This window comes from Populus euphratica, unplaced genomic scaffold, assembly GCF_000495115.2.
Source record: "Populus euphratica unplaced genomic scaffold, PopEup_1.0 scaffold185.1, whole genome shotgun sequence".
In the NCBI taxonomy this organism is placed as follows: Eukaryota; Viridiplantae; Streptophyta; class Magnoliopsida; order Malpighiales; family Salicaceae; genus Populus; species Populus euphratica.
Genome location: NW_011499982.1, coordinates 256,954 through 322,973, shown reverse-complemented (window position 1 = coordinate 322,973; position 66,020 = coordinate 256,954). Strand labels below are relative to the sequence as shown.

Genomic DNA, 66,020 nt, shown 5'->3' with positions numbered 1-66,020 from the left:
ACAAAATAATAATAATAATAATAATAATAATAATGATAATGATAATGATGGAGTGAAAAATCTATAATTTTAGACTGTGAAAACAACAAGTTTAAGCTTCACAACCTACAAATTTTTAAAAAATATATAACTAGATTAATGCTTCATTCATTGGTCCAGCCAATATAATATAATTGAATTTAACGACTCCTTTACATATTCTATCTTTAACATTAACTGAACAGATTAATTATCCAAATCTCCAATGCACCTACGTTTAATGACGCTGTTTTATGTACAACCCAATAATAATATTATTAAAAAAACATAACTTGATACTATTTCGGTATTGGTTGTTTTTGTGTAGTGTGTTTGGTGTGAAAAGGCATAAAATTAATATTTTTAGTGTTTTTTTAATGATTTTAACATGGTAATGTTAAAAAAAACTTGAAAAAATTTATTTTAATTTATTTTCAAATAAAAAATATTTTTAAAAATACTATGCATCACATTACTAAATACATGCTTTGTAATTTATATTCTTTTATTTAAAAAAAACCTTGTGTTTTCTTACTTTCTAATTATTGGATCCATCAAAATGCACAAACATCTTAGTTCATAATTCACGGATAATAAATTTAAATTTAATGGGTCTATTTTTCATAAGCTCAGAAATCTATTTGGGTTTTGACCTTTGAAAAAAACCTAACTTTTATGAGATCTGTTTTAACAAAAAATATAGCCCTCACGAGCTTAGTCCTGAGGGAGAGCGTAATGCTATTGACTTAATATAAGAGATAAATCTAGCTCTCACGGGCTAACTTAAAAAAAAACTCAACTATCGTGAATTCAGTTATATTTTGGATCTTATGTTTTATATACCTTTAGACATATAAAAGTATTCCATGAGTCTCTTATATTTTTATCAATATTAATATTCTGTAATGAATATATCAATATTAATATTATATAATAAATAATATATAAAAAATATTTTAAGGACCCCTATATTTCCTTCACATTAATATTTATATAAGTGATATTCATCACTTATTAATACAATAAAAGCAAAATTATAATTTAACCCCTTATCTCTATAAAATATGATACTTTATAAATTCTTCAGGTTCCAGGTTTGCAATATTTATTTTTTATTGTAAATATATTTTTATAGTATCTTTTTAAAATATTATTGTATTTTTTTATAAAAAAATACTTATTTAAATATTGAAAAATCTCAAAATTCATCAAGAAAATTTAAACATTGAAAAATCTCAAAATTCATCAAGAAAACCTTTTGTAGGTATTAATCATTTATTATCTTAACTTACCATATATCAAATATCAGATCTTAGTCATTCTAGCTAAAAAAATAGATTAAGTTGCTATAACTGAAAAATCAATTTTTTATACAACACAACTTATTCTTGAACTATTTATATTTTTTGAAACATCATTAACGAACAAGAAATTTTAGAACCAAGTTAAGCATGTTGCATCAACCGATAATTTGTAGAGGTAAGCATATCCTAACCAGAAATGCGTTGGATTTTTCAAAATGCACAAGTAATTGGATCCCAATTTGAGGAATGCCTAGTGTCGTGTGGCGAGAGCCGAGGAGGAAAGTAGCATAATCGATGACGCATATAAGCCTGTTCTGCCCTTCTTGCCAAACGTGTCCTGGAAGGATGTGATGGGCCTCCAAGACTTGGCCACGTTAATTCTACAGGAGGCTCATTAGTGATTACCGTACCTATCATCTCTGTTGGTGGGCCCCCGTATTCAAAGTGGTGAGATCCACCATCGCTGAGTGCTCCCTTTACTCTACTTCTCTTTAAATTAAATTAATTGTATTCATTAAAAAATTGTACGAAATAATCGATTGCCCTGGCGCCTCTACATGAATTATCGTCCATCTTCAAAAACGATCCCCACCATTAAAAGGCCCACCTTTTGTTTTTCCGGTTCCGGAGCTTTCAGCTGCCGTCATTTCCGACCAATAACTTTTCTTCTTCTTTTTTTATTAATTACAATTCTATTTCAAAATACATAAACTCCTGAATTTACAATTTGTTTATATCATTTTGTATTTTATATAAAATATTAAAAGAAGAATTTTTTTTTAACTAAATTGATATTTTTTTCCCATATTCATTAAAAAGATATTGTTATTGAGAACTAATTTAATGAAAACGACGTGCTTAATATATATATACACGCACACACCTGCACGCACTTATATGAGACAAGATATATAGTATAAAATATAAAAGAATCTCGTTTACCTTTGCATTGACTTGCGTTTTGTATATAACATATTTGATACAATAGATAATATATACACATATATATCTTGTTTATAGAAATAAATATCCTGCAAGTCAATGCAAAGGTAAACGAGATTCTTTTATATTTTATACTATATATCTTGTCTGTAGAAATAAATATCTTGTCTCATATATATATATATATATATATATAATTAAAAATAATTGGTTTTTTAAATTAATCTAGTTTAGCTCTGGTAAAAATTACTCTCTCTCTCTCATTTTTCCACAAACTTTAACAATGAGAAATTTAACACAATTTGTGCGCACTTGTGTTATATTCCAAACCAATTATATGAATTTGTGCGCACTTTTGTTATATTCCAAACCAATTATATGGAACCATCTAGGTGGTGGTCAAGTGGTGAAGACTTGAGACTAAGAGATTTGCTTCTTCTGTGGTCTTAGGTTCAAATCCTTGGTTGCTCATATGATGGCCACTGGAGGCTTACATGTTCGTTAACTTCAGGGCCCATGAGATTAGTCGTGGTGCACGCAAACTAGCCCAAACACCCGCGTTAATCTAAAAAAAAAAATCACATTATATGTTGTCAAGAACCCACCTCCGAAATAATACGAGTTGAGAAGCAGTTTTCTCGGCTCAGGTTCAAATGCAGGACCACTTTTTTTTTAGGATTCAAGATAGATGCGGATGTTGCACCGCATTACATTATATATATGAGATTATGCACCATCCACGTTGAAATCAACTATGAGATCGCCCGCTTTCCTCGTCGTTTCAAGTCCCCGATCCTCCTCAGCAGTGGAATCTGCCTGCTTCGCATATATATATATATATATATATATATATATAGTCTCATCCTTTCTATACGGTTTTGACAAACATTTTCTATAGTAGATTTCTTGTTAATCTATAATGCATTTAAGTTATAGATATGCTGTACGATTTTCAGGGCTAGGGCCCTTTACGGTTTCGGCAGCCCATTAATAGATAATTAATAATAATCGGGGTTATAATTTGATTAATTAGCGGCTATATATATATGACGTGGAGTCTTTAGCATTATAGTTTGTGGAAATTAACCATGCTGTTAATGATCTAGATGAATGTGAGGATCGATTGCATGCATGGCTATTTGATTTAAGATGGTGCCATCTCCCATTGTTGAACAGAAACTTTGCCGAATGTTTTGCAACTTCCAGTCGAGAGATGAATAAATATTTACAAAAAATAAAAATATAAAATATTAGGCAAACAGAATAGAAAAATAACATTACATTTAATCAAACGAATTTAATTAATATCTAGTGAGAATGAGCGACTTTTTTTCGAACGTGGCAGAGCTGGCTGTAACTTGTATGGCTCCATGTTGGATTCTAGCCATGGTACTATACCGACTGCACAAATTTGAAAATAGGAAGCGCTAGACTTGCGGCGCCTTCCACCGGCCTGCAGCATCACCGCCTAAGGTGTGGATCGAAATTCCTGTGAGCACCCACCTTTCAGAATCAATGTGACAGCTGATCAATCCGAGAGAAAATTAAAAGATAAAACGGACCATATGTATATGTTTCACACGGCACGCACCTGAGTGCAAAGACAATATAGATAATTTGTATAGCTTTGCAATTTGCTGGCAAATTTATGAGCTGTAGTCTCCGAGTTCCATTTCCCACGATTCAAATTTCAAACTGTAGTGATCATATGCAATTTCTGCTAACTTGTGTGAAAAGCATGAACCGATTTTAATTTTGACCAAGACTGTTTCAAAAAGTCGTGTTCCCGAGCTAAGTGAATTTCGCTGCGTCGCGTGAATGACTTGCTAATTAATTAGGTGAATTTTACTATGCTCATCATCCCTCGTCGAGCCATGTGCTGTCCAACCTACAACACTGCTTCACACACAAATTGCCACCGCATTTCCTTGAAAACATGCATGAACCATGCATTTATATCTTCTCTGCGGGTTTTTTTTTGCAATGCATGCAAGCTTGGATATTTAATTTATCAGAAAAAAATGACAAGGAAGAGCAGACAGTTGATGGCAGTATAGTTTTTAGCGGTCTAGTCCAATGCGAGCCATATGCATGACAATCCAACATCGAAATCAAATGATTTAAGAGTACTGGACCATTGCATGACCTTACCTAACATCAACAAAAAGTTCAAGAAAATCCCATGTTCTTCTTTTCATTTGTATGGATTCAAACAAATTGAATCACGCAGTTTGAAACCTGCCCAATTCACATTGTGCATGGCCGGCACCTAACAGATAATGCATGTTACCCTTAGCAGATGGGCTGTCAAAGGAACATCCGAAACTGGCACGGTGTTTTTCTGTAAAGAATTGCATAATCACATTCTTGGTGAAATACTGTTGAGCTCTCACCAACTCGTTAGGCCTAGATTGAGACAAATCCTGTTGGATTTCTTTTACCGAAGAGGGGTCCCATGCGCCAACAAATGTAAACCCTAATATATTAATATACCAGTCAAGAAGATCTCTATCCTCTTATGTTACTATCATCAACAAGCTGTGATCTCAAAGAAAAAAATCTAGTTGGAAACCAATAAAAACCAATGGCCGTGATGATCATATCATATTAAGGAAATGACCATCATAAGCCACTAGCTATTGTAGTTGAAATTTACTTTTTAAGTTTTGACCACTTACGATTTTAAATTAGTTAATGGAAGTCAATGATCAGATGGTATGGTTCATCTAACTTGAGATTGGTCCGTCAGCATTAAAATAGATTGAAAATCGAAACCCAATCCCTATCTCCTGGCCGTTGACAAACTTAAGGACCGCTAAGGGACTCCCTCGAAAAGTACACCTTTTCAATGCTAGGTGTAAATCGGTGAGAGAGAGAGACCGAATTTTCAACAAAAATCCAGAATTTACAAAGGCGTTCACCAAAAAGCCAACCCGAAAAAAAAAAAGGAAAAAAAAAACGCCAACCTGCTACTATTTGCTAGCCACAGAAGCAAATATTACCTGGTAGACGCATACCGAGAGCGCTTTCAGAGAAAATTAATAGAATTTATAAATAAAAAAGGGACTGAAGAGGAGACCAAGAGGGGGAAGAAAGCCCTTATGAAGATAGAAGTAATTACTATTGCAATTAATGCCAGCGCTGTGGCTAACCAAAACAAAAAGGCTGTGGTCAACCTCTCACTTACACATTTCCCTTTAATGACTCCCAACTATAAATACTCTCTGCATTCCTTCCTCTTCTTCACAAGCCTCTTTCCCTTATTTACTGAGCCTCCCTTTCAATCTCTAGCATCTCTCTGTAGCTACAGCACCCAGCTGCCTTTTCTCAGGTAGTTAACACAATAACATAGTACCCTAAAAAACCATATTATACCATTTACATTAAAGAAAACCACTATCATGGTCTTCCAAATGGTGCTTCTCAAGCTTGCAGACTGGATCCTGTACCAGCTCCTGGCTAACTCATGTTACAGGGCTGCTAGGAAGATGAGGAGTTACGGGTTCTTTTTGAAAAACCAATCTCTAAAATCATCACAGCAACAAGCTCCTTCGTTCTCTAATGTGTTCAAGTGTGGTTTGGAAAACAGGGGCTCTGATATTTTGGTGTGTGACATTCATGGGGGCTTATTAAGAACAGAATCTTTGTTTCCTTATTTCATGCTAGTTGCTTTCGAAGGAGGTAGCATACTTAGAGCATTTTTGTTGCTGTTATCATGTCCTATTTTGTGGGTTTTAGACTATGAGCTTAAGTTGAGGGCCATGATATTTATCACCTTTTGTGGGCTTAGGTTGAAGGATATGGAGAATGTTAGTAGAGCTGTTTTACCTAAGTTTTATCTTGAGAATCTTCATCTCAAGGCTTTTGAGGTGTTAGCTTCAACTGGGTCCAGGTTTGCTTTTACGAGTGTCCCTAGAGTCATGGTCGAAGGATTTCTCAAGGAATATTTGCTGTTTGACAATGTGACAGGGACTGAATTGCACACTATTGGGCACTACTTTACCGGTTTGGTGTCTGATTCTGGTTTAGTTTTGAAACACAGAGCCCTAAAGGATTACTTCGGAGACAAGAAGCCTGACATAGGCCTTGGAAGTTCAAGCCTCCATGACCACCTTTTCATATCGCTTTGCAAGGTATTCACAATATTTCCCCTATAAGTCATCTCATAAAGAAATATCTTATGAACATTATAAGAACATGAAATCCTTTTCGGGGATTTTATAATGATTTTTTTTCCTAGAACGTGTTTATATTTTTGGTAGTCCTTGACCTAACTATTTAATATGGGTCCCTACCTTTTAAGAAATCGGATGGTTGCCATACTTCATTTTAGACAATCTTGAGCTTAATTACATAGTTTAAGGCGCTTTCTTTAAGAATTCATATTGTTACTATACTTAAAATGTTTTCCATGCCACTGTAAGAATGGCATTTCAAGACAAATGTCTTGGAATTTCTCCAAAAACATTAGATAGCCACAAGCATCTTAAATAAACATTGCAAGTATATCTATATTTATTGATAACAAAGTAGACACACGCACTTCAATTTCCTGCCTTTGGGTATGTTTCCTTTCTCAGCACATTTTAACGTGTCGATTTCTATTTGTAGGAGAAGACCCAATACTACCATATAGATTTCAGTCACAAATTTATGGTCCTTTATTGATGTTTGTTTATGATTTTGTTGTGTGGATGTGATAGGAAGCTTACGTGGTGAGCAGGGAAGATGGCAAGAGCGGTACAAGTTCGGTAATGCCAAGGGACAAGTACCCTAAACCTCTTGTATTTCATGACGGAAGGCTAGCTTTCTTGCCCACTCCGTTGGCTACTCTTTCAATGTTTATGTGGCTCCCAATAGGAGTATTTCTCGCCTTCTTTAGACTCTTTGTAGGCATTCACCTTCCTTATAAATTAGCATTATGTTTGGGCATTTGGAGTGGTGTGGACCTAAGAGTCAAAGGGTGCAGCCCTTCAAGGTCAGGTCACAGAAAAGGGATACTCTATGTTTGCACCCATCGAACACTATTGGACCCGGTTTTTCTCAGCACATCTTTAGGTCAGCCACTGACTGCTGTCACGTACAGCTTGAGCAGGATGTCAGAATTAATTGCCCCTATTAAAACGGTGAGGTTGACAAGGGAGAGAAAACAAGATGGTAGGACAATGCAAAGATTGCTAAGTGAAGGTGACTTAGTGGTATGCCCTGAAGGAACCACATGTAGAGAGCCATATTTGTTGAGGTTTAGTTCTCTGTTTGCCGAGCTAGCTAATGAGATAGTCCCTGTGGCCATGAACACTCGTGTAAGCATGTTCTATGGAACAACTGCAAGTGGGCTAAAATGCTTGGATCCCATTTTCTTTTTGATGAACCCTAGACCCAGCTACCACATTCAGATTCTTGAGAAGTTGCCTAGAGAGCTCACATGTGCTGGGGGGAGATCAAGTTGTGAAGTTGCAAACTACATACAAAGAAAATTGGCTGATACTTTAGGATTTGAGTGCACTACTCTTACAAGGAAGGACAAGTACATGATGCTCGCAGGAAATGAAGGAATTGTCCAGGATAATAGAGAGAAATCCCAGTAAATTGGCAAATAATCATGTATCTAATTAGACTTTCCAATTTCTTTTTAATTACTAAAACCTTCTTCCAGGGCATGGATATTTTTGTTGTGTTACTGTTAAGTTGATTATTTTTGCTTATGCAGAACAATATATATAAAAAAATGCTGTCTTGAACATGTGAAGATATGATATGAAGTCATTTCTCTACTGATTAATGAACATCCAGCATTATTAGTAGACATCAACATAAATGCAGTTTTAGATGCATGCAAATGCAGTAGTGATATTCCAGCCCATCTACAAATCTGACCCAAATTTTGGCGTTTTGTCGAACTATAGAGGCCTAGCAGAGAATAAAAAAGCAGACAGGGGCGCACACAGTTCAAAAAAAATGTTAAAGGAGTGTGTTCCAGAAACGAGTAGTAATGTTGCACATAATGGCCCTCTGAAAATAAAAATATTGACACTCCACCCCTCATGATCAGCCAACTTCTTCAATCCATGTCTTTTATCTCTGTATATAATTTTTCTTCCAAGGACTGAAACATTTACTGTTCCAAGTGGGGCGTGTTATATTCAGCGATACGCATATGTGTAAGTTAAATTAACCCTAGATGGTCGATCAAGTAGGGTAGTCCATCAAGCTTTTTATTTTAAATTTGCAATTTGTAATGAAAGAAGATATTTACTGTACTCCTATAGTAATTGCAGACTTATGAAGTATGGCAGAGACAGGAGGCAACGGTGGTTTTATCTTCGGAGCACATGCATGCGAGTTAATGATCCTTTCCCATACTATAGTGTAATGCTTGATGGGCTTGTAAGTGAGGTTGTTAAATTTTTGTTTTTTAATATGATGTGAAATAATATAAATTTGGATTGTAAATTCAAATTATAAAATTATAAAATTATGAATTATTAAGTAATTTTTTTAATTAATTATATATTTAAATTATAAAGTAATTTTTTAAATTAATTATATATTAATAATTCTAGCTAAGAAATTAAATTACATTTAAATATGATAAAACGAGTTAACAATATTATAATCAATGAGTGATCTAAATAAAATGAGAAAGATAAATAATTTGAATTAATAAATTAATTACATGAAAAAATAAAAGTTTCAAAACAAGATTTCTCAATACAAGAGAATCGATAAAAGGTAAAAAGCACACATAAACTTAGTGACAACCTAGTTAATTGAATTTGAAAAGGAATATCATATCTAAGAAACTTGGGTCTCGCAAAAGCACACATAAACTTAGTGACAACCTAATTATTCTCATCCTAATAAGTCCTTATAAACTTCTTTTGGGTTGCAAGCTAATGAGTTTAAATTACTAATTAATTAACATAAATTCAATAACGAAATAAATCCCTAAACAATGTTTAATATGTTAGAAAAAATTCAAATTAAAAATAATTAATTAAAATTAATTAAATAAATAAAATAAAATAATAATAAAAATTCTTCATGTTAAAATTCCTCTATGTAGCTCAAATCTTCAATTTTTATATATTCTTGACAGATTTGAGTCTTGATTTTAAATATGTCATTCTCTTCTAATTTCAAACATATCATTCTCTCTTGATTTCAATTATGATGTTATCTCTCATTTGGATGAATTATCGGACCTCCAATATATAGTTGAAAAATTTCAGATATGTAGTTTCTATCCTAATTTTAATCGAAACAAAATTCTATTGGTAGCTCTAGATATGTCTTAAATAGTACACGAATGTCTTGTTTGATATATCTGACAATATTAGTTTACTAACTTTGACCCTTTGAAATATTATGTTTCCAAACTCCATTTGACCTAAAAATTTACTACAATATATTTTCATATTTAATATTTTCATGTAAAATTTTAGCTTTATCTAATATACAGTTTGAAAGATATGTTCAATTTCGCAAAACTAGTAAAATCGTAAAATCAAATTAAGTTTATCGAGTTTACTGATTTTATCAATTTTGCACAAGTTAAGTTAGATTTTATTGGTTTTGAGTTTCTAGTCCGATTTAGCATATTAGATACATGTGTTGACTCATAAAGTCATAAAATTTTAATAATTAATTCATGATTTTAACAACAATGCTTGCAAGCCATTTAGATTCGAATCCTCAACACTTGTAATGGATGATGGGGTACTAAATGCAAGTGATATATCTGCATGCATGAAGAAATAGTGTTGATGTTGTTGGATCCATATTATAATTATTATAAATAAAGTAAATGGTGTTGAAGGTTTTTACTATTTATTTTTTAATTGTTCCTCAAGATATAAATTATTATAAATTGAAGTAGTGTAATAATATAATTGTTTTTGTTAAAGAAACTTGCTAAACATATAATTGAGAGTGAGATTATCTTTTTCATAGGACATGTTTTACACTAAAAGAATAATTGAGGATAGTATGCCCGTTCGGGTTTTTTAGAGTTTGACATTAGGGAATGATATGGTTGCCAGACACCTAATACTGAAATTGGACATGGCTACCAGACACCAAATATTAGGATAAGACATATTTGCTAGACCCTAAATGTGTAGGTCTGGCAAAGCAATCACACCTCAACGCCTTGGTGCCAGACCCAAGTTAATTGAATTTGAAAAGGAATGTCATATCTAAGAAACTTGGGTCTCGCAAAAGCGCCAGACGCAAATTAACAATCATTAGTATTAATAATTAGCAATATTAATTATTGTGATTACTATTATTATTATTATTAAATTTGAAAAAATAATATTACTATTGAATAAAAACTATAAATTTGATTTGAAGGGATTAAAAACTATAAGAACTTAAGTCAGTAAAATTTAATATTATTATTAATATTAAAATTTTTATGATTTATATTGTAAATATTATTGTTAATAATTTTTTTAAAAATATTATTACTATTGAAAAACAACCATAGATTTAATTTGAAGAGTAAAATTATTATTGATGCTGCTGTTATTGGTATTGTTATTCTTTTCATTATTGTGAATATTATTTATATAATTATTAATAATTTTTTTAAAATATTATTACCATTAAAAAAAATAGTAATAAAGCCAAACCTGAGTTTGACATAACCACACCTCAGGAACTAGGGTCTAGCATGACTAGGTCCAAATAACTTCGATCTGGTAAGGAATACAAGTTCAAATAACATGAGTTTGACATGGCTATAAATACTCTTATTATTATTAATACATTTAAAATAAAAATAATATTGACCCAACTCCAACCAAACTTAAGTCAGTAAAATTTAATATTATTATTAATATTAAAATTTTTATGATTTATATTGTAAATATTATTGTTAATAATTTTTTTAAAAATATTATTACTATTGAAAAACAACCATAGATTTAATTTGAAGAGTAAAATTATTATTGATGCTGCTGTTATTGGTATTGTTATTCTTTTCATTATTGTGAATATTATTTATATAATTATTAATAATTTTTTTTTAAAATATTATTACCATTAAAAAAATAGTAATAAGGCCAAACCTGAGTTTGACATAACCACACCTCAGGAACTAGGGTCTAGCATGACTAGGTCCAAATAACTTCGGTTTGGTAAGGAATACAAGTCCAAGTAACATGAGTTTGACATGGCTATAAGATACTCTTATTATTATTAATACATTTTAAAAAAAATAATATTGACCCAACTCCAACCAATATACTACTATACAAGATTAATTTGTGAGTGGATCAATTGTGCTTTAGGGTCACTCCTCCAGCATGCGTTTATCTTTTTTAAAATATGCAATTTATATTTTATAGTTTATTTTGGTAAACATTTCAAATCATGTTTTTTTAATTTTTTTTTTGTGTTTAAAATTATAACCTAGTAGAAATTATCTTTTTGAATATAGATAGAATCGAGTTTAAGTGATTTTGTATAATCTGGTAGGTTTCTTCTGTTTGAAAAAAAAAGAAGAAAAACCCACCAACCCACATGTGACAAGTGAACGCATAAAATTTAAAATGATCTAGGAAACTCCAATCTACAACGGGAACGCATTTTGAGAACAATAATGGCTAATTTCTTAAAACTCTAGTACACCATCTTCCATAAAATCTTAATGTTAAACATGAAAATATCCTATTAGTGATTATTTTTACTACCTATAAAAGTTAGCTCTTTTTTGCTCGCAAAAATTTGCATGGTGAGTAAAACAAGTCTCATAAAATTTATTATTCGTACATATTTTGAATTAGCAACTCAATCCTGATTTAGTCCTTAAATTTGGTTGGCACATAGAATTTAGAAAGGTTTCTTACATGCACTTCCTTTTCCATTTTAGATAGAGTTTCTTTCCCCCTCATGAAAAAAAATAAAAATGGTTGCTTAGTTTTCTTTCGGTGTAGATTTAGATTTGGGTCCATTAGCCCTTTCAAACTTCACTGAAAAGTTAGGAAGCCTATTCATTTTGGGGACACAATGAATCGACCATGGCCCAACCTGCCCCAGTCCACAAATTACACATCTGTGTGTTCTTTTTCCTCATTATTCACCCTTCGTTTTACTAACATACATATCTTTGAAAAATCATTTTTGTATCCTATAAATTATTAACAGACCACATGAGCTTACAAACCAGCAAGAGAACATGATTTGTGGGAATAAATGGAGTGATAAGGCAAGCTCAACCTATCGGAGGAATAAGGATTGTTATTCCCACAAATCTGTCTATGGGGAGATGTTGGGGGATGAAGAAGTTTCAGGAGCAACGAATTCCGTTCAAGATTGTTTTTCAACAAGATAAGGAAACTGCAATGAGAAATGCTGGATTTAAACTTATATCAGATCCTTATAAACTAGCACTTTAGACAGGATATGATGTTTGCCATCATAGCTAAGATCTTTCCAGATACACTTCATTTGATACCATGTTTATCTATTATCTATGACTTTAGACAAGATATGATGTTTATATATTAGATTGTAAGTCATGCGGTTAACTTTATAAGTTATAATAATAATAATAATAATAATAATAATAATAATAATAATAATAAACAGTATTCTACCTAACTTCCTCTGCTTCTATTTTTCTTTCTTAGTTCCTGTCTTTCTTCCATTATTGTACCAGAAAAACAGTCGATCATGTCGAGAAATTTAATTATGAGTCTGATCACCTGTGAACATTATGCTAATGACCTTCAAAATTTCCCTCTAGCTTGACCATTAGTGGCTGCGTGGATGATAATTGATCGGACAGTGTTGAAAAATATTAAAAACAATGGTTAGTGATTTATTTTATTGCCATCAAAATGGAAAAAAAGAAGAAAGAAAGAAAGAGAATAACGAATAACAGAAGATATTGACACACAAGCTTCATGTAATAATTATTTGCATAAAACCAATCAAATAACTAATCCTTATCCTCGCATCGTGCCCCACTGTCTTCAGATTGGAAATCATGCCATGTGGACAGGTCACGCCGGTTCCCCGAAGTTTTGATCACCAGCTTGACAAACCCTGTGACTTGCTCTTGTACAAATCACATAGATTCTGTTCCGATATCCCTAGCACATCCTCCACAGTCCGACCGATCCACTGATGATCATCTCTCAGAGCTTTATTTAACCGTTGGATGAATCCCTTTTCATGTCTCTTCACATTATTTCAAAAATTATGCCACAACCATAGGATCTTTATCTCCTGAGCAAAATTTACCAACTTGATCATCCAGTGACTCCTGGCCACCAAGATTTCTCGCAGGGCCAAAACCAGCCAACCCATTAATGTACTCCACCATGCCATCAAGGAGCCATCGCGGAGTTCTAGACTCGGAGTCCCCATATCCATGCACGAGCCATACCTTCTAAAACAACTGATGTAATTGCATAATCAAGGTTTTTAGGATGGCCCATTAATACTGATGGACTTATGTTGATGACAAACTCATTGTTGGTGTTGGTGTCCACCGTGACCAAGTTTGGTAGGTTGTTGCGCCAGCCTTAGAGCGACATGGTGGATCACTTGCTTCTTGGTGTCGTTGATATTCGGATAAAGAAGGTTTTCAACGAAGAGGCTAGTGTTTAGGATTTTACGGGTGGCTTTGTCCTTGGAAATGTACGAGAGGGTGAAGCGTTTGCCTCCTGCAGAGTCTTTGGCATCGTTGACTAATGTAATACCGAAGCCTTTTGATGCTTCATAGTTTGCCCAGATGGAGATAATTCCAATGGAAGTAATCAAAAGAAGCCGAAGAATGATGCTAGAATTTGAAGACCAAAGCTTGATGTAGTCAGCACCCGTTTCATCAAAGTAGTAGAAGGAGGTGGTGGTGGAGGAGGAGAAGGAGGAGGAGGAGGCAGTGGCAATAACTCTGGGGATCGGGATGGGTTGGAAGTGGGAAGGGTCTTCCATGAAAGTACGCGAACAAAAATTAGAAGCCGTGATACACGATGGAGACGTAATAATTATTAGCACAATGAAAGGCCACCAAATGCTAAGGGCCCACTTTACTGGCCGAAGCTCTAGCATGCGATCTTCATCCTTTTAGCTTAGAAGTTTGAATGTGCTGGTGGGATAACAAAATCATTTAATTTGGATTCCAACGGCGATTAATCTTGAATTTTTTTTTTTATTAACTAGCATGTTGTGAAAAGAAATTGATAAACTAATTACTCTTAAAAATAATTAAAAAAATAACATGATTGAAGTTCCTAGAGGTGTTCCTGGATATAATAGGGTATATGTTAGTTGTAATCAACTCAACTTTTCATATTTTATAAAATATAAACCTAGTTTATTTTTTATTTTTTAACTGGAACACGTTGCATATATTAGATTGAACTAATTTTTATTTTATTGAAATTCATATATATTCATAAGTTGAATATATTAATTTTTTTTTATTTTTCAACATCTTAAAAAGATACTGAATAAGACCTCTAATATATATATGAAAAAGCATAGAAGTACCACAATTTATACATAAAAATAAAAATCACTGCCAAGTATACCACTGAGTTAATGAATCCAATTTTGAAGACGGGTAAATTTCTTCAAGAACTTCCTTCTGTGACGTGAAAATGCAAAGCAAAGATGACGAGAGCCACGAGATCTGGTATCATCTATCCAAGAACTCGACCTTTTTCCCAGGAGAATTAACAGCTAGAACGCATTTTAGCGAACGAACAAAGTTAATTTTTCATTCTCATCATTAACAAAAACATAAAGAAAAAAAAATGCCAAATCTGTAACACTGCAAAACGAAGAGCAAATTCCTCTTGCTTGTTTCTACCAGCACAAAAAACCCCACCATCAAAATGCAATTTCTTTCTCTACACACCTCCCTTCATATGATCACTACTAGCAACTAATTTACAGATCAAATACAATTCGTAACCAAAAAAGTAAGGCATGAGATTATGCCCCATAGCATTCAGCGTTCCTGCACATGAGCTGCTCACTAGTCTCCTAAAAAGCATAGACTAGCTAGCAAGCAGGGCAAGCAACAGATCAGTATAGCACCATCTACAAATGTCAGAGATCGACATTTAGCCAGCAACATGATGATAAATGCAACAAATCGAGTGAGTTTATCCCCTGTAGCCCAGAGTTGATGTTAATTTAGCCAGCGACAAAATGATAAATGTCAGAGACATAAAATGTGGTTTCTCGTTAATTTTGGTAGCTACCGATGGGGCAGGATTTGAAGGCACTGCACCATAAACAGTCGCACCATTTGAGTTTGTGGTGTTCAAGACCGAAGAGCTTGTGCTGCAAAACAATTCCAAATCCAGATGAAACGTAAAGAAAGATCAACCAGCAGAAAGCTTCTTTTTTTTTCCAGGTGAGAAGGAGACAAAAAGTAGAGGGGTTCAGAAACATTACCTAGTGGACGGAAACTGACATGTCCCAGTACCTGAAATTGTATTGAATATAAATAAGAGCTCTAGCAAAGTAAATAATAATAAAGAATAAATCTGAGCACAGCTAATCCACAAATCTGACGACTGACATGCGTCTGTAAAAGGCCGCAAAAAGTAGCTTGAGCGGCAGTAAAAAGTTCCACTTTAGCTATTTTTCAACGATCACAATAAAGCGACCCGAATCGCAATCTTTTCTAGCTAGCCTGCCCCCTCGACGTACTCCAAAATAATTCCCTCGAGATGCAGTGAGCTGGAGGTGAGCTCACATGTCATTTCTATCTTCTCAGACGCGGAGTTAGTTAACTCGGGAAACCCCAGACTCAAACCTCACTCTTTTTAATTGAATCCCACGAGACACTCACTATCAACATAACAATGTCCATCGGCAACTAATAATTTGTAGGTCAGTTGACATGTAATTTCTATTCTTCAATGCATAATTATTAAACCCAGTGATTCAAGAAATTCAGGAATCAAAGTTTGATTTCAGTCAAGTTTCTAGTTAAATCATTCAATACATTAGATCAAATTTTCAGTAATTTAATTAATTAAGCATATCCATTCAAACTCAGTCAAGTGAACATTAGGAATCTTAAAAAAAATAAAAGAATAAAATGATTTTGAAAAATAATTGATTATCCAGGGTTAAGTTAAACTTTTTTTTGGAGTTAGTGTTCATAGTTTTTTTTTTATTTCAAAATTATTTTAAAAAAAATTAAATTTTATTTTATTTTTTTCTTTGCTTGAAATTAATATTTTTTAATATTTTTAGATATTTTAATGTGTTTATATAAAAATAATTTTTAAAAAATAAAAAATATTATTTTAATATATATTTAAATAAAAAATACCTTATATATATACTACAAGCACACTACACCCTCAAGTCACTTCAAATAATAATATTATTTTGTGCAATTATGATCTATACAGAAATTTTAACAAATATGTATGGGAATGCAATTGACATCAATTATGATAAAATTAGTTTAGGGACACATTTAGACCTGATATATAGGTTGGGGAGTTATATGGTGTTGCCCCGGCAATTCAACATAGAGTGCAAGATTATATATATATATATATATATATATATATATATATATATAGTATAATCCACTTTCATTAGAGTTTTTGGCAGAACCAAAATTTCAACATGAGATTTCTTAACTGCATCCTTCTTGTTTGTGCAAAAATTCTACTAAGCTTGGATCTCATATACAGAGCACAATGTTGCTTAAATTAATATAAACTTGAACATGGAAAATTTAAAAGTATCTAGTTAAATCATTCAGTATATATATTAAAGTAGATTTTTAGTAATCTGATTGATACGAGTAAATCCATTCAAGTCAATATCAAGGATCTTAAAAAAAAAATGAATGACACTACTTTGTTTTAATAAAAATAATTAATAATTCAAGGTTAATTATTATTAATAATATCAGTTAAAAAACTATTATTAATAATCGATCAATTTAATGATGACTGATTAGATTTAGGATTAAAAAAATATTTAATTATAAGAAATTCACCTAATAAATTGAGAAATTATCCATGCTTTAAACGCTAACTAATTTAATAAAAGAACTCAATCAAATTTATAAACCGACCGCAGAGTTAAGCATTAAGGGGGGGAAAAGAAAGTAATCAGTAAACGGTTTTGGTGAATTTGGTCCGGTCCGAAACAGGCAAAAGCGTCGCTTTTCTCTGTTTTTTTTTTTTTGTTTTTTTTTCAGAAAAAGGAATAAAGAGGCCGAATCCCCCGAGACCTTTTAGACCGATACTTACAGATGAGTGGCAAAGTTAGAGGGACAAGAGTGCGACCCGAAATTTAGCATAGATCGTTCATGAAAAAAAGGAAGAAAGAGAAGGACGAGCGGAATTCAGGTGTTAAAGGGGAAAAGGTTTCAAGAAATGAACTGATTGGTCTCTTTTATTTTAAAAACTAATTATTTAGTTCCTTTTTTCGTCTATTTTCAATTTCTTTTATTTTTTTTTGTTTTAAGAAGTTGAAAAAATAGATAGATATCATGGAGAGAGATTAATAAGAAAAATATATTTCTTGAAACAAAGTAATATTAAATTAAGCATGACTAACAATAGTCAAGGGACTGGTTATCAGTTTTGGAAACTAGAGGGACTATTTAGTTCGTTCTTCAAAATTAAGAGGGACTAATTTATAACTTGATCATCAAGACGTGACATGAACAATAAATAGAGATGGCACGATAGAGGACACAACTTACTTGGATTAGTGCTAGTAGTAGCAGCAGTTCCTCCAAAATTACAGCTACTGGGCACTGGATTCTTCTGATAATAGCTGTTGAATGCATAGGAGGCATGGTCATGAACAGTGTTTGGATTATAACAACTTCCACTAGGTAGAATTGCTGAGCAATCAGCACCGCCATAGCCACAAGCATAATCCAAAGCAACTTGTAACGCTGTTGGTGATGCACTTGGGCTAGCAATACACCAGCTAGCTCCTGCAGACACAGGTGGTGTTGTTGACGTTGGGGTTACCACTGGCGTAATGGTAGCGGGCGATGTGGAATCGGGGTCTGAATTTGGGTTTATCATGGGAGTCGATGTGGTGGGAATTATTGTGGGAACAGTGGTTATTGGGGTGGTGATGTCCTTCTGGCTGCCGGAAATAAAATTCACAAGGACTACAACCTGTGTTGTTCCATGGCCTGCTCGTTTACTATTCTCATTTGCTAACCTTTTTGCAACACTTGAACCTGGATTTAAAATCATCAAGAGTACAGTTAAGCTTCCATTATGTGTGATTGGAAAGCAGGAGTCCTCAGCAAATCCTGTTCACATTATTTCAAACTTGACATCAAGGCATCGATTAGTGTGTGCATGGTTCCAAAATTCACCGACTAGGCTGAACTCTAAAGTCGTGAGTGGATAGGTAATTTACAGTGCAACATGAGTGTCCAACTAGAGTAGGCCAACATGTTTAATAATTGACAAGAAAAAAAAAAGAGAGAAGGACGAGTTTGAAATTGAACAAGAACCATGATTGAGACAAAAAAAAGTAGCTAAAGTTTGACTCCAGAGAACCAACAACAGAACAAGAACTTGAAGGAGGAGATGAGAAATCAAAGCTAAGGCTCATTCATAGAAAAAGAAAAAACCCATCTTGTTTTTGAAATGTAATCCAGGATATCCATGCGTGAGTTAACAGGAAATTAAGAAAATCAGCAATGTATTAAGAAAAGAAAAAACCAGTAATGTGAAATCGTTGCTTCCTTGGCCTGATGGAAAAGAAGTTGTGAAACAAGATTGGTTCTGCAATAGAGAAATTCCTAGCATAAGAGAGTAAACCATCACCTGATGAAGAAAGGAAGAGACCGAGTAGGCAAAACATTAGGGAGTAGATGACTCTGCCACCCATGGGCTTAAACCCCCGACCCTCTTCTTCTTCTTCTTCTTCTTCTCTTCTTTGATGTATTTATCTAATCAGCTTACCCTTTATTCAAAGGAAAGAAAGGGAAAAGAAGTAAACAAATGTTAAATTACAGAAGCATCAATGACCTTGTTGAAAAGAGAGGATTTTGCATTCTTTGTGCTGTGCAAAGAATATATATTTTGTGGAATAAGTACCCTCTTGAGGGAGGGAGGGAGGGGGTAATGTATGTGTTTGTAGAGGAAGACTTGAGAAAGGAGACGGGTGTAGAGGAGGGTTCATAAGCAAGAGATGGAACAAAAAAAGAGGGAAAAGGTGAGAAGAAGGTTGAAAAAGAAGTAAAGTGAGAGAATTGTTTTGGGATTTAGGCTTGGTGTGTGGGCTGGTAAGTGATGGTTGTAATGATGACGATGACGTCTACATTTTGCCTTTTGTTTTATTTTTATTGGTCTGTTCTTCTTCTTTTAGTGTTTCATAAATAATGAGAGCAAGGCCAACCTTCAATTATGTCCAGTAAGCTTTCTTAGCTAAGCTAGACAGGCGCTGCATGTCTTTGTGCTCAACTAGGTGCCCCCTCAGATGCTGTATAAAGAGAGAGGTAGAGAAAGATAGAGCACAGCGCGAGGTGGACTGCCCCACTGATGACCTTCCGAGGGATGAGCTTGGATCAACCGAAGGGGCATGAGTGATACTCAAGTATTCTCTCCCCTGATCTCTGCTTTTTGGTGGGTTAAAGACTTAAAAAAAGGTATTTGCTACAGTTTCTTGTTGGGTTGTTCTTGATCAAGACTGCCAACTACATAGAAAGAATGTGCTTTTCATTTCTTATTCTTCATAGCGACACGAACCTTTCAAATTTCTCACTTCAACATGTATGGAAATAGATAATGATTCCCTGTTTGTAAAGAGTGGTGCATAAGGTATACTGAAGCTAAGCAGAAAGGTCAAAGCAAGGTTCTTATTCTGCAGAGGAAAAGCATCAAGAAAAATAAAAAATCAAGCAGGACAAACCGCTGACAACTGAGTTTTATTACTAATTAATCTTGTGAAGAGCTCTAAAAGCATCCTTTTTTTCCCTAATTCTTTTGGCCTAGAGTGATCAGATCTTGCCACAGGAGCTATGTGGATCATGTGGTTGAAGTCACCGCTTCAAGGTCTGCTTTTCAAAAAACCAGTGGAGTCGCTTCTCTGTCAAGTAGTAGGGCAATGGTCTCTGCCTTTGTCCACTGGGGTTGTGGCTTTCCCCATTGCCCTGACTTAAAAGCTTCTTTCTTTCTTTCTTTCGTGCAAGCCCATTGATTCAATTGAAAGTGGCTAAAAGTCCAAAAAAACTTTTGGGAAAATACACCCCAGGAGCAAAGCTTAGAAAAAAAAAAAAAACAAAAAGAGGAGAGAAATTACAGGAAATAAGTCAAGGATGAACATGACGAGGTCCTTGTTTAAATCAGAAAGTGAGGAACAAGAAGAAGAACACTAGCTGATGGATAAGGGAAAATGCGTTGCTAATAAAAACTTAGAGGGATTTCCTTGTTCTGCCTTACCTGAGTTTAGTTTTGCGCATTCCAAATAGGGTTTGTGTCAAATTTAAATTTTTTTATTTAAAATTAATTTTTCTATATTTTTAAATTGTTTTGATATATTAATATTAAAAATAATTTTTTAAAAATAAAATAATAATATTTTAATACATTCCTAAATAAAACCTACTTTTAAAAATAATTCTCAAACACCCTTAAATCTTGTAACTATCATCAAAAGTTAAGATCTAGATCATCTACTAGCGTTTAGCATTTGATTGGCATTATTATCAAATGCCCATACTAAATCTTATATCTAAATTTGACTTTAAGAAAACTAAAAACGGGTCTTCAAGAACAAAAGGTGAGCAGTCCAGAAGTCTATCCTGAGGTTGCTCTTTTGACCAATTGGATGTCTATGCACTATATGATATTCCTAGACTCCTCTTTTTTTCCTTGTGTTTCCTAGTGCAAATAAAGTCGCTTCTTGATTGTTGCTCTCCTGCTATGTTATTTTAAGCGGCCATGTGTTCAATTTAAGCATAAAATTTTAAAAGAGCAATCATTATTGTTTGATCATAATTGCAATAGCTTTCTCGAAACTATCTTTTAAATGTGGACAAGTCGTGAACCTCGCATCCACTTACCTCTCCTAGTCACTTTAGACGTTCTCACCTATTGTTGCCTCATTTAGGAGAAGATTTTTAAAGCTATGATTGCCGTTTTAGATAATGTTTTTTTGGTGGTGGGTTGGGTGAATTCTAGTATGGTAGGATTAATTTTTTATTTAAAAATATATTAAAATAATATTTTTAAAAAATTATTTTAATATCATCAAATTAAAACAATTTAAAACAAAAAAAATTCAGTTTCTTACAAAAAAAAAATAAATTCTAACTATAAAAACAAACAAACAGTGCCTACAAAGAAAAAAATCGATATACTTGAACCTTCATTGCGATAAGGACCAGCAAGGGATGCCGCGGTACTTTCCCGCTAGACTCGTAGCTTTGGATGATGAGGGTTTCTTTTTCCATCGTTCGAAAAGATTAGGAAGTGACGTGGACAATTTTATTTTATTTTATTTTATCGATAACCTTTGTTACAGATGCTACCCAATCAAAACCAAGTATATCTCACGAAAGGTGAAAAAACTTCACCGTCTAAGATAATCGAGAAAAAGAATAAGTAAGTTTCTAATGGTAAATTATTTTTAAATAGATGTTTTAGTAAAGTTGGATTCTAATATTTTCTTTTTCGAACCCATCGAGTAATTTCATCGAACTGTAAGACATCAGTGACTAAGAAATAATTTCTGAAAGTTCAGAGACTAAAATCAAACTAGACATGATCGAGGATCATAAATTAATTTTTCTAATGGTAATTTCTGAAAGTTTAGAGACTAAAATCAAAATAGACATGATCGAGGATCATAAATTAATTTACTCGTCACCCAGGAAAAAAGAAGCCAGCGTGTAGGCCCAGTCCGTACTTCCCAATAGCCCAGTCCAAGAGATAAGTGGGTAAGGAAAACCCAGGATATCAGTGGGTCTCAGTCCCAGACTCACATCGAGTCAAGCCCACGGCTTTTAATTTAGAATTTAGATGTGATGTTTTTATTTACAAATATATTAACATAATTTATTTTTTAATAATTATTTATTTTTAAAAATTTAATTTTGATATTTGAAATAATTTTAAAATATATAAAAAATTCAAAATTTTCTTTGAATGCAACAAATGTTGCTCACCAGTAGTTTTGTGCTTCTACCTTACTTTCCTCATTTGTTTACCGATGATCACTGTTTTCTGCCAAATACAGGTAGTGGAATTAAAAAAAAAGAGGAAAAAGGTTTCTGTGTATCACATGAAGTTGCATATGCATAACTGTAATTACTTAACATGCTTATATATTGAAATTGAAAATAGTAATATAATCTATTGAAATTAAAGGTCCATTTCTATTGTTATGCTATGCATTCAGAATCACTTAGCTGAAGAGAAGGAAATAAAGCGATTACTTGTGCAGAGTACCGTGATGAGGGTAGGGGTACCAGGAGGAGGAAGTTTGAGAGAATCAAACATGAGCCGTAGTAGTAGATAGAGCATCAATAGCAGCAGCACCTCTTGCACTGCTACTACCTCTCTTCCTCTTCCTTTTGCCTCCTCCTCCTGCTACAACTTGGAGATCTGATTTAGCGTTAAGTGATTGGATGGAAGTGACGCGGCACTCCTGCCAGTTGAGCGTCTTCATGTCCGCCACGATGTCCTTCATGTTCATCAATGTGCATGACGATATTTCGTTTTTCTCTTTCACTGTGGAGCGTGACAGATTCTCCAGATCTATTTTATCCACCGCATCTATCAACACCTTCTGCTCGTGGATTTATGACAGAAAGCATAGCTTAATTTAAGCACAGAAATTAAAAATCAGATATCAATTAGTGTGTTGGATTTGAACCTGAGAGACTTTAACGATTTTCTTGAAGCCGTGCATGCGAATAATCTGCAAAAATAGAACGAACATTAACATACAAGAAATTCAAAACCAAGATCAATCAATGCAGAAAATGAGAGAGAGATTACCTGATTGAGGAAATTGGGGGAGAGACCGAATTGCTTGTGAGATAGGAAAAAATGGAGATAATCTTCGAGAGAAATCTTGCTCATTTTTCTTCTTTCTTTGCTGCTGCACTCTCTCTATCTATCGATTTTAATTTCTCAGATTTTAGTAAGCCTTCTAATCTAATTTTAGAAATTTATACTGTTTGGCAAATGGCAGGCTAGATTCCAGATGGTTCAAGGAGATTGTCCCTGGGGGTGCTGGCTCGGGAGCCAGCACGTAATGCCTGTTGGTTTAATAAAACATTTTAACTAAAATTTTAAATAAATTGTTTTAATTTAAAATTTAATATTATCATATTTTTAATTTTATTAAATACAATAGGAATTAAAAAAAAAGAGGAAAAAGGTTTCTGTGTATCACATGAAGTTGCATATGCATAACTGTAATTACTTAACATGCTTATATATTGAAATTGAAAATAGTAATATAATCTATTGAAATTAAAGGTCCATTTCTATTGTTATGCTATGCATTCAGAATCACTTAGCTGAAGAGAAGGAAATAAAGCGATTACTTGTGCAGAGTACCGTGATGAGGGTAGGGGTACCAGGAGGAGGAAGTTTGAGAGAATCAAACATGAGCCGTAGTAGTAGATAGAGCATCAATAGCAGCAGCACCTCTTGCACTGCTACTACCTCTCTTCCTCTTCCTTTTGCCTCCTCCTCCTGCTACAACTTGGAGATCTGATTTAGCGTTAAGTGATTGGATGGAAGTGACGCGGCACTCCTGCCAGTTGAGCGTCTTCATGTCCGCCACGATGTCCTTCATGTTCATCAATGTGCATGACGATATTTCGTTTTTCTCTTTCACTGTGGAGCGTGACAGATTCTCCAGATCTATTTTATCCACCGCATCTATCAACACCTTCTGCTCGTGGATTTATGACAGAAAGCATAGCTTAATTTAAGCACAGAAATTAAAAATCAGATATCAATTAGTGTGTTGGATTTGAACCTGAGAGACTTTAACGATTTTCTTGAAGCCGTGCATGCGAATAATCTGCAAAAATAGAACGAACATTAACATACAAGAAATTCAAAACCAAGATCAATCAATGCAGAAAATGAGAGAGAGATTACCTGATTGAGGAAATTGGGGGAGAGACCGAATTGCTTGTGAGATAGGAAAAAATGGAGATAATCTTCGAGAGAAATCTTGCTCATTTTTCTTCTTTCTTTGCTGCTGCACTCTCTCTATCTATCGATTTTAATTTCTCAGATTTTAGTAAGCCTTCTAATCTAATTTTAGAAATTTATACTGTTTGGCAAATGGCAGGCTAGATTCCAGATGGTTCAAGGAGATTGTCCCTGGGGGTGCTGGCTCGGGAGCCAGCACGTAATGCCTGTTGGTTTAATAAAACATTTTAACTAAAATTTTAAATAAATTGTTTTAATTTAAAATTTAATATTATCATATTTTTAATTTTATTAAATACAATAAAGATAATAAAATCTAAATTATGATCACTTGATCATCAAATATTTGATATTATATTAAATCATCATCTTAAGCTATAAACTTAAATTATTAAATAAAAGTTTAAGATATATTATTTTCTATCAAAAAGGAAAATGAAGGGAAAAAATTGTCACTTAAAAGATAAAATAAAAAAAAATTAACAAAAGGAACTAAGATTTATATCAAAAAGGAAAATGAAGGGAAAAAAATTGTCAGATAAACAAAGAGAAAATAAATAAAATTATTTTTATAGCAAAACTTAAAAGATAAAATAAAAAAAATTAACAAAAGGAACTAAGATTAAAAAAAATTAAAAGAATAAAGATAAAACCAAAATAAAAAATAAATTACAAGGCAATCCAATTTTTTCATAGGATGGTAAATTGAAATGAAAAATAATTTAAACAAAAGGAAGAAAATTTTTAAAAATAAGAGTCAAATTGAAAACAATAATACACCATAAACTTAGTTTAAACAATGAAATTAAAAACCAATAATACTTTTACAAACAAAAACAAGGAAAAAACTATAAATAAATAAAATAAGGATTGAATTGAAAAAAAAATAAAACATGATAAATTAAAATTGAAGGACTAAGTCAAAAATAAATAAAATTTATATAAAAGATTCAAAAAATAATATCTAGATATCAAAAGAATAAGGACTAAAATTAAAATATAAAAAATAAAAAGGATTAAGATATATTATTAATGAGATGAGAGAGAAAAGAAAAAAAAATCGCGATGGTAAATTGTCATACCTTAAACAACACGTAAAAAACAAATATAATAATGCTTCTAACAACATGATAGAATCATGAGTTTGGCTACCCGGAGACCCCCTACACGCCACTAAAATGATGTGAGGTTTTAAATACATCAGCAGTGCAAATAATTTTTTTAAATTTAATTTTAATTATTTAGATTAAAAAAATCAAATTATTCAATAATTATGAAATTAATGAGAAAACCATACTAAAAAGATCAAAAGGCCTCTAGGTCCATTGTTTAAATTTTGGGTTCTAAGGCTAAATATGTTCTTTTTGGGTGCTTTAAAAAATAAAAAAGATATAAATATCATCACCTAATAACTTAATAAAAATTGATTTAAAAGATATTACAAGCATTCTACTATTTCAATAAATAAAATTTATTTTTATTTTTGGAAAATCTTTAATGACAAATAGATAAAAAAAACTGAAATACTCCCTTTAATATTTTGTCTAGGAAATAATAGTCATTATATTATAACAATGAATAGTAAAATTGGAGTGTATATATAGTGTAGTATATCTCAACTTGTAACATCTCAAGATTTCTATCCATTATGATTTGATGTAAAACAAAATTATTTTTTTTAATAGGTCAAATTTTATTTTGATATTTTAATTCTATCAAAATTTAAAGAGAATTTCTCCTAAAATTTTAGTTTTTTCAAGTGTTGACATCTTTCATCATTCATAATTAACACAACTCAAACATTCAATCACATCATTTAATATTATTTTCACAAGATATAATTTTCTTGAAGAAACATATTTAAAACTTTCTCATTTACTTGTCCAAACTTCAACTACAACCCAAGATGATAATGCTGTAACAATTTTAGCTTACAAGTCTAACATACAATTAAAACATTTTTATCTTTCAAAATCAATCTATTCTTTTATTGAAATGGTCCATTGTAGAAGAAAATAGAATTCCTTTCATTTCCTCACTCACAATTTATTTATTTTTCGTGTGAATTGAAATCGAACAAGAACTTAGCAATTTAAAGTCCTTCCCCGTTTGATTTTCTTTCTTGGCCAAAACCTTATGCACAAGTAAAATGATTCTTAAATTCTCATTTTAGAGATTTTACCTATTATTTGATTTTTTAATACAACACACATCATTTCTAAATATAATTTCATCAAACAAATTCATTCCCCAATTTCTTTCCCCTTAGCCCGAATCTTAGTAAGTTATGTGAAAAGGTTTTATTTTTCAATTTTTCCAAATTCAGTCATCACAGATACAATATTCATGTATGTAATTCAAACACTACATTAAACATCTAATCAATCATTCCTTCAAACCCACATTCTATAATGTATTTTCTAATAAAAATGTATTATCACATAACATGCATATAATTAAAATTTTGATTGAAACTTCTTACCTCTTAAACACGAGAATATGAAGAAAAGAAAGTGTTGAAACAAGTTTTCCTTCCCTCTTAAATCCTCCTCTCAAACCTGTCACTTTTCATGCCAAAATCCTCTAGGTTTTTTTCATTTTTCTTGGCCTAATCTCCTTCCAGTCTCTTATTACCCCTTAATTATTGTATGGAGATGTGAATTTAGGTACAATATTGAAGAAATTTGAAAAAAAAAAAAACTCTTCCTCTCCTTCTCTAAACAGTCTGCCACTCCTGCCTTCTAAAATATACTCATATTTTTTTTATCCCTTAAGAACAATAATATCTTTCATTTTTAAAATATGGTTTTTTCAATTCGTAAAGATATCTTATCTTATCAATTTGGTTAATTTTTTTATATTTTATTATTAACATGAAATTCATCAGTTTAATTTTATTTATTTTATTTTACAAATAAAAATATTAATATTTACAAACTCGAAAAATTCTAACATGAGGTTTACATATAGTGTTTTGTTGGCAACATTTTTGTTAATAAGAGTACAAATAACCGAAGATATACAAACAAATGATAGTGGAATGGGCTAGAGATTCATTGCATGTGAAGCCCATGGTTCAGTAAAAAGCACGTGAGGCCCACATTTTCCTACAACCAACGGATCTATGCCTCTCCGTGGTAGAGTTAGCTAATGGGCCTATTGACCTTGGACATCGGATCCATTCCGCTGTCTTCCCTGCACAGAAAAGGGATAACGCGGCATTCTGTAAAAAAAATAAAAAATAAAAAATAAACAAGAACCATAGAAAATGATACCATGTTGTTGCTCCCTAATTCCATCGCCGGCTTCCATATCCAAGTTCATCTCAGACCAACCTTACCTCTCCATGCTGGACAAAAATTGCACTTCAATGAAAGACCTTCAAAAAATCCATGCCCAACTCATAAAAACTGGCCTAGCGAAAGACCCCATTGCTGCTAGCCGTGTTTTGGCCTTCTGTACCTCTCCTGCAGGTGACATCAACTATGCCTACTTAGTCTTCACACAAATACGACAGCCAAACCTTTTTGTATGGAACACTATCATCAGAGGCTTCTCTCAAAGCTCAACTCCACACTATGCAATCTCTTTATTTATTGACATGATGTTCACTTCACCAACTACTCAACCTCAAAGGCTGACTTATCCTTCAGTTTTCAAGGCTTATGCTCAACTTGGTCTAGCCCACGAAGGTGCTCAGCTTCATGGCAGAGTGATAAAACTGGGACTTGAAAATGATCAGTTTATACAAAATACAATCTTGAATATGTACGTAAATTGTGGGTTTCTGGGTGAAGCTCAGAGAATTTTTGATGGAGCTACGGGATTTGATGTTGTTACGTGGAATACGATGATTATAGGACTTGCCAAATGTGGAGAGATTGATAAGTCTAGGAGCTTGTTTGATAAGATGTTGTTGAGGAATACAGTGTCATGGAATTCTATGATTAGTGGGTATGTGAGGAAAGGCAGGTTCTTTGAGGCAATGGAGCTCTTTAGCAGAATGCAAGAGGAAGGGATTAAGCCTTGTGAATTTACAATGGTGAGCTTGTTAAATGCTTGTGCTTGCTTAGGAGCACTGAGACAGGGAGAATGGATTCATGATTATATAGTGAAGAAGAATTTTGCATTGAACTCTATTGTTATTACAGCCATTATAGACATGTATTCCAAGTGTGGAAGCATAGATAAGGCTCTTCAAGTGTTCAAGAGTGCCCCCAAGAAAGGATTATCTTGCTGGAACTCCCTAATTTTAGGCCTAGCTATGAGTGGCCGTGGGGATGAAGCAGTCCGATTATTTTCAATGCTCGAGTCTTCAAATCTCAAACCGGATCATGTTAGTTTTATAGGAGTCCTGACAGCTTGTAGTCACGCTGGGATGGTCGACAGGGCAAAGGACTATTTCTTGTTAATGTCAGAAACATACAAGATTGAGCCATCGATAAAACATTATAGCTGCATGGTTGATGTTCTAGGCAGAGCAGGACTCCTTGAAGAGGCAGAAGAGCTAATCAGAAGCATGCCAGTAAACCCAGATGCCATTATATGGGGGTCTTTACTCTCCTCTTGCAGGGAGTACGGAAACATTGAGATGGCAAAACTAGCGGCGAAGCGTGTGAATGAGTTGGATCCAAATGAGAGCTCAAGTTTTGTGCTTCTGTCAAACGTTTATGCTGCTCATAATCATTTTAAAGAAGCAATTGAGCAAAGGATCTCTTTAAAAGAGAAGCAGATGGAAAAAGAACCTGGATGTAGTTTGATTGAAGTGAATGGAGAGATTCATGAATTTGTTGCCGGGGGACGCCTGCATCCAAGATCCAAAGATATCTACCATGCATTGGATGATCTGGGATTGGCGTTAAAGGAGATGGGATAGGATTAATATGAACGAATTAATTATTCTTTCTAGTGGATTATATCATGACAGAAAATAGGTTCTTCCGGTTCCCAGAAGTTCAGTATTTCTCTTGTTCAAGGTGGATGAACTCCACTGCAACTCAGGGTTGAAAGATAGAACAGATCTGGTCATCATCGAATGAGGTAGCTTCTTACAATTTTAATTATCACTCATTTGCATGTTTTCTTTAATCTAAAGGCATGCCATTTTCAAAGTCGCATCTAAAGAAGTTTCCTCTCTCAATATATATATATATATATATATATATATATAAGTAACTCTAGACTGATGGAAAAATAAGAGTTCATGCCAAGCAGAACAGAGAAGTGCTTTTACAAGGAAGCCTGAACACATTAGTGAAATGACACAACATCGAAGAATATTAGGATTTGCTAATATGAGGGGCTAGAAGACTTGCTGCTAATTAGGATTTTGACGTGGTTCGCCCTGGTGCCCAAGAGTAAATCTCGGGGGTCACGGCACCATTGGTGAGCAATTTCTGCGGCATTCCGTACAAATTCGGGATATCGAGGTGGTGACGAGGACCGTTTTCGTAATGCTGATTCTGCACAGCAGCAGTGATTCCATCCTCATCCAACGGCAAACGATCAAAAGACGCGTTCATGAAAGATGCAGCCATGATCACAACAGGCCCTGAAGCAATGAGGGCACCCACCACACCTCCACCCACAACCTGCCCTTGAGCCCCTGCCAGGTAGATGGTCAGTCCCGTGATCCCCTGTGGAGCAGGTGGGGGCAGGACAGATCCAAGTAGTGAGAGTATCTCAAACCGCCCATGAAGGGTCACGATGGCCCCCGACGAGGCTGGTTGTCTTAGGGTCACATTGGTTACACAACCGCTCCCACTAAGCACTGATATTCCACGCTGCTTCCTTCTTGCAAAGTTTGCTAAACTCTCACACACATCACATCCGGAGCTCACCTCCATTGCATGGGCTCGGAGTGCGTTAGCACTATCTCGAGTAACAATAATAGGAGGTTTTGGCTTATTTTTGGAGCCAGCTGGTCTTCCACGAGGACGCCTGATAGTTTCACCCCCGCGTGCCGAAGAAATAGGCGGCACTGCCTTCGGCAACTTTGAAGCCATAAGGATGGCCTCCATGTTCGGTCTGTGTTCATGACCCTTCTCCGATTCTTGGTTTCGTTCCATAATTCTTTCAGTATTCATAAACAAAAGAATACACAACTGTGCTCGGTGTCTGGGTTTAAGTAGCCGATTTTGCGCGAATAAATTTATTGCATGAAGCCAAAAGAATGATCAGAATTAGGACAAGGTTAAGTGGCACCAACCTTGTAATTAAGTAGTTTATACTTTATATGCGTTCTTCACCCTGCCTACCTCCCAACTGGCATTGCCTTCACGACATTTGCCCGGGCAAATGTCCGTTTCTCACATAAACATCAAGCTGACGTGAAATCATTCAGGAAGTCATAGATTAACCATAAGATACCCACCCGAAGATTTCCATGTCAGTTTCAAGGGAACCATTAGTAAGAAACCCCATTAAAAAAACGGTGCCAGCATGTTTGGTAAAAGGCTAAATAATTTCTCTTGACTTTCGTATTGAGGGGATTCGCATTAGCAAGCCACATCTCAAAAGTCAGACATATGCCCCAGTAAATTAGGTAAAATACGATATGGCGGCATTGGACAAAGCTAGTTGAAGCATGTACACATTGGACGGATCCGGGCCCTCAAAATCAACTAACTTTTTACTGCAAAACAAACCTAATTTGCCACTTTTTCACTCGCTGAAAAGAAGAGCTACAGAAACCCATCAGCAGCTGTTCAGACAAAGTGGGGTAATTAATTATATGATAACCTATAACCATTAGTAGCTCTGCTGCCAGCGTTGTTATCGCTTGGGTACTGGCCCTCTAGAACCACTAAAACTAAGATCACTAAGGCTTTGGTGTGGTTCTGATGGAATTCCGGCTTGAGATGATAAGCATTTGAATGAAATAGAGCACCATAATCCTGTGAGAGCTGCTGACCTTGTTTATAATTATTTGTGTGCGATAAGGACCTATAATCAATCCTGTGACAGCTGCTGCTGCTGCTGACCTTTTGGATGTCCAGAAAACAGTTGACTCTGTCCTGGCAAACTGAAATATCCGTTGTCTGGGAGAGTGAACATCATTCTTGAAGAGCCATCATTCTGGTTTATTTAATAGAAATAAATACAAAAGCAAAGGACAATCAATTAAAAGAATTCTCCTTCTAGCACTGAAGATAGACAGGAGAGTTTCCATAAGTCAGATGACCAAGCGCAAATAATGTTTATACAAAAACAGAGGGCACCCTAGCGTCCTTACCTGATGAATGGTGAAATCATTTCTCTTGATGCTGAGAAAGCAAAATATCATGGCCACCTGCAGAACCAGTGGGGGCAGCAGCTTGCAAAATGGTTCCAGGAAAGTTGGCAGTGCTCCCAAAACCTCCATAACCAGAAATGTTCACATCAGACAAGGGCAAATTTCTCCTGGAAGCATCTGTTTTGTATTGTGGGTGGCTGTAGCCCATGCTTGACAAGGAATGATGGAACACGATGTTATCTTGATATGCTTGACGAAAAGCAGATGTATAACGAGCATGGTTCTGAGCCATAGCAGGATAGCCAGTCAAATTGGTCAGGTTTTCCAAGGAAACAGCAGGTTGAGACGACAAATTTGCCGAAAGATGCTGGGAAAGTGCAGGTTGTGGGGCAAGAGTGACACCAGGCAGTGTTGGTGAACATCACATGGATAGAGAAAAAACACCCCGACTCAGAACCTGGGCATTCACAAGGACAAATGAAGAAAAATTAGCTTTGTTGCATTTGACTTCTGAGGTTCTTAGCACTGCAATGGGAAGCATCTATAGTTTGCATGTAACAATAATTGGCTAGATGCCAAACAGCCAATACAAGAAGAAAAATAATAAAGCGCACCATAAAGCAAAGTTTTTTTTTTAAAAAAAATGAAATGTAGTCTTAAAATAAATTTACATCACATTGGGATAGTACAGTTGTATCAAAATCAATTGAAATAATTATACTTAAAATTGAAATTCAACCCTCTATATGCACTCAAATTTTCTATTTGGACATCAGGCATACAAAGTTGATATAGTTATAGAAGTCTGGAATTCAGAGGTCCATGATTCTCCATAAATCTATTCAAAGATCCATCACAGAGAAATTTTGTGTTCCTTAGCTCTCCCTTTTCTTTAAAGAAGTAACAAACTTAAAATGCTCATAAAATATGCAGGAACAAATACAGTCACCAAATTCAAAACTCAGAAGGTATTTCTTACACACCTCTGACTGGGAGATGGCTGGATTGCTAGCTGATGATACTGTACTACCAAAACTTGACCTTGATAGGGTTCCAATGAAAGAGGACTTGGCATACTCAGAGTATCTTGAAGATTGAATAGTTAATGCCAACAAAATCCATCGGTGTCCTTGTTGAACTTGCTTGCTGCAACAGGATGTCCACCTTTAGGGTCTAACACTCCATGTTTCCTAAAATACAGCAATTCAAGGTTCAGTAAAAGTAAATTAACAGCCAGCATCTAGAATAGCAAAAGATGAAGATGGATAATGATGTCTCCATAAACCACATTGTCTAACAGCTGATGATAGAAAAATTTGAACTGCAAGAAAAAAATTACAACCACAGGGGCATCACTATTCTTTAACCATTTGAAATCAAAGAGTACTATGAAATAGAAGTAAACCATAAAAAAAAAAACAACAATAAATCTCCACATATAATATACAGGCATCATAAATTTCATCTTCATTGTTAGCATGAGGTGCAAGATTGGTTCCAAGAGCAAGCAATGAAACTGTGAATAGAAAAGGAAAAATCCTAAGCCAAAAAGATAGGGGCAATGAACAAATTAGTTGGGTGCCCATCTCAAGACAAAGAAAAGAGACGGGATTTATGAGGAAAGAAATGACAACCACCCTATCTTTCTTTTGGGCAGTTTAGCAAGTGTATTCACTAAACAGTATGAGAGCTTCTCCATTAAATCCCACGTGTAAATAATAAAGATATGTCTAGATAGCATTCATGCATCAATAATTCCCACTCATTAATTGAAGTTACGCAGAACAACAAAATATTGGAGGTATTACCATATGAAGAGAAGAAAGGTTCTTAGCCTTTGAATGTATCTCCTAACACCCAAGGGAAAACCCAGTTCTTGGGTGTTCTTAGAATCAGAATCAGGTATGGATGTTGGATGGGTGTATTCGTGCCCATGGGGTACTTCATGAATGCTTTCTCTCATTAACTCTGGTGGTGAAAATAAAAACTTATGAATCCCAACACCTCCAGTTAATCGATGTGTATCTGACATGGATCCAAGCTGCTAATCTTGAAGGAACTCACCAAGAAGCTCGGAATTTCTGCACAGAAAGAAAGCATGTACTATAATGAGCCATGAAAACAGACAGGTACCACATACTGGAATCAAGCTGAAAGACTCATGCCTAATCTCCTTGCATGGAGGGGATGGACCATTTGTTGCTGCAGAAGCCTTTTCCAAGTTACTCTTTGCGGAAGTCAGTGCTAGCAGTGCAGAAACTGCATTTTAAGTCCCAGATTTGCATGTACTGAAACTCAAATGTGAGAAGTCAGCATCTAAGAGTTGCATATACACAGGAAACAACACTACATGATTATCCTCAGATAATCCTCCTTCCCCGAACTTAGCAGCTGCAAGTCCGCAGCAGCTGACGATACTTCATTGTTCAAAGGTGCAGCAACATTTGGGAAAGGTAACTGGACGCCTCTACCAGTTCCTAAAAATTCACAGTGAGGGGACAAGGAAAGAAGAAAAAAAGTAAGGATTGTAATATAGACTCTATTAGGAGTATTAAATAAAAGAAAGAGAACTCTCTCATTCGATAAGCCGTTACCTAAACAGTATTATCATCTGATCATATCAAATACATTGAAATAAAAAATAAAAAAAAGTTGTGCCGTTGAAGACTAAGTTAAGATAATTGTGCAGTACCATCACTTGATCCTTGATAATCAAAATTTAAGAGAAAAGTCAGACAAGAACTCAAACCATAACTAGTCAAACTGTTTCAAAGGTCACTTGCTAATGTACTTATCCTGAACATGGTTTGTTTGAATACATCCTTCTGAATCTAATATATGAGAATAACCAAAACTACAACATCCATTTCCTAGTAGATGTATGAGCTAATTAAAACATTTCCTCAGTCACTGCCATACCAAATTCCATTTAAACATGATATTTCAGAAAACATTCACATCTTTTCAATATTTATAAATAACTGAAACAATTTCACTTCATGAAAACAAAAAAACAAAAAATTGTCAAAAAAAATAATCAATCCTAATTCCCATTCTAGTTTAGCATACACATCAAATAGGATTGATTATTTTTTTGACAGCAAAACACATCAAATAAACAGGCCCAAGTTAAAACAATTGAGCATCACTATTGCTCTTGATCTAAACCGCCTCCATAACCTGAAAAAAATAAAGAAGAAGCATACATTGCATGCTACACACCAATTCAAAGCCCACACCACAGACGTCAACCCAAACCTGGAGGAGAAAGAAATAGAAAAGGATGATAAAGAGAAATGAGAGTAATAGAAAGAAAAGACATTCTTGGATAACAATGATTGGAGTTTGGGAATTTTTTTGATTTCTTGAATATCCGGGGTTTAAACTTAGGACCTTTTGGTTTGTAAATAGGGGAAAAGATGAAAGGATTGAGAAGGTTCTTGAAATTTTCTGGGTTGTGAGTGGTAGCAGAGAAGTGGGGTAAACAGAAGAAAATAATGCATTCACATGGGGTAAGCTAGGTTTACTAGGGATGCGTGCATATGGAATCATACAGGTCTAGTCGGGTTGAGGACCTGCAAACCAATTATACCTGCTATATCCAAAAGACTTCTAAATTGAATCAGGTCAGGCTAGATATAAAAAGATATAGCAGACGTTTTGGTTTCTTTTAGCACCCTGGTGCTTTTTGACAAATGTAAGTAAATCGTAACACCATTTGCTTTTTGACAGATGTAATATTGGCATTGTCAAATTCTTCTGGAACTGCATGGTGCTACAGGGAATAACTCAGCATGCGCAATGACTGTTTGGCAAAGAATTATGCACAATAATGGGGAATAGAGGAAAAAATATTGGCATCAAACTACACATATGTGAATTACCTTCCCAACGATCATTCATGCGTCTTTGAGAATCATAACTTGTATCCCTCAGTAAACCATCACCCCAACAAGAATCACCTACAGCACTATTCACATTTTCCTGTCTTCTACATGGAAAAGCAGATTCAGCACAATAAGAAACTGGATTCTTGTTAGCGGCATTACTCTCTGATACTTGGACCTCCTCCAATTGGAGGTCTTCAGTCAAATTAGTTCCATCTTCATATAAGCAACATTGAATTAGAAAACATCTCAGTGCTGGAGGCATTAGACACGTTAAAGGTATATGACCCACCAGCAGCTGTTTGCTGATCAAACACAGGCAATTCATCATGAAAGCTTGCACTAACATGAGAATCGTGCATTGTCTCAGGCACTTAAGAAGGATGTGAACATTGCAGACCTTGGTGCATTACTGGTGGAAAGGGAGAAGAATCGCATGAAGGTTTACAACAGTACTGGGATGAGCTTACTGAATTTACCACATCTTGAGGAGTATAGGATGTCTCTGACATAATTTGGGATCCCTTATTGCACAGCCGACCCATCCTAACAATGTTATCCATAGAAACATGTCCTGCAGTAACACCTGAACAAGCAGCTTGGGTTCCTGATGACATTTGTGCAGCTGAAGGAATGGTATCACCAGTTCCTGTAGCTTGCCTTCTGCCATCAACATTGCAGGAATCGCTGCAGTGGAATTTTCAAGATCAATCCAAAGAAAAAAACGAAATATTCAATAAAAAGTATTCAAATGAGGTAACAAGATTGGGTATTTGAAAAAAAAAAAAAAAAGGTCTCTCTGAAGACATTAAAGCACAGCCATTTAGCACAAGCAGCAAAATGCCCAAACTTAATGTGCTAAAATGTAAGGAAGAGATAATCATGTAAATCATGCTGATAGTAACTAAGGTGGCAGAAAGGTCCTAACCGCATCACATTACCTGTGATCAAATGCAATGTTGCAATCAAAGCATCCTCTTGGAAAAAAATTAGAAATTCCTTGCTTTTCATTGATGTGAAACTTTCAAACCTCTAAATTGGGGAGGCAATGCCATATTCTATTTGGAAAAAAATTGTCCCTTTTCAGAAGAATTAAAATACTCTCCCTTTCTCATTCTTGTAAAGATACCATAATACACTGTTTCAAACTCTAACATAGCATGTAACTAGCAAATAAGGAATATTGTTATCAAAATTAAACTTAATAAGGGCAGGCAGTCGGAACTTGGACAATTAAAGGCACAAATATGAGTTTCTTCTGATCTCATACCATTTCAAGCACGTGAGTAAAGATGTATGTGAGATGTTACAAAATAAAGCAATTTCATGCATAGCAGACATCAGATGGAAACACAAGCATGCACGCGCGCGCCCACACTTACTTCTATGGTGTTGTTCAATGTTTAAACTTGACAATAAGATTTTAAGGATCTAGTAAGAAAACATTTGCTGGCTGAAACAAGAGGAAAAATGGCATAACGCAGACTGGGAAGATAATACATCATTTTAGAACACAGAGGCTAATTATTGGACAAATTAGTTAACATTTTTATGTTACTCCAACAAAACCACTCGTGAATAATAAGAAATAAAATTGAATACAATTAAGTGCGGATATATTCTAGTTCAGTTATTGATAATCTGTTATACAACGAAGATGCATACTAGGGATCAATTGGCTTGAATTCATAACAGAACTAACCTGTTGGATGAAGGCTGCTCATTTGCAGTTTTCACATGATATATCAAAGATGATGAAGATCGAAGGCCCCGGAGGAGCACCCAGCCCATTCTCTTTCCTATATGCAGCTTTACCAAGGTCTGCCAGGAGGACACGAGTTCACATAATAAGAACATGCAATTTCAAATCCAACTCAATATCACCAATTCAGCCACCACAAGCGTCTGACATTGTTCAGGATAATAAACACACCGTTATAGCTGATTTGAGATGGTACATGTCCAACATTATATTCACCACCAACTTTAGCTCCGCAAAAAAACCATTGTTTTTCCTCCATACCTTTGATTCTTGTGTCTCCTTCATCTGTAGAAATGCAATCTACAATATTAAAAAACAAAATCTATAAAAATCAAGGCAGAACAAAACCATCAGTGCACTTATTGATCTCATGCAGCACATAGAAAGCCAGTAATAATGTAGAGAGAAATAATTCAGGCGGTAATTAACTAAACAACCAAGCAGCAGAAATACGCTAAAAAAAAAAAAAAACCTTCAGCAGCTGTGAAACACTGATTCCCAAATCCCTGACAACTAAAAATCAACCTAAAAAAGATCTTTTATGCTAATCAAGTAGAAGTTTATAAGCAGTATTTGCGAAATCATCAACAAATTCCAAACAGCTAACAAACCTTCTGTTTTGACACGCTTCACGTGCTAACGGTTAGAATCTGTCGACACAGAAAGCATACAACCCCCTCCCCCAAGAAAATTTAAGATCTTATTTTCAGTGTGGGTGGGGGAAAATATTTCACAGTGTTGGAGAGTAATTTTAAATTAAAAGATAGTTACGAGCAGGAAACGGAATGTTAAGAATATTTTAATTTAAAATTTCTCTTAATTATTTTTTTAATAAATTTTTTAAAAGGCTCTAAAATTCAATTATTCTCGGGTTTCTAAGAAAGTTGCTATCTATATCCAGTTTAATAAATTCCTTTTAAAATTTAAGTTACGAGACAGTAATGAAATGTCTAAACACCATATTTAGATTATATAATCTAAATATGGCAACATATATTTTTTAGAAAATGAATTTGATGTAACTAGTGTCTAAAAGAGTATGATAGATAATAGGACAAAGAAAGTACGTAATTTAAAATAAAAAATATATACACAAAAGGAGTACATAATTTTGATATTTGGTGAATTAAAAAAAAAGGACTGGCAAGGAGGATTCACATGTCACTAAATACATAACACTATTTACTTACTGCAATGGTACAATTACCAAAAATCAATGAATTTGTTATTGAAGTAATATGATTCTTTTAATAAAATTTATTAGTCATATTAGCTAAGAACAATTTTTTATATATATTTTAAAAACACATTATAATAATTAAATTATTTTTAAAAACTAAAACATTTCAAGGATTTATTAAAAGTTGTTGGATTTTTTATCTAATTAATTTGTTATTGGTTTTTATAAAAATTAAATTTAATAATTTTTTATTTATCAGGTTATCCTAATATTATAGCTTAACTTGTAAATTTAGTTGGGTAATTTGAGTAGGGTAAATTTTTTTTTAAACTTATAATTACTATGTTTTTCTTTTTGTTTTTTTATAAATATTTTATTTTTTAATATTTTGTTTGTTGAGAATTAGATTTTAATGTTTTTATAAATTTATTATTTTTATCCATATAACTCAGGTAATATGGGTTGATATTGTTGTTTTTTTTTTATCCTTTTTTTTTAAAGAAAAAATAATTGTATCTTTCATAACCAATTCCTGCTGCAACCGTTACTTTTCATTCGTTTGCCATCATTTTTGTTATTTGTGTAGCAAGCTAAATCCCATGATCCTTCGTTTTCTCTTTCTGCAGGTGCTAAAAATTGTGTGTGTATGTGTGAGAGAGGGAGAGATTTTGTTTTAGGGATCTAAACCTGGACACTCCACTTTCAAAGCTTAGCTTCAAGTCCTTGGCCACTAAACTATGTCTCCTTTATTTACACGGTCTAATCCGTTGTTTGGAACAGAAATCTCCAGTTTATATACACTGATTCCACATATTCCAGCCTCTTATCCATGTGAGTTAGTCACTAACCGCTTAAGTACTGATTCAGTAGTTGCTCGCCACTAAAAAAAGGTTTTCTACTTTCTGCATGCAAATCTGCTTTCAGTAACTTGTAACAGAAGGGAATTTGAGGGAGTGATCCTTGCTTGATGGAATCGGTTTATGTCTTTGTCCAGAGGCTTTAAATGGAAAAATAAGCTGAGTGGATTGCTTGGAAGTGTTTCTCAACAATAACATACATAAACGTGGCTGCGTTTTGACTGTTAGATGAAGCTTACATCAAAACCAACACTCTACCCTTGCTGTGTTGACTTGTTGTTGGAAATGTGTTATGACATCTTGGAAAACATGATTATATCTAGAATGGAAAACCAAGATTTTATTTTCCCTATCTCAAATCATGCTGATTTAACATGGATGAGCCTCTTCTCTCCAGAACAATAGCAGAAGAGTCCAGCAGGCGACCAGGAAGAGAACTCCCCTCTAGTTACCTTGATCTTGGCCAGTCCCTACGTCAACCGACATCACACCTTGTCACTAATGATGTGATTATCCCCATCATCTCAACACCAAACACTTCTTCATTTGTAAATCTCATTGCCAATTTGAACAAAAAGAAAACAAGACTCCCTTACCGATCCCATTCGGCTCCATCGTTGTTTACAGATGCCAGGGAGACTTTCGAAGATTCTTTCGACCCCAGACCTGGCTCGAAATCAACTCCTTTGATTGTTCGGCAGGCTTTTGTTGGCGTATTCTTGTATATATTGGTTGTTGTGTTGATATTCCTTGTCAGCGGCCGCTTCAGGGGAACCACAACATTCAAGCCAATAGATGCCTTGTACTTCACAGTGGTTACACTTTGCACCATTGGCTATGGTGATATCGTTCCAGATACAACTTTTACCAAGCTGTTTACTTGTGGTTTTATCTTGGTTGGTTTTGGTTTCATCGATATTTTGTTAAATGGATTGGTCACATATATTTGCGATAAGCAAGAAGCCGTTCTGTTAAGCACCATGGATGGGAGTACGCCCACCACCATGGTTCAAGCTTATATGATAGACAAAGCTAAAGGAAGAATGAGAATCAGAACGAAAGTGGTCTTGGCTTCAGCAGTGGTCGTTGTTTGCGTTGCTGTAGGAACTATTACAGTGCACTACCTGGAGAAGTTGGACTGGGTTGATAGTTTTTATCTGGCTGTCACATCTGTGACAACCGTAGGCTATGGGGATTACGCTTTCACAACCATAACGGGAAGATGTTTCGCCATTATTTGGCTATTAGTTAGCACACTGGCAGTTGCCAGGGCTTTTTTGTACCTGGCTGAGCTGAGGATTGACAAGAGGAATCGCAGGATTGCAAAATGGGTACTTCAGAAAAAGATGACACTGGGCGATTTAGTAGCTGCAGACCTCGATAATGATGGATCCATCAGGTAATGTTCATGATTTTCTATCGATATATTTCTAGTTAAAGCTACGCTGTTCAAAATCCTATTTACCATTTACAAGCTGTTGTCGTCTTCAACTTGATTTTCCCCAACTTGATTCCAATCAAATCTTAGTGCATGCATATTTGAAGAAAACCTAAATAAGCGCAGTTGGGAAAGGGAGAATGATGTGTTGTCATGATAGAAACAAATACAGGGTTTCACTTAGCTTCGCATAATTACAAGGCAAGAGAGATCTGGGAAGAGAGAAGCATGAGCATAGCTTATATCTCAGGATTGCTCAAGGGGATGTCCTTAAAGTTATTATAGCTGACAGGCAAGTCCACACTACACAGAGTTGGACCATGGCACTGCTATTATGGCAGAAAATGAACATTTCAATCATTAATTGCAATAGTTAAAGATTTTGAGAAAACAAATGCATGGTGTTGGAACCCAGTCCGTTTTCCAGTAGGTTTTTCTTTATTGCAGTTGCGGGCAACCACGATAGAAGTTAAGAGTAGCTATCAGCCTATCATTGTAAGCTAAAGGGAAAAGAGTGTGTTCGGTTCCAAATCAATGGAGCTTCAAATTCAAGAGTGATAAACAGAAACAGATGAAACAGCTTGGTGCAGTGGCCATGCTTGACCAGAAAATTTGTCCAGTTAGACTGCCGAAATAAAAATTGTGTGTGAATTCTAACATAAAATGGATAAACAATTCTCTGAATGTACAGAATACTTCCCGAAGACTTTGAACGACCAGAACAGTACTCAAAAGCACAACCTACCTGCTTCTGCAAAAAAACTTTGTAGATGATGCAACCAGTTAATTGAGCAGATCTCTCTCAGTTTTTGGTATTTGTCAATCAGATATGTTTAAGTTTCAATGCTATCATTCCAAAATAGTATAACATTGTAAAGCAATTTGCTCAAACTTTATGAGCTTGATATGTGTTGTTGGTTGCTTTGTGGTTGCAGCAAATCTGAATTTGTAATATACAAGCTTAAGGAGATGGGGAAAATAGCAGAGAAAGACATCCAGCAGATCTGCAACCAATTTGATTCATTAGATAGTACCAACTGTGGCAAAATCACTCTTGCCGATCTCATGTAAAGTGACGATAGTTAAACAGGTTTTGCTATTGGAACAGGCCATCAGATTTTGCCTCGCTGATAAGCAGGACTTGAGACTCTCCATGGTAAAGGGAAAAAAAATGATAAGAAAGGCAATGTAAAACAAGCAGGATGGTATCATGACAGAAGTTCAATTTCCTACTGGCATAAAGTTGGTCAACTGGTTACACAAACAAGAGCTATTCTTTTTGCAAGCAAAGATCTACAATTTCATTTTTTCTATGTTAATTTGTTACGAGAAAGTAAAACTGTACATGTAAGAACTGTCGAATGTTGATTGCTCTGGTTAATAGGTGAGCAGCAACTGTCTCAGAAGGGTGCATTTTCATCCCCTCAATTTAAGGGTACATTCATTTACATGACCTTTTAAACCTCCAGATTCACCAGTGCATGCTTTGCTACACTCTATAGCACATTAGTTACGAAGGAATTATTTGAGTTGCAAATTGTGGACACTATGAAAGAAAATAAAGTGCACCATCCTAATGCAATCATCAACTCACCAACAGATTTCTTCAATTTTGTCACCTAAAATATTGCTAAGCATTCACAGCGGCAAACCGTCAAGGTTACATTAATGAATGACCTTGTAAGAGTCCAGGGAGCTTCATGCAGATGCTGGTTCGCAGATTTGCCCTCAGTTTACCCTAGAAACAGTAATTCAAGCAGGAACCATTACAAACGCTAACTTAAAGAAATAAAAAACAAAAGATGCCATAAATCAAGTGCAAATCAACATTTCCTGCTGATCTCAAGTTCAAGCAGCATGTTGCTTCGCCTTAGTATTCAATGGCTAAAAGAAGAAACTTAAGGCGGAGAAGTTGGCAGCAAAATTTTGAATCACATGGAACAAAAGATGGAAACAAGAAAATCACCTGTGAGAGAGAAGGACATTAGTTCCATTTTGGGTGCAGTGCTGATGTAATGGATTCAGACATTTTGATTCTCCAATTTGCTTATTATTTTCAACAAAGGAACCAAAATAGTATTTCTCCTATCATGGCAACTTGAGGAATAATTTATCTCAAGAACTAATTATGTCCTACTTGAGGCCATTTTTTGCTAGTTAACCAAACTGAAGTAGCCCAAAGAAGTAGGCAGGGACAGAGACTAATGGGAACCGGCACCATTTATTAAAGGAGGGCATGCATTTGGCTCTCCGAAACAGTACTCGGACACAAATGAACCACCCTGAAGGTGAAGGCGGCAAGAAATTTATTTCATTCAAAATTATAACAGCAAGGTGAATAAGGCCATAAAAAAAAGAGAACGGTGCATTCAAAGCGCTCTTCATCGTTACAGTTCCAAGTCTAGTCAACTCAGATTGGCCAAAAGATTAGACACTAGAAAGCACAATAAACTTATTTATGAAACATTAACTTTCATACACCCATGCTTCAATACTCAAATCAGCATCCTTCAGGGAACATCACTACTTTTAAAGTCAATGCAGGTATCATTACTGCAAAACCTCACCTGCCAGAGGAAAAAAGACTGATACAAGGAAACGTCAACTGATCTCCACCTTCTTCTGCATTATCCCTGAGATTCTGCAAAGACAGACAGATTCAGATGTCATCTCCAACAAACGATCACCACTGTCATCAAATCTTGAAAAGGAAAAAAAAGGAGAAAATGATCATAAGACAACACCAATCATAAAATTGATTAATAAACCTACTTCTGCCGAATAGCACGGACACTCTCAAGAAGCTCTATCGTTTGCTGCACATTAAAATTATTAGGCTTCTCATTATCATTCAGTACCAAGGCTGAGACATTCAAAATGGTGACAAGCTCTGATTCAATTTTATTAAGCTTTACATCCAAATGTTCCAAGAAGTCCTCATACGATGATACATCCTTCAAACCCCTGATTATGCTCTCTTCATTAGAATCATTACAGATGTCCAGGCCGAGGAATCCCCCTTCCTCATCAACCGGCGGGTTTGTTTCTCCATTGGAGCATAATTGTAAGTCTTGACCATCACTAAATTTCAGGCCATCATCAGAGCTGAAGTCTGTAACACCCAGCTTAGGAGATACAATTCGAACCGGATTCGAATCATCTTTCGTCTCAACTTCAACATCGAAATCCACATTCCCTATTAGCTGGTTTTCTTTTACAGAAATTACCTGAAATCAAATATATTTCACCAAATAAAAGATTAGGTTCTCCAAAAATGAAATTAAGAAAACAATAAATTAGTACCTGATTAAGCTTAGAGGAGAGCTGATCAAGCAACTCAATTCGGTTTTTTGACTTTCCAATAGCCTGCATAACTTTCTTCTTTTGAAAAAGCAATTCTCTTGCATCATTTTCTTTTCCAGAAATAACACTAACAGCAGCCTGTCGTTTTAGTTTCTCTGCTGCCTCTGATAATCTCATAAGTCTCAATCTTGCACTATTTGCTATATTTAACCGCCACCCAAAAATAAAACAATTAATCTTTCAAATTATGAATAAAATTGAGAATTGATAAGAAAGAACGGATGGAACCTTTGGCTCTGGTGCTTTCGGCTTCAGCATGAAGCTGATCGAGTTCGGTGCGAAGCTGGTCTGTGTTGGAGGACAAGCACATAGGCCTCTTCAATACAGGCCTGCAAAGCACTACCATAGCACCACCACCGTGACCGTGACATATCATCTCTCCTCCCTCTCTGAAACGCAGCGAGCTTAACGGTTATCAAATTATCAATCTAGTGATCGATTTGGGCATGCTTTCAATTACTAATTTCCAGGCCTGATTCCAGGGCCCATGTAAGCCCGATGGGCTGATCTAAGACTCCATATTAAGTCATATTGGATTTGGGCCTTTGTGAATGATAGGAACAGCAAGGCCTAATCTTGAAGTAAATGGGCCTTCGATTGTTATCGGAAATACTCGATAATTTTCCGCTAGAGTTTAAGGTTTGTCCACCAAAGAGCCGATTCTCTTCCAGCCATCAATTTCCTCCAATCACTCAAACGCCGCTAACAAGCTCAAAAGGCTGCAATCATGAAGAGAGAAGAGTACGTGGGCTCTGTTGTTATCTTATCTTGACCACGGTTCTTCATGTCCCCACCCCTCCAAGTTCAAGCTTGTAAAGGGGGCATAGAGGCTCTCTTAAATGCCAGTCTCTTTCCTTGATTTCTGCCCTTCTTCGATTTGGTAAAATCAAGCCATCCAATGTTGGGTCCACATGAGATGACATTCGGAGAAGACTCGAGCCCATTGTTTGCTCTCCAAAAATACCTACCATCATATATATATATATATATATACACAGAGAATAATTTGGAAAACGGAATCCTTTGAAATGGATTTTTTATGTACCAATTGACAAGCCAATAATACTTTTTTTTGCCTTTATTCACTTTAAAAGATATTTATTTTTTATGAATGATTGTTAGTGTTTCATGCAGGTTTTCTATATTGCAATGTCTCTTCTAATCGTGTGTGTGGGTGTGTGTGTGTGTGTGTGTTGTGTGTACAAATCATCGTGACAAGCTCCATATCAACGACGCCCACTACGGGCTAAAAAAGGTGATCTTGACCATCTCCTAATTTCGTACTCGGGGAATCATTTACTAGGGAGGCAAACAAGCCCTGCATTGGCTAAAGGAGAACAACGCGGATTGACATGTCAGTAATGAAAAGGAAAAACCCTTTTGATTTCTTAAATATATTATGCAGAGAAACATTTTTCTGACAAAGGAGCCATTAAGAATTGTAGTCGTTGAGAATGCAAACATCAATCAATCACTGTTTATACGTGAATTATCATCAATGGAAGAAGCGGAGAGTTGATTCGACATAAGAAGAAAAACAAATCCAGTTACTCAACCTAAACTATAAGAAATCAAGAACTGAGGGAAATAATTCCATTTATCCTTTTGTTTTATAGGTCGCTTCAAGCTTGTTCATGTGTTTTTTACTATATGCAATATATTTTATGAGATTATTCTATCTCCATGCTATTATTTCATCAAATCTTCATCGCACTCATGGCCAAATTCTGATTTATATGTTCAAAATACCACCTCGTTAAGAAAACAAAAATAATAAAATTTCATATTTTTTTCCAACACTTTCCATGCATCGCATCGCATGCACAAATAATTTATCAAAACTCAGAACCTCGTTATAATCTTAAATCTTCTTCTCCCACTCTCTATCTTTTAATGAAAAGTCTTTTGAATACATTAAATATGAACTTGATCATATACAAGCACTCACGCTATGTATTTTTATAAAGTATTATGACGAAAATTTAATGCAATGATAAATCATATATATAACAATTTCTTAAGGATAAATCAAATGCAATTAAACATATGAAAGTAGTTTTGACACAACTTTTAAACTATAAAAACATGTGCATCTTCTTAATTACAGAATTTTATATTTAAGTAGCGTACTGAGTGTGTTTTTTTTCCTATCATATTACCTAAATATCACGAATAAATAAATAAATAAATTGGTTGATATGTACTATTGCTAGGTGCCCTTTTTTAAGAAACGTCGAGCTATGATTAAGAATTTCTACTTTAAATTGGCATGAAAATTGTTTTAGATAAGAGTTTCTTGATTACAAGTGGTTAGGATTCAACTAAATTAAGGCCCAGAGATTAGACAAGACTACCTAAAATTAACTAATATTGTTCAAATAGTTTGCTTTTACTATGTTTGACTCTGTCTTGGTTCCTGGCATCCATTTCCCGTTCAAACGCAATGTGACTTGCTTAAAGATCGAGAAAACTGAATTGAATTAATATCGATATTGGTAACTAGAAGATTACAGCTTACACAATAACCAAGTCAATCTCTCTATCTCTTCAGTCTCCCCACCCCCACCCCCTCACTGCAAGAGGAACTACACACACACATATATATATATATATAAACTATAGACTAAAGTAATAATTACATCCCATTCCGTATCTTCAACTGGTTTAATAATTTGATGCGGTGGAGCCAAACAACCACACTTTTGAAACCGCAAAAGGAACGCTCTTATGTGAGTTTTTGACCTTTCTAATGCTGGAGTCTGAGCATAAAACGCTTGAACCAGTCAATCTACACATAATATATTGCCACACTGATGATTCACGTCAAGATTTCAAGTTATCTACACAAACGTCGTTATCTGTCCCCTTCATCCTCTCCCCAAAGAATAATATCTTCGGTGGTGGAGTAGACTAAGTAGACGATTGAATGATTCAGAAGGCATGTGTTTAATGTTAATTAATGGAGATCTATCTAAGAGAAGCAACTTTGGTGTGGAATAGATTCTTTCATGGTCTAAACACTTCTGTGGTTGGGAGCTGGATAGTCAAGAACGATTCAAGCCCTCGACAGCACCACCATATATATATAAATCCATCCGATGCTCATGTTTGAATAATTGCTTTGGTTGGTGCTATATAATTGAATTAACTTGCAATATTAATATTATTCAACAATTATAATAATATGGAAAAGTCTGACATGCATTCATAAAGCAACAAAAATATTTTATGTATAGATTAATTAATACAGAATATATATATATATAGAGAGTGACAAAAGTCAAGTTTCTGACTTGGGCAACCACCATTTTTCTAGCATCTTCGAATAACTTCAAGTTTTGTTTTCATGCTCGTTCATCTAAGTCGTTCATCGCTTAACAAGCTCATGCTACATCGGGTTTATTTAATGGAAATGAAGGGTACTTCCAGCACAAACTCATATATACGAGCATTTGTTTTATTCCAAGGATCAACATTTTAAACTGAGAGAATGTGTGCTGAGTATATTTTCAAAACAATCAATGACTACAGCATGGGTGTTCTTAGTTTCGAAGAAATATATCATCAATTTTAAAATATATACTATTTCATCATCAATGTTAATTTCAATTTTTTTATTAAATTACTAAAACTTTTAATCCATATCATCAATCCTAATCGGTTGAAACGCTGTTTTCCAAAAAAAAAGTACCCTCGTTGTGATTTCAGCTGCACCACCAAACCACGCAAAACCGGAGCGTTTTTTAGGACTTTGTGCACTTAACCATACAAGTGAGTGTAAAAGGTGCCACAAGGGACTCCATAGGTGCTAGATAAATGGGAGAGCAATGTTCAGACGGCAAGTAATATTCTCATAATTAATTAGGCAAGTCTAAAACCTAATCTTGTCCGATATTCCTCAATTTTTGACCGGAGAAAATTGAACCTAACGGCTGAAATATTGGAAGTAAAATCGCCACTAATCAGAGCCAACTTGGTTTCATATCCCGAGGACTGAATCTGGTATTGCAAGCCACGTTATTTTTTCCCCGACATAAAAAGAATTCTACAAGTCAAAATTCACACAATCAAAGAGTTAACGTTAAATAATTAAGTTAGTGGGATGGGGGAATTATATTTATGGCCACAGGGTTTATTCTAATATTATTTTGATATGAGACATTCTTTAGGATTAAACTCTAATTAAAAAATAAATAAACTAATGACTCCCTCGTAAATACCATTAGAGGCTTATGGTTTCCAGCCTTGTTAATTTGCTAGCCCCTCTGCACGTTTTATAGTTTAGTGTGCCTTGTATAAACAGAAATTTATATTGAGTGATTTGCTGGTTATAATCTCGATATCATAGCTGGATAAGTGGAGAAACTCTAGCCAATATTGTCCTTCTAGCGTTAACCATTGGCCTTACATTGATGATGCTTGCTTTGGTTATAATTATCTCCATATATATTATAGACCACTACTTCGCATATATTGATGCTTGCTTTGTTGTATATATACACTGCAAGAATACGACTTTTCTTCTAGCGTAAATCATTAGCCTTAAGTTATCCCCAGCAATGCTGATTAGATATAATAGTGACTGAAAGGTAAAATATTTATATCCTGTTGATGTATTTTTAAGTAGCAATAAATTTTTTAATAATTTACTCCAAATCTTATGCGTATCAGCATTTTATATCACAGCTAAAAAATTTATTACATATAAATAAAAATATTGATAAAAAATTTTATTAATAGATTGTGGCGAATTTCACTGATAAAATAGTCTTTCGTTATATTTATTGGTAAATACTAATAAAAATAATCTCTCGATATATACCGATGAAATCACTAAGAGAAAAAAAAAAGTAAAATGATATGTCGTTCATACAGATAAAATTACTAAAAAAACTAACTTGTCGGTAAATTTTATTCATAATGCTGTTAATAATATTTAATTTATAACCTGACCAACAACCTTCATCTCCCCCTTCCTTTGTTTCTTTTTATTATTTCTCCTGGCTTTACAACTAACAGCACACACCACCTATTTTATTACAAATCGACTTCTCACCATAAATTCAACCACCACAACACTTAGTTTGTTAATATTTTATTTTAATTTAAATTTTATTGAGGATTCCCCACATAAAGCAAGCAAAACTATCCATCTTTTATTTAAACTCAATTTTAAAATATTATTTTTTATTACATATTTTTATAGTATATGTAGGTATTTACATGTTTTATAGCTTTTTCCTCAAAGAAATTTGTTGTATGAGAATATGATTTATACATGTTAAAGTTTGTTTGAGATTTTAAAAAATTATATTTCTTTGTAAATTAATGAAATTTATTTTGAATTTGTGATTTAGGTATTTTATAATGAAACACATAATGACTTACTTAACTAGTTTGTTTAGATTTTATCAAATTTATTGTTGAGTTAAAAAATCTATTTAAAATAAGGATAAAAAATTATTTCTCAAACTAAAATCTCTTTGTCTAGATAAAATGCTTTTTTATTTTTTGAAAACTTTCACTAGAGTATTTGTTCCTCAGACAACATTCTCTCATCATTCCAAAAGCAATATTTTTTGAAAACTTTCACTAAAGTATTTGTTCCTCACACAACATTCTCTCATCATTCCAAAAGCAAGTTTTAATTCTAAAAAAATAAAACCCTAATAATTTTGATGCAAGTATATAAAAAAATATGATAATAATACAACACTTGTGCATTGTCATTAGAAACTCTTTGAAAATATCATTAAACTTGGCTTTATTGGCCATCCTTCAAACCTTCTAACTTGAATTTATGCCTACAGCGGGTTTCAAACTACTATATAGAGTTGATTTTGTCGACTTGAGTAGTATAAAAGCAACCTCAAAGATTAATAAAAACATGACTTGATTTAAAAAAATCAAGATGATATATATTTTTTTAATATTGAGACAACAATACATTTGATCAATTCAGGTCAACTTGTTAAAGCTACAAATCAAGCATGGACCTAACTAGGTTTGATAAGTTTGTTGTTTTAAATATTTTATTTAATTATATAAAAACAAAAATTAATAACCAAGAAAAATCAACAAAATAAGTAACTTTACACACACACACATAACAAAACAACTCAAACATGTCAGTTTATGTGGCTCATTATGTCTACTCTCTAAAAACAAACATATTTAAAAAATTATATATAACAAGCAACGTATTAGCTGCTACCTATAATCCAACTATCATAATAGTATCTGAAAAATGAGGTTATGTTATTTTTCACATAAAAACTCAATTTTCAATATATTTTCACTTGCAAACATTCTTAAAACCTCAAAAAAACCAATCCTCCAACTTATAAAACTCAAATTTAGTTTAAAAACATAATTAAACTGAAAAGAAACCCTCTAAATTTTGATCTATCTTTTTCAAATAATATAAAAATCTCAAAACACTTTAATGACACTTTTATTTTTAAGAGGAATACTTTGATATCAAATTTAGCTATTTTTGTGAATGCAATTTTAACAATCAACTACTTCCCTCTGTTCCTCCGTAATTTAATGACTTTTTCTCTTCTTTCTTAAACCTTAAGACTAGAATGTGAATAAAATGAAATCTTAGATCAAACCATATAATTCTCAAACTAAAGAGACTAAAAATGATTTTGAATAAAATCCTAAGCCTAAAAGCACTAACATAATTTTTAAAAAAAAACAAAGAGCTATCATTTCACCAAGCTTTTAATTTTGATCTCATCATTTTTATTTTTTCTCAAACAACAAATTGAATTATTTTTTTGCAAAATCAAGAACTAACTTAATATTAAGATATTTTTATGAGATTATGATAAGCTGAAAGAAAGTAATGCAAATCAATTCATGAAGTCAAATCATCATTCAATACAATAGGAAGAGGTATATATATATATATATATATATTTAAAAAGCTCCATTGCCAAACTAAAAGAGGACAAAAAAATCATCTTTTAAAATAAAGGTTTGCTATTTTGGTCCCCTCATTTATAATTATCAATCAAACTAAATTATTCTAAAAGAGGACAAAAAAATCATCTTTTTGGTCCCCTCATCTATAATTATCAATCAAACTAAATTATTCTCGGAAAAATTAAAACCAAATCAATGTCGAAATGTTTTTTGAGACCAAGAAAATCCAAAGAAAAAAAATAAAACAATCATGAAGTATAATTTTAGATTAACAAAATATAATTTTAGATTAACAAAATATAATTTTAGATTAGCAAAATATAATTTTAGATTAACAAAATATGGAGTGATTAAATTGAAAAAAAAAATGACCCAAAAAATTAAAGAAAAAAAAATCATCATGCAAATCCACAATAATATCTTATAGGAACAATGAATTTCTTAAAAAAGGAGATGACATATTGTATGATTTCGGTCATACGTTATTTGGTTCATGAACTTGGTCAAGTTTAATAATTTGTTCTTAAAAATAATTTTTAATTATATAATAAAAATTAGATGCTTCCAATTTTAAACATCAATTCTAAACACAAACATTTGATAAAAGCCGTAATAATCCTAAATAAAGTTCACATAGTCTATGTCCTAACCAATTCAACTTCAATACATGAAATGGGGAAAAGGATAAAATGGTTTTTCTTTATTATTATCAACATTAAGTAAAAGATCAAATTGACCCAAAATTGACAATTAAGCCTCTAAGGTCAAGCTTTAAAAGTTTTTTTTTGAAAAAAAGATCTTAGACCCAAGTTTTTTAGTTGGGTTTAATAGCTTTTTTTAAAATAATTTTTACTTAATTATATAATAAAAATTTAAGTGCTTGTAATTTCAAGTATCAATCCTAAAACAGATATTTGTTAGAGACCGTGATAACCCTAAATAAAATAGAAAAAAATTATTTATTGAGTCTATTTCTCAACCAATTTAACATCGATGCATGAAATGGAGAAAAATAAAATAATGTTTTTTAATTATTAACAACATTAAGTAAAAGAACAAATTTTTCTAAAGATGACAATTAAGCCCCTAAAGTCAAGCTTTAAAAATGTTTTTTTTTTAAAAAAAAAGACCTTAGACCCAAGTTTTTTGTTGGGTTTAATAATTTTTTTTAAAAATAATTCTTATTTAATTATATAATAAAAATTATATATTTAAAATTTAAAATATCAATCTCAAAATAATTTTTGTTAAAAACTGTAATAACCCTAAACAAAGCAAGAAAAAAACTATTTATGAAGTTTATTTATCAACCAATTCAACATTAATGCATGAAATGAAAAAGAATAAAATAATTTTTTTAATTATTATTAGTATTAAGTAAAAGATCAAATTACCCCAAATTCAATAATTAAACCCCGAAAATCAAGTTTTAAAAGTGAAAATTTTGTCATGTCATGTTGTGTTATTTTTGGACAATAAGTATGCTCTATTCTAATCATTATTTATGAATTTATTTAATATTATTTTATTTAGATATTTTTTATGATACTAGTAATATAGTAATAAGAGTTTGATGAGTTCATGTGATTATTTTTTTAAATTTTTTCTTCTTATCATAGTTCATAATTCATGTCAGTCCATTTTAGAAGTTCTTGAACATTTCGGACTTTTGAATCATGACAAGTTTGAATATTGTGTTGCATTTCCTCATCATGATATTTGCAAATTGTATTATTTTACTAAAAAAAATTCGTACTATTTTATTTCACGAATTTATATTAAACACTGATAATAAACGAAAATATCCCATTTCCTCAGTAGCATGCTGACGCTTCTGACCGCTCATCCCGAATAAACAACCTGCCCTCTGTTGACTTGAGCTTGTTCAAAAAAAAAAAAAACAAAAATGCCAACTGTATGCATAGAAACGTTTTCCAAGGAAGAAATTAAAGAGCGAACAAAGTCAACAATCGCAGCTCTTCATTGTTGTCCTTCTAAATTATTATTATTCCTTTTTTGAGCGTTGAAAACGCCTCCACCTAAATTATTCCCGCCCATATCACGCATCAGATTGGACCTTTCTCATCCATACTTTTCATTGCACTGTAATAAAAAATAACAGAAGGAATATTTAAAAAAAAAAAACAGAACAATAAACTTAAAAATCGGAGGGAGTGACATTGATCGATTTTTATTTTTGCAAAATGAAATAGTTTGATTTTACCATTTAAATATTAATTTTCTAAAACACAACAATTACATTACCTAAATGGATCTGATCATGTGAATGACTCATATTTTGAAATTACTTCAATATTATATTAGTAAATTATTTTATATTTATTTTGTAGATGTGTATCATATTTTGAAATTACTTTAATATTATATTATTAAATTATTTTATATTTATTTTGCAGATGTGTATATTATATTCTTGAAGTTATTTGTGATTATAAAATATAAAATTATATTGAATTTAGTTAGAATTTATTAATTGTGATTATTGTGGTTTTTCACCAATTTTTTAAATTGGATAAAATTTTAGGTATAATTTCTACATTAAAAAATTTTATTTAAATTTTAATAAAATTATAAATATTTTAACTCTTTAAAATTATAAAATAAACAAAATTTCAGATTAACAAAAGCTATAATTTTATAAACTTTATCGAACTTAAAACATAAAAATAATACAAAACTTTATAATAGTCAAAATAGTATGACTATTTTGACTATAATTCAATTATTTATTGAATATTTAATTATTTTTAAAAATATTTTTTTTAAGAATATTACAATTTAAAAATATGAAGTATTAAAATCTCATATTTCTAAACTACAAATATTCATCCTATACTATTTTAATATTTAATTATATTTTTACTGCTAATTTTCCAATTTGTTTTCTAGTGCATATTGTGGTAAAAGTACAATTTATCATGGAAGTCACTCTTCATAAACTAACACAAATATCATGTTTTACCGTGCAGTATTATAGCAATTGAGACATTATTCAGTGAACCTTTTTTTTTCATTTGAGCTATTATTTTTTTCAACTTTTTTTTATCTACTATAGTGATGATATTTTAATAGTTTTTTTTGTATATTCTTAGGAATTTAAAGTGTTTGATAAATTTTCAAAATTGAAATGGAATTCAATTTAATAAAATATAATTTAAATTTAGTATAGGAAAACTAATTAAAAGAATAATAATCAAATTAAAAATAAAAAAACAAAGAAGATCTTTTTTATTTTCATCCAAAAAAATCTTCATTTAAGAATTTTGTATCCTTTAATTTAGCTGTTTTACACTTAGTTCTTAAAATTCTTTTGTTCATGTTTTAGTTCAAACTTTTTAGAAATAATAAATTAAAAAAATTATTGAAAAAATTAAAAAAAAGTTACTGGCTGAACATATATTTACCATAAAAAAGCTAAGGCTGAAAAGAGTGGCATTGAGATTGTTTCAAACTTTTATTGAGAGTTTTTTTATTCAGTTTGATTTTTTAACCGAATTAAAAGAGGTTTTTAAGTTGTTTTATTATATATAGTTGTAGGTTAAAAAAAGAGGAAATTATTCCTTCATTTTCATATTTAATTTGCATTCAACACCTTTATAATATATATATCATCTTGTTGTTTAGTTATTTTTTCATTTCACCTCAATTCTTTTAATAATACTAGTTTACATCATGAACAAGTTCATATTATGTTATATCACGTAAACAATAAAAAAAATATTTATAATTTTAATAATATTAATTTACATCTTGAACTTTATAAATTCATATTACTTTACATCGTAAAAAATCAACAAAAAATAAATTATTTATAACATTATCCCAAGAGGGGTCAAAATAAATAAAAATGCCAATGAATAAAACATGGCAATCCAGTGATTACTTTATTACTACTTTTATTTTGAACTTCCATTAAACATGTGGGTCAAAATACTAGTTTTCTTTTTTCTTTTCTTTTTTATCCGGGCAGATCCATGCGGCTTTCTTGGTTCTTCACCTCAGCCTTGTAAATATCTTGAATAATGTCTTACCAGTAACTAATACAAAATCTTCTTAGGATGATTTCGCCGATGACTGTTGATTCCAAATAAAGTACCAAACCAAACCAGATTGTGTTTTCTCAATAGAAAAGTATCAAAATGTTTGCCATTTTGGGAATTCATGGACTGTTGATGCACCTCCATTCTGACATGCTGCTCCCTCTCGCGGTCCCACCCACCATCTTTATTGTTCCAACCACCACGTCCTCTACCTCCTCTACCACCAAAACCACCGTCCCATGATCCAGTCTTGAACCACCACCCATCGAAAACCACCCATAGGCCCACTGTAACCTACGCAACCATTCCCTAGTGAAGGGGCAGCATATGGTGGAGCCAGAGAATTAGAAGATGGCTAGCGCTCATGAAGGCGTGCATGGCGGAATGTAAGTGGCACTGGTATGACACGGACAAGTTCAACCAGACGCTGCTTTATTCTTAGATGCAAAGCTGGTCACGGATCAATCTGACCATGGAGTTCTCATAATTGGAAAAAATAAAATAAAAAATCCAAACTCAAATTACCTGAAGAGCGTGATTAATTATTTAAAATTAGCACTCTCTCCTAAATAGACTCAGTGGAACGACCCAATCAGTTCCCCTTCCCCAAATTCAAATCCCCTAAACTGCATGATTCAAAAAGGAATTATCCATGAAAATCAATCTGTTAGGGTTCTTTTAATTTGGATTTTAAAAAAAAGTTTTGAAAACAATGGACTAAAAGTAGTAGAAGAGACATAGTAAAATTGAATATAATTTCAGATAGAATATATATATATGACAATAATTTCATATTCTGTTTGATTTGAAAATTTAAATTAATCCAGGATAATTTTTTTTAAATATTAAATATTTGGACCAAACCTGCACAAAAACATGATCCACGCGTTTAAATTGCGGCTTGTAGATATCGTCGTAAGAATCCACGCCCATATCTGCGTGAAATCAATTGGGTTCTTGACAATTTTTGAAGTTTTCTTGTCAAACATGTGCTTCGGCTTCCTCTTTGAAGTAGGCGAGGATGCGGTCCTTGCCGTAGTCCGATTGATGTCATTATACGGTAGGATATTGATCATTTTTAATTGAGTAATTTCTTTTTAATTCTCTCTCCTTCTTTATCATATTTTTTAATAAGAAGCAAAATGCAAGAAAATATAAAATTACAGAAAATTTGAGTTTCAGAATTTTATATATATATATATTAGTTTTGTTAAACTGCAAGAACAAAGTCGTCGTTTACTCTAAACGCAGCCATATGTTCTTCGTTCAAGTTGTGCCAAAAAAGTTGACATTCCACGAGGAAAATGTTGCCCTGCTTTTTTACTCGAAGAAGACGTGGATCCAAAATATGCTAGACAGCGAAGAAGTTAGTGAAACACGTCAAGCCTTGATGCGAGTTCCTCCTCGAGTGAACGTGGGAAAAATCTTGAGAGAATTTAAATGCACGTCGCTTTGCCTTTGCTCCATTGCTTCACAAATTTTCCATCAATTTAATATTATATAAATCGAAAGAAAATTATACACAGATGCATGTGGAACTCGTAGTATTTCAAATAAAAAGAAAAAAGAAAAATAAAGATGGTATCAATACCATTTTAAGCATTGCATTAATTACTTCTAATTTATTGAGCTACAAGTTGAAACAAAACTTTTTAAGTCACATGGACTGGCTTATTAATTTCATGTGGATTCTGAGGGAAACACATACTCCATTCCGGCACTTTCAAGCCTCCGTATACATTTATAGCGATTCAGTGAAAATTGAAAGGCTTTTATTGCTCTCTTTTTAGAGTATTCCGAAGATGTGTTTAGGGTGGTTTTTTAAGGTTTTTTTTATTTAGAAAAGTATGTAAATAATATTTTTTTTATTTTTAAAAAATTATTTTTAAAATTAGCATATTAATATAATTTAAAAATAAAAAAAATACTTTAATTTAAAATAAAAAAAATTAAATATTTTTAAAATATTTTTAAAACACAGCGTAAAAAGAGTACTTTCCCTTTTGCATGTCGGGGGAGAAAGAAAGCAGTACTTTCCCTAACTTCCCAAATGACCAATGAAGCTTGAAAGCAGTAATAATAGCCTAACACGACAACAAAGAGAGAGCACAAAGGACAAACAAAAAAGAAATATACAAAAAAGTACTTATTTTATTAAGCTAAAAGGCTATATAATCTTCTTAAATTACCCTTAAAAAATAAGAAAAGAACTCTTCAAATCATAGCATCTGATTGACTTTAGTGGATCAAGGAGTGTGCTTGTTTGAAAATTAATTTCCTTGATACATTATAGGTTCATTTTAATTAAAAAAGATGACATGATTTCAACAAACCGTTTTCTTTTTATCATACAGATCCTTTTACCCGCATCCAACTAATTATTTCACTAGGCCAATAACCATAGTCACATTGTGGAAAGCGTTCCCAGACTGTGATATCACTGCCATAATATTTAAATTTATTGACAGAATTTTATAATGGTATTTATATTATTATTTTGTTAATAATTAATTTATTAATAAAATTATTGATAGAAATATTTTATCGGTAATTTTTTTTTATTTGTAAGTAATAAAAAACTATTATTATCGATGAATTTATTAACAGAAAAGGCACGTAAAAAAATTATTCACTTCATTCCTTAGGTATTTCCTTTAAAAAATACCGACTGTAATTCCATCGGTAATTATTTAAAAATTCAAAAAATACCGACTGTAATTCCGTCGGTAATTATTTAAAAATATTTTAAAAAAATTCATTTTATAAAACTATAAAATAATTAAATTAATATAAATCAACACTCTATAATACTTAAAACGCTTGGAAAAATAAAAAAGAAAAAAATCATATGAAAAAAAATCCTATAACAACATTCGTACAATTATTAAGAATAAAAACAATTAAAATAAAATAAAATAACAAATATAGTGAAAAAAACATGAAAAAAAAAATCTTACTTTAATGTGGGTACAAGTGAAGCTAAGAAGAGAGAAAAAAATTCATAAAGCATATTAATTAAAAAAATAAAGAAGAAAAAAGAAAAAAAAAACAAGAAGAATCCATACCTGAGTATGAAGGGAAAGAGGAGTTGAGAAAAAAAAAGAGAAAAAAATGAATATTGATATTTTTTACATATGAAGAAGAACAAGAACAAGAATAAGAAGAAAAGAGCCTCATCTATTGTAAAATTAGGGACTTCAGACTTTTTATTAAGGTGTTTTATCTATGAAAAATTAAATATTAATATTTTTAATTATTTTATCAGTTTGTATGTAATATTTACTTAAATTTTTTAATTTAATCAAAATTTTTCAGAAAACTATCAAATAACACTAATGACTTTTCAATTCATTGGTTATTTTGTCTATAAAAAATAGTAATTAATAGTGCAATTGAGAAATAAATAGTTCCAAAGCTTTATGAAAAATGCCAATGAAATTTTCCATTGGTAATTTCTTCTGTAATTGACATGATGAACAGTGTTCATAATTTACCAATAAATTTACCAACATAATTTATTATATTGGTAATTTCATTGGTAAAAATAGCACGTCATTGTTTTTCTGCTATATTTTAATTATGTCTTCCCACTGTAATTTCCTCGGTAAATAACAAGGGAATTTCATTTATTGATTGGCAATTTACCAATGAAAATATTCTCTCGGTTATTCTGTTTCTATTTATTGATTTTCTAGTAGTTAATTATGGATGTCTTTTTTAGTATTATATTTTTTTTAATTGAGAAATGAAAAGATGGTTTTATGTTTAATAAAATAAATTAAGAAATATATATGAAGTGACAAATAAAAAATTTATCACTTCATATATCTTGTACCGAATACTGAAAAATAAAGAAAATAAATCTTGTACCAAAATTAAATTTTCAAAAACCTAAGGTACCAAACATGAATCAATTGGAAAGTAGAAGGATCAAAGTAAACTTTTCACATCAATTTTGAAACCACCATCCATTTTCTCTATCTCTTTCATTTTAATCATCTAACTTTTAATTTTGTTCTTTATTAACAAAGCTGCCTAAAATTATCATTAATCTAGTTATTTAAGGGTGAAAATGAAGAAAAAATAGTTTAGGGGTGAAGAAAAAATAGTTTAGCATGGAAAAAAAAACACTATCACAATCCAAAGTGTTCAATAAGAAACTATAATAAAAGTATCATTCCTTTTAGTATTTTTTATGATATAATTTCTATTAGTCTCATATTTTACAAATTTGGCCTATCATTTCACTATGCTATAATAAAAATACCAATCCTTTTAGTGTTTTCTATAATATAATTTCTATTAGTCTCACATTTTGTGAGTTTGGCCTATCATTTCACTTTACCAATTATTTGGTTAAAAAATATAAAATAAATAATTATTTTACTTTATCAATTGTTTGGTTAAAAAATAATGATTCAAGAATAACACTCAAATACAATCAGGTTTGGTACTGGGCAAACTTAAAAATTGTTAGGTTTGATGCTGCCATGCCCAGATGTTATTAGACTGGCAACAACTTCCAGGTCAACAAGCTAGGCTGAGTGCTACTAGGCCAACAATCTAGGCTTGGAGCACTGATTAGTACTTAAAAGTGCATTTTTATCATGGTTTTATATCATCATTTTGCACTTGAAATATCAATAACTCCTTAACTAAAATATATTTTATAATAATGTATCTAATAATATAAGATACCTATAATTTATGGTAAATATCTATTTTTAATGCAGGCCTATCACATAAATGAAAGGATTGATTGATGACTTGAAGAACTTAAATTGCAAGGATAAAGAGATGGCCAAACTTAGAAAAGAGATGTCGGTGCAATCCAAACCGGAACACTGTTCGGTAATTGGGTCATATCTGGAGCTACAGATCTCAGATTTAGGTCCAATTTATATGGATGGAAAGGTAAGACATAGGCCTACAACTTTCATATGGAGCCCAAGATCTAAAAAGGCCATTATCAAGTCCAAATTGTAGCAACAACAAAGAAGCCCGAATCTGTCTTCCAGCCCGAGCACTGTTCGGTATTTTGGCCATATCTAGAGTTCTAGAAGTCCAAATGAGCTGAAGTTTTTACACAAGAAAGCTGAGACAATTGCCTACAACTTTCATGTTTACAACTGGCTCCAATTTTGACGTTATCAATGACGTTTTGGGCAGACAAGAGAAGATAAGGATTGTCACCAAGTCAAAAGTTGGTCACCCACTTATCAATTAGTCATCAAATCAATAGTTCCCATTTTTGGCCTATAAAAGGAGGCATTTGCCATGCATTTAGGCATCTTGATTTCCAGATCAAGATCATGCTCTTCCTTTCTCTCTTTGTATTTTTTATGCTTTGTTTTCATTAATATTAAGTTTATGCCTTTCATTTCCTTTCCTTTACTTAGTTAACTTTTATGTTCTTATTTTGTTTATCTATTTTGCTTTCTTTCATTATGTCTAGCTAAGTTAATTATGTCAAGGTGAAAAGGTTACACTAATGGTGTAAGAATAAGTATAATGTAAACTTAATATGGACTTTAATGTTTGATACTAACATGTTTTATATTTGCTATCTTGTTCACTCTTTAATACTTTGCTTGTTAAATGACTAATCTTGATTTATGTTACATAACACTTGGTACAACAAATGTTTGGCACTTTCATAGCCCATAATGTATGGTATAACCGACACCTGAGCTATGAAAGGAACTTGATTTGTTGTTAACATAAGTTATAATCATGAATGCTTGACGAGATTTACAAGTATTAGCATTAATTGAATAAGATGACTAATGTAATCATGTTAACAATATATAATCTGATTGGAACCTCCTTTGTGTGTGGTTTCCAATTCAATAATAAGAGTTTATACTATACTTGTTTGATATACCATTAGTGGAACCTCTAACCTTGACATTTGTTATTATTATTGTTTAATCCTTACATTAATTTTCCATCTCCAAGTTCTCATCATCATCTTCTTCTTCTCTTTCTTTATTATTATTATTATTACTACCACTACTATTACTACCACTACTATTACTACTACTACTACTATTATTATTATTATTATTATTGTTGTTGTTGTACTATTGTCGTTTATAATTTGTACAATTAACCTCCATGTGGTTCGACCCCGATCTTGCCGGGTTATTTATTACTTCGACACTCCTGCACTTGGGAGAAAACATCAATCTTTTAGTCGTGTCAAGCACAGCTCCTGAAGGTGTTAAGTCAAAGATTTTTCTACCATCATGTCCCAAGTGTGGTTAGATTTGCTCTACCCATAAATTTAAACATAACATTGAATTTGGTGCCATTAAATTCCATAGATTTTTACAAAAAAAAATCTTAAATGAATTATTTCTCAACAAATAAGCTTAATTAAAAAGTTTACACTTCATTAACAATATTAAGTGTATTAAAGTTTCTCATGACCTTTTATGTCTCCATCTTCTGGCTAAATAGAATAAGTGGAATATAACTCAAAATATCACGAAAATGAAATTACACACTAACTCCTCTTTATAAAATATCAAAACTCATGGGTTATAAATACATAATGAATCTTTCAAAATAAGATTTATAATCTATATTCTCTACTGCATGCATATTTAAGAGCATCTCTCTCTATAATATTATTGTATTTTCTCTCTCTAAAAATATATTTACTTAAGCTTCTGAAAAATCTCCATATCTATATATAAAAAAAATCTTTTGCAAGTACTAAGTATAAGACACCTTAACCTATCAAGTATTAAGTACAAACTATCAACCATTTTAACCAGGAAAAATGAATGAGATTCTTAGAACCAATTAATTATCTTGAAAGTTCTATTCCTAAATTACTTAGATTTTTAGGACTATGTCACCGAGTTTATTGATAAATGATGCAATAATTAAAAAAATAAATGAAATTCTAATTTGATGCCTTTTTTTTCCAGCAAATTGGTGGTAGCCATTTGATCGCGACCACATCATAAAAGTTTGTTGCCATGCCAAACAACAAACTCCATATACTTTTTTTCAAAGTCACAAACCACCATACTCTTTACGAGATTTAGTTGCGTTTAACTATTTTTTATTGTGGTTTGAAAAAAGTTATTTCATAAAAAGTATTTTTGGTTGAGGTTAGTTCAATATTTATCTATATTTGGTTGAAACTGTAGTTGAAATTGAGATTAAATAAAATTCGATATTTATCTATATTTGGTTAAAAGTGTAGTTGAAATTGAGATTAAAAAAAAAATAGTTCAATGTGTTTGGTTAAACATACTTTTCAAATTGAGGTTATAAAATAACTAAAAAAGATACATATTAATATTGATGGTTTTTAATTTAAATATTATAGATTTAACTACCACTATTACATCATTAAATAAATAATATTTTATATAAAAATATTTTTAATTGTTCCATTAACTTATCTACAATTTCATTTCGTATGAAATTCATCCGATAAGAACTGCAGTTTCCATGGTTTTTTGAGCGTGCAACAAAATTAGATAAAATATCATCAGAAATAAAATTAGAATTGCGATCAAATTCTATAAATACGACGTTATTATGTGATCTCCTTCTAATTAATATAGTGTTGTTGAATAATATTAAATACTAGTTTTTGAGTAAAACACAAATAAAACACAAATAATATTAAATACTAGTTTTTGACTCGTGAATTAATTCACCTAGCACTGTTTACATGAACAATGAACAATAACTCGTGAATTAATTTACCTGACATTGTTCACGTGAACAATACCATGTGAATTAATCCATTTGGAAATGTTCAGATGATGATAATTGCCAAAAACAAATATCAAAAACTTATACTTGAGTTGAAGAAAGAAAGTAGACAACAAATTAGATGGGCCTTGAGTTTTTTCTTTCTCTTGGCAATAAACAAATAAAAATGAAAAATAATAATTTTTTATTTCACTAAAACTGGTGGTATAAATTCAATTTTTAATGGGATCCATCTTTTAAATCTGTGTCCAAAATATTTATCAAATAATTATAAATTATGGTTAGAAGAAAACACAGTTTCAATCACAATACCAATAAATACGATTAACTAAAATTTAAATCTTAGCCATAAAAAATTATCCTCTCATCTTTGATTCATAAGTTAATTTTTTTTGTATTATTCAGAATTTGTCTTTAAAATATAATATAAATATAGCAATTTGTATATGTACGATTAACTTAAAATATAAATCTTAACCACAAAAAATTAGAAGGAAACAAAAATAAATCTAAAGAGATTTTCAATAAAGAAAAAAAGAAAATTTTATACTCTCTATGAATTATTTTTACAGGCGACAAAGCTAGAAATATTTTTCTAGCTGGCCTAAAATCAAAATTTCAATAGTTTTTAGCTCTGAAATTCTAATTTACTAGACTTATGGGAGGCTATTATTATTATTATTATTTTTTGCAGGGGCTGAGGTCTCCATTAACCCTTTGAAAATAATTTTGAGTAGTTATTTCTTAAGCATATTTTGTAGAGAGATAGATATTCGAAGGATAAGAATATTTTAACTAAACTGACAAATATTTCTTTTATTTTTCTCTTTTGTGTTTATTTTAAAATAAAGATAAGTATAAATATCAAGACAACATAACATTGTCAACCCCACCATTTATTTGTTAAGAAAAATGTTTATTTTTAAGGAAAATATTTCTTTTGCAAGAGCATTTTTAATGGGAGATATTATTTCATTAGAAGAGTCATATTAGTAATATGATTTTTTGAAATGTGTAATTATAGTTTTTTATGTGCAATTCAATAATAATAAAAATTTAGAAAAGATAATTGTATTTTAATATATTTAATACATAACTATTTTAATAATATGATACGATAGAGTTGACTTGATAGGCCTACAAATAACCCTAATAATTTTCAATCAATTCAATAATAAATAATAAAATTAAAAAAAATTAGAGTTAACCCGAGTGAACTCTCTAAATTTATAATGTGAATTATAAAATGAAGATAACTTCATAAAAATAAGTGAAAAAATCAATTGAAAAAAAACTAATAATAAAAAATTATTATAATAAATAGTATTTTAGTATTTTTTTTTTCAAGATATATAAGAATAGCATTGTTATAAAAGATACGATGAAATAACATTTTATTTAAACTATTTTTATAACATATAAAATAAATAATGAAAAGCTAAAATAATTTTTTTAGTTTTCCATTTAGATGCTCTGCTTTTGACAAAAAGGTCGCCACAAACTTCGGCGAGTAACGGAGAAGTATAGATGACAAAAGATGACGTGTGAGCAGATGGAGCTAGAGAGACAAATTTTTCCTTTTGATTTCGGGGAAAATGGTGTCCCACGTGCTACTTACGGTCAAAAGACGGTGCCCATTAGGGGACACGTGTGAGACTAACACTCCAATAGAAACCGTAGTGTTGGAAACATTGACCATGAGAATGGATTAGCAACTCGACCTTTATTACATGACTGTGACTGCCTATAAATCGTGGGTGGTCACTCTTCAACCAAAAAGGATGGGTTCATCTAATCTCCTATCCTTGTTCATCCAACCTTTTCTTTTCCTTTTCTTTTTCTTTTTAAAATTTTGAGCCAAAATAATAATAATAACTTTCCCCAATTTGTAACAAGATTTTAGAAAATGAAATGAAATTTAACTTAGACACATATTTTATTTTATTTATTAACAAAATATAAAGATCATGAAAAAAATAACTATGAATTGTGATAGGGAATTAACTATTATGATTTATTTGTTATTTTTGTTTTTATAAGTGTATATTTTTTCTTAAATTTTTTTAGAATAATGAAATAACTCCCGTATTTTTAAAAGCAAAAACCAGATAATTAATTGCTAAAGACTTTTTTAAATTTCATGTTTTTTCACATATTAAAATTACTAACTTACCCTTGAAATTTAATTTAATTTAGGCTTACTTTGGGGGCAGTTTTGGATTTTGACGTTGGGTTTCACGTTTTAATTAGACTAGTAGAGGGTTAAATTGACATTTTATGTATATTAATTAAAAATTATTTAATTTTTGAATTTATCTGACGCATGTTATGACATTACCGAGTGTGGAAGGGTCGCGCCACGCTTCAATGGGAAGTACGACATCATTCGAAGGTGAAACATTATCTTTCACCGTGTCATTAGTTTCTTTGCAACGCCCTTTTTCTTTACCCGTAAATGTTTTGTTTTTCTAGATGACTTTCAATTAGAGTTGCTTTTTCTTTCTCATGTCTTTGAAATCACGTTTGGCAATTAAAATATCAAGGTAGTCCTGTTTACTGGGGATATTTGAGTATTAATTTTTATTTTTGTGATTTATTATTATTGTTTTTGGTTTTTTAATAATTTTTTTTTCAATTTCACTCATCAATTTTTTTTTATAAATTTGGTCTTAGTTATTTTTTTCTTTATTTTTCTCATGTCTCTTTTATAAACTTTCAATTATTTTTAATTTCATCTCTTGATCAAAATATTTAGTTTATTATTTTTTTAAAAAATTGGTATTTTTTAAGGTGGGTTTTTCTTTTAACTCTTTTGTAAATTTGATTTTTTTTTAAATTTTAGTCATTCAATCCAAAATTATCCACCCTGTTTTTTTCTTTAAATTTGATTATTATTTTTTTATTGTTATTTTTTTTATAATTAAATGTTTTTTCTTTAATCTCATTGTTTAACATTTGAATTTTTAAACATTTGAATTTTTAAGATTTAAATTTCATGATTTTTTCAGATTTGATGTTTTTGATCAAATGATCTGATTCATGAGTTTCATGAGTTAATACAAGTTCTTAATTTTTTTTTGTGAACTTATTTTCTGTTTTGATCTCATTAACCCATGTTGATTTAAAAAAAAAAAGAGGTTTCATGGT

The 66,020-nt window shown here is 32.4% G+C and overlaps 8 protein-coding genes across 13 annotated transcripts; 3 read left to right on the top strand and 5 right to left on the bottom strand.

The window, feature by feature from the left end:
• Positions 1-5,492: 5,492 nt before the first annotated feature.
• Positions 5,493-7,992, top strand: GPAT1 (glycerol-3-phosphate acyltransferase 1). The gene is made up of 2 exons (XM_011046491.1): positions 5,493-6,397; positions 6,968-7,992. The coding sequence occupies exons 1-2, from the start codon at positions 5,666-5,668 to the stop codon at positions 7,850-7,852; spliced, it is 1,617 nt and encodes a 538-aa protein (XP_011044793.1). The 5' UTR covers positions 5,493-5,665; the 3' UTR covers positions 7,853-7,992.
• Positions 7,993-15,023: 7,031 nt separating this feature from the next.
• LOC105139865 (glucan endo-1,3-beta-glucosidase 3-like) lies at positions 15,024-20,274 on the bottom strand. The gene is made up of 4 exons (XM_011046490.1): positions 19,064-20,274; positions 17,971-18,465; positions 15,684-15,714; positions 15,024-15,569 (listed from the first exon to the last, which is right to left on the bottom strand). Exons 1-4 carry the CDS (start codon positions 19,125-19,127, stop codon positions 15,389-15,391), a joined length of 771 nt encoding a protein of 256 aa, XP_011044792.1. The 5' UTR covers positions 19,128-20,274; the 3' UTR covers positions 15,024-15,388.
• Positions 20,275-22,549: 2,275 nt separating this feature from the next.
• Positions 22,550-23,408, bottom strand: LOC105139864 (uncharacterized). Its single transcript, XM_011046489.1, has 3 exons — positions 23,243-23,408; positions 23,118-23,162; positions 22,550-23,030 (listed from the first exon to the last, which is right to left on the bottom strand). The coding sequence occupies exons 1-3, from the start codon at positions 23,324-23,326 to the stop codon at positions 22,734-22,736; spliced, it is 426 nt and encodes a 141-aa protein (XP_011044791.1). The 5' UTR covers positions 23,327-23,408; the 3' UTR covers positions 22,550-22,733.
• A 260-nt stretch (positions 23,409-23,668) lies between these two features.
• LOC105139862 (uncharacterized) lies at positions 23,669-24,527 on the bottom strand. Its single transcript, XM_011046488.1, has 3 exons — positions 24,362-24,527; positions 24,237-24,281; positions 23,669-24,149 (listed from the first exon to the last, which is right to left on the bottom strand). The coding sequence occupies exons 1-3, from the start codon at positions 24,443-24,445 to the stop codon at positions 23,853-23,855; spliced, it is 426 nt and encodes a 141-aa protein (XP_011044790.1). The 5' UTR covers positions 24,446-24,527; the 3' UTR covers positions 23,669-23,852.
• A 3,109-nt stretch (positions 24,528-27,636) lies between these two features.
• Positions 27,637-29,803, top strand: LOC105139860 (Pentatricopeptide repeat (PPR-like) superfamily protein). 2 transcript variants are annotated; one of them, XM_011046483.1, is made up of 2 exons: positions 27,637-29,458; positions 29,600-29,803. In XM_011046483.1, exon 1 carries the CDS (start codon positions 27,687-27,689, stop codon positions 29,292-29,294), a length of 1,608 nt encoding a protein of 535 aa, XP_011044785.1. In that variant the 5' UTR covers positions 27,637-27,686; the 3' UTR covers positions 29,295-29,458; positions 29,600-29,803. The 2 variants fall into 2 exon arrangements, with proteins under 2 accessions (XP_011044785.1, XP_011044784.1); XM_011046482.1 differs by having other exon boundaries at positions 29,591-29,803.
• LOC105139861 (putative DNA-binding protein ESCAROLA) lies at positions 29,588-38,061 on the bottom strand. 4 transcript variants are annotated; one of them, XM_011046486.1, is made up of 9 exons: positions 37,913-38,061; positions 37,242-37,601; positions 35,537-36,226; positions 33,818-34,129; positions 33,461-33,733; positions 33,118-33,191; positions 32,636-32,842; positions 31,653-32,109; positions 29,588-31,495 (listed from the first exon to the last, which is right to left on the bottom strand). In XM_011046486.1, the coding sequence occupies exon 9, from the start codon at positions 30,502-30,504 to the stop codon at positions 29,740-29,742; it is 765 nt and encodes a 254-aa protein (XP_011044788.1). In that variant the 5' UTR covers positions 30,505-31,495; positions 31,653-32,109; positions 32,636-32,842; positions 33,118-33,191; positions 33,461-33,733; positions 33,818-34,129; positions 35,537-36,226; positions 37,242-37,601; positions 37,913-38,061; the 3' UTR covers positions 29,588-29,739. The 4 variants fall into 4 exon arrangements, with proteins under 4 accessions (XP_011044788.1, XP_011044786.1, XP_011044787.1 ...); XM_011046484.1 differs by having other exon boundaries at positions 32,636-33,191; XM_011046485.1 differs by lacking the exon at positions 33,118-33,191.
• A 1,602-nt stretch (positions 38,062-39,663) lies between these two features.
• Positions 39,664-42,224, top strand: LOC105139858 (two pore potassium channel c-like). 2 transcript variants are annotated; one of them, XM_011046479.1, is made up of 3 exons: positions 39,664-40,737; positions 41,468-41,588; positions 41,712-41,801. In XM_011046479.1, the coding sequence occupies exons 1-2, from the start codon at positions 39,713-39,715 to the stop codon at positions 41,544-41,546; spliced, it is 1,104 nt and encodes a 367-aa protein (XP_011044781.1). In that variant the 5' UTR covers positions 39,664-39,712; the 3' UTR covers positions 41,547-41,588; positions 41,712-41,801. The 2 variants fall into 2 exon arrangements, with proteins under 2 accessions (XP_011044781.1, XP_011044780.1); XM_011046478.1 differs by lacking the exon at positions 41,468-41,588 and having other exon boundaries at positions 41,712-42,224.
• On the bottom strand, positions 42,132-61,958 carry LOC105139859 (forkhead-associated domain protein). Its single transcript, XM_011046481.1, has 6 exons — positions 61,947-61,958; positions 44,368-44,573; positions 44,080-44,279; positions 43,549-44,003; positions 43,344-43,417; positions 42,132-42,521 (listed from the first exon to the last, which is right to left on the bottom strand). Exons 2-5 carry the CDS (start codon positions 44,513-44,515, stop codon positions 43,378-43,380), a joined length of 843 nt encoding a protein of 280 aa, XP_011044783.1. The 5' UTR covers positions 44,516-44,573; positions 61,947-61,958; the 3' UTR covers positions 42,132-42,521; positions 43,344-43,377.
• Between the last annotated feature and the right edge of the window lie 4,062 nt (positions 61,959-66,020).

What these genes read in the sequence shown, in the direction of transcription:
- GPAT1 (XM_011046491.1), top strand. Translation starts at nt 5,666, where the DNA reads ATGGTCTTCCAAATGGTGCTTCTCAAGCTTGCAGACTGGATCCTGTAC. An exon ending in TTTTCATATCGCTTTGCAAG is followed by an intron (nt 6,398 to 6,967) that starts GTATTCACAATA and finishes TGGATGTGATAG; the next exon opens with GAAGCTTACGTGGTGAGCAG.
- LOC105139865 (XM_011046490.1), bottom strand. Translation starts at nt 19,127, where the DNA reads ATGGGTGGCAGAGTCATCTACTCCCTAATGTTTTGCCTACTCGGTCTC. An exon ending in TCTCTTCCTTTCTTCATCAG is followed by an intron (nt 18,466 to 19,063) that starts GTGATGGTTTAC and finishes TTTTAAATCCAG; the next exon opens with GTTCAAGTGTTGCAAAAAGG. An exon ending in TACTACTAGCACTAATCCAA is followed by an intron (nt 15,715 to 17,970) that starts GTAAGTTGTGTC and finishes ATACAATTTCAG; the next exon opens with GTACTGGGACATGTCAGTTT.
- LOC105139864 (XM_011046489.1), bottom strand. Translation starts at nt 23,326, where the DNA reads ATGAGCAAGATTTCTCTCGAAGATTATCTCCATTTTTTCCTATCTCAC. An exon ending in CCCCCAATTTCCTCAATCAG is followed by an intron (nt 23,163 to 23,242) that starts GTAATCTCTCTC and finishes CTATTTTTGCAG; the next exon opens with ATTATTCGCATGCACGGCTT. An exon ending in AAATCGTTAAAGTCTCTCAG is followed by an intron (nt 23,031 to 23,117) that starts GTTCAAATCCAA and finishes ATCCACGAGCAG; the next exon opens with AAGGTGTTGATAGATGCGGT.
- LOC105139862 (XM_011046488.1), bottom strand. Translation starts at nt 24,445, where the DNA reads ATGAGCAAGATTTCTCTCGAAGATTATCTCCATTTTTTCCTATCTCAC. An exon ending in CCCCCAATTTCCTCAATCAG is followed by an intron (nt 24,282 to 24,361) that starts GTAATCTCTCTC and finishes CTATTTTTGCAG; the next exon opens with ATTATTCGCATGCACGGCTT. An exon ending in AAATCGTTAAAGTCTCTCAG is followed by an intron (nt 24,150 to 24,236) that starts GTTCAAATCCAA and finishes ATCCACGAGCAG; the next exon opens with AAGGTGTTGATAGATGCGGT.
- LOC105139860 (XM_011046483.1), top strand. Translation starts at nt 27,687, where the DNA reads ATGATACCATGTTGTTGCTCCCTAATTCCATCGCCGGCTTCCATATCC.
- LOC105139861 (XM_011046484.1), bottom strand. Translation starts at nt 30,504, where the DNA reads ATGAATACTGAAAGAATTATGGAACGAAACCAAGAATCGGAGAAGGGT.
- LOC105139858 (XM_011046478.1), top strand. Translation starts at nt 39,713, where the DNA reads ATGGATGAGCCTCTTCTCTCCAGAACAATAGCAGAAGAGTCCAGCAGG. An exon ending in GATAATGATGGATCCATCAG is followed by an intron (nt 40,738 to 41,711) that starts GTAATGTTCATG and finishes TTGTGGTTGCAG; the next exon opens with CAAATCTGAATTTGTAATAT.
- LOC105139859 (XM_011046481.1), bottom strand. Translation starts at nt 44,515, where the DNA reads ATGATATGTCACGGTCACGGTGGTGGTGCTATGGTAGTGCTTTGCAGG. An exon ending in CGAAAGCACCAGAGCCAAAG is followed by an intron (nt 44,280 to 44,367) that starts GTTCCATCCGTT and finishes GGTTAAATATAG; the next exon opens with CAAATAGTGCAAGATTGAGA. An exon ending in GTCCGTGCTATTCGGCAGAA is followed by an intron (nt 43,418 to 43,548) that starts GTAGGTTTATTA and finishes CTGTCTTTGCAG; the next exon opens with AATCTCAGGGATAATGCAGA.